Genomic DNA, 72,089 nt, shown 5'->3' with positions numbered 1-72,089 from the left:
AGGCAGGATTCGAACCTGCGACCATAGTGGTCGTGCGGTTCCAGACTGTAGCGCCCAGAACCGCTCGGCCACCCCGGCCGGCCATCGTCCATAAGATCAACCTATTTATGATGATATGAATCAGGACGTATAGTCTTCCACTTTTCAAATCTACAGGAAAGGAGAACTGAAATCACCAATGTACCGGTCATAATCAATTCGGCTGCGGTCAATAACATGCTGATTCTCCTGCAATGCGAGGTAATAAACAATCACAGCTAGGAATGAAACAGGACGTCGTTAACAAAATTTTAAGGGCTCAGCATCTTTCCTTTGGAGTCCTATAGACGTTCCTGTTCCACCATCCTCGTCTTGCACGAAATGTGTCAATGACGTGCAAGTAGAAAAACGAGGGATGGAGTCACGAAGGTATTGCTAATTCGCAAACAGCTCGTGAGCTAGTTTATCGCGTAATATACGCCGTCTTTCCTCAGTTGCATATTACTGAAAACTACTGAGGAACCTTACTGCGTAATAACAGCGATTCGAATAGCTTCCGACAAATCCCCCGATACCGCGCTCGTCTCCGCCGCAGTGACCCGGCGTTAGGAGGTCTGGGAGAAATAGTGGAACTACTGCAGCTGTCTTGCTAGCCGAAGGAGTAGCACTCGGGTGGCAAAGAACGAGGAACAATCGCGGCGAGCAGCCGCAGTAGATGTGGACGTTACAGGAGTCGGCACGACGTCGCCTGCGGCGAAATATCTGGGTGTATTTCGCGTGACGCCACGTTTTTTATTGCCAATCGTTCCGGCGCTGCACGGCGCCCGCCATATCGCGTGGCCGCCTCTGCTCGCCAATATCGGCGGCCTCACGTTCCGCCCGCATTGCGCCGATCCCTCATGCCCTCGCCGCCGCGCCTCCTCTTGCACTGGCCTGCCGGGCTGCCACTGGCGCCAGCGGACACACTGCGAGAGGCGCCGCCGCACCTCGCTGACAAAAAAGGAGACGCTGTTGGCGAACGTGTAGCGTCCAGGGCGCTCCGGCTGTGCGCTACTGTCACCTCCCAGAACAAAAGACGCTTTTTCAGAGACACTATTAGTTCAAATATCTTCACACAACCACTTGGTGTACTGGCACACTAGAGGTATACAGACGTAGATACTTGTAACTTTAATACATACACCCTCAACCTCGGATGGCTTATGGGACAACATCTGATGAATATTCTTTAAGGAAAAAAAGAATAAAAGGATGAACCACGAAGAAATTATCCGACTTGGACTCAGACTGGTTGATGTGATGTACACATACAGACAAACAATTGATTACATTTTCAAAAAATATTGCATGATTTATTCAAGAGAGATAGCTTTACAGACTTTAGTGTCTACTGCTGCCACTGAATGTATCAGGATGATCAAATGTAGCAGGAAGAGGTAGAAGGCACCGTATTAAGACTTGTCCGAGCTTTCCAACTGATTTATTGTTTGCAGTGACAGTGGCATGTTCCCCTCAGTTTGTGTCACTGGGTCCCGCAATGCTGAGGAAGCACCCCAGCGACCCGTACAACGCAATGCTGCGTCGAGTCGGCCTTGTATGACAGTGGAGTTGTGGAGTCGTCAGGATGCTGGCAGTCGACTCAGAGGTCGGCGTCCCTGCCGACTCAGCGCTGCTCTCTGTGAGCTGCAGGCGGCCAGCTGCGTCCTTCTCGCCAGCGTGGCTGAGATCGCGGCGACAATGAGCCCCTGTGATCCGGCACCCAAATCTGCGGCCCTCGCCTCGGGATGCCTCCGGCGTGTTTTGGAAGCCAGCAGTAGCGAGTGGTGGAGTGGCCCGTTGCTGGCTGGCTACGGACACCGCATTGACCTCAGAGGGTCGAACCAGTGATCCACTGTAGACTGGAACGCTGGCACGCCACCTGCTGCTGCGTGTAGCTGGTGGTGTGGCACACCCCGCCGTCCAGGAGAGCTGCCACACTTGAATGAATCTCGTTAGAAACCCGCACCTATTTATATGCAGCTGTGTGTCCCTGTTTTGCAAAATGCGCCGCTTCACGTCACGTACTCATAACACGCTAGCTTGGCCAGTGGGCGCCTTCTGCCTGTGATTTGCGACATGCAAAACCGCTACATATACTCATTCAGCAATGTTATGGCCCTGTGCCCTCCATTCTACTTCGCAACTGTTGGTATGCATAACTCACTGCAATTCGGTCCGCACCTGGCTGTAACATGTGCTCAGAATATTGCACAAAACTAACTTTCCCTATCCTGAACGGTTGTGCCACTACCAAACTGAGAAAGTCATAAAGGGTTAGTTCACCTCTCGCTCTTACGCAAGCAGTTATTCAGCTTGGGATCGATGAGTTGTTGATTGTCCTCCTGAGGAATATCGTGACAAATTGGACCAATTGGCGTGTCAGACCGTCAAAACTCTGTGCTAGTTGGAGGACCCTGCCCATATTCATCCAAACATTCTCAACTGGAGAGAGACCTGGTGACCCTGCTGCCCAAGGCGGGGTCTGACAATCACGAATTCGAGCAGCAAAAATTCTCGCCGTGTGTAGAAGGGCATCAGCTTGCTGAAACGAAAGCCCTGGATGACTTGTCATGAGAGGCAACAAAATAGGGCCTACAGTATTACTGACATACCACTTTGCTGCACATGTGTCCAAATGTCAACCAAAGGAGTCCTGTTATGAAAAGAAATGGAATCCCAGACCATCACCCCTGTTTGGTGGAACATATGGTGCTAGACAATCAGAGTTTGGTATCCCACCTCTGTCTGGAGCGTCTGCAGACGCGTCTATGGTGTTCATCATGGCTCATTTCGAAGTGAGACTCATCACTGAAGACAGTTCTGCTGCAGTCAATTAGATACCAGCCGAAAACATCTCTGAAGACATCCAGGACAGCGGTGGAATACCATCCTGACTGTCGCCCTCCAACCAGTTCGGGGTTTTGATGATCTAAAGTGCTAATTGGACGGAATTTGGCACGTCGTTCGTTAAGAGGACGTTCGAAAGCTCTACCAATGCCATGCGGAATAATTGCTTGGAGACGGACCCAAGATGGACCAACGCGTTATTAACCTCTACCTCTTGAATAATTCATCCACTTTTTCTGAAACTGTAACCATATGATTTTTTGTACATGTATATCACATCTACGGGTTTACGTTCCAATCAGAGTATTTCTTCGTGGTAGGTTGTTTTTTACTTTGTCTTCCAGTGTATATGAGAAGCAATGACAAAACCCTTAGACTTGTGCCTGTAAAATTTTCCTTCATAATACTCACAGTAATTTCACTACTTCTCATAAATACTTGCAATTTGAGGCATCATGTTATGTATCTCAAAAATTTTTGTACAAAAAATTAATATGCTTCTACATGGGCTACGTTAGTAGCCTCTAAAATTTCTAGACGGTAATGTATCACAACCCACGTGTACACAAGCATAACTGGCTTGGTGGAAGCTATTACGTCTTCCATTCTGTCGGGCGTAAAGGCCTAGTGGTAAGGCGTGTGCCTGGTATGCCGAGAAGTCGCATTACTGAATACCAGTCCGACAACGGAAATGTCTGTTTTTAATCTAGGCTTTACCTATCAACGATGTGAGAAACAGCCAGGAACAACTAGTAGTGCGTAATTCACCTTACACTTAGGTTCCATTTTCCTTATTGGATAACTGTGATAGATTAGGGACACGCAAGTCGACGACAGGGCGTCCAACTGAAAGACTTGCACTCAGTCATTTAGCAACACGTATTTATTATTAGGCACAATTCTTTTGGGGAGGTCGCCAAAGTCATTTACAGACGAGTCACACATAACGTGTTCCATATAACCGCACAGGAAAAAATCCAGAAGGGTTATGACCGCATATCGCAGTGACCAGTTGGTTGCTTCATCGCTGTGAAAATTTTCTGTACAGTAAATAATAAACATGTTAACCCCAGTGTGGTGGTGCACCATCCTGCTGGAATGCCACGTTTGGGGAAGAAGGTGAGAGACAGCAAGTTGCTCAAACATATCCTGACAAACGGTTGCTGTTACTGTTTGCTCGATGAAGAAAAATCATTCAAATATATCTTTTGCATCAGCACACACGCGACACATTCACCATACCGCTGTGTCCAAGGTGTTCCCGAAAAGTGTTAGGGTTTCCTGAAACTGAGGCGAATGCTGCACCAATTCAGCTTCCCACCTGTGTGGATGGTTCCATCGTCAGATTTTTCTTTTTTTGATAGAGGTGTGGCTGCAACTCGTTTCGTTTCAGCGCTTGCTCATTCTGAACTTTGTAAGCGTTCAAGCGAAGTCGTTTACGCAGCGAATTGTGAACTATTGAGCGATGAATATTGGCTTAGATTTCTTGATACTTGACGAACTGACTTCGTTACGCTTCTTTGAACATCTCTCTGATCTCCCCTGCTATTTCTCCAGATATGTGTTTTCTACGAGAACCTGACTTAACCGTCCACTTCTGGTGAATCCCTTTGAAATTCAAGTCGGAAATTTCTTTCGAGAACAATGGATGATTTCATTTCTCCATACCTCTCCATACATTGGGCCGTCACTTGATCTTCAGTTTTGTCAGTTATTTAGCACCTGAGACAAAAAAGGAATCGTTTTGAAAAGCATTACAAAAATATGAGTTGCTTCACATGATTCCTTAAACCGTAAGTATATATGTCTATCAGATTTTCTTCATTACATTTGCTGATGAGATTCCATGTGGACACCCTCTGTATCCCTGATATCATCATTCTACAAATGCAGTTTTAAAAATTAGTCACACGGAAGGGAAAAATTGGTAACGCCGTGAAGCACCACCTGTGGCGTTGATGACCGTCACAAACAGGTGACGAAATACGAGTAACTCCGGAAGTTTCTTCCGGTATGCCATATAAAATTAAAGCTACTCACCGTTGATTAGATCCTGTACAGAAACTAGGCTGCAGAGATGTCGATTATTATCTTGCATTTTATATGGGATGAAGGTCGGAAGTCGGGGCCAGTCGAGAAGCGATCGAATGTGTGGTAGTTTGGCAAACCAGGAGCAAATACGTGCAGCTCTGTGAACAGGGCTGCAGCCATGTCGGAAGACGGGAATGTCCACAGCACACTCATAATGATGGTGCAGAAGACAGGGCAATACTTGGTCACCGATAACGATGAAAAGTATTTCCTATTACGTGTTCAAGGTATCCAAAATGACTAGGTGGAAGTAATCGTACGAAAAGCATAACAGAATCTACTGTGCTGTCAGCTACACTGTGAAAAGATAAAACACCTGGTATGGCCATCGGTTGCCTCGATGCCTTGCATCACATGATTTTTGTTCGCCTACTAAAGTGGTGCAGCTGTAACCGGCACTGTGAATAACGGCCATTTGGAAGTTACTCGATCCAATGCCCTAAAAAGGAAGTTGACTTCACAGTGTTCGCTCCATAACTAGTTCAGATGGACATGCATTAACTGGCAGCAGCAATTTCGATCGTATTTGAAACCCATTGTTAGTGATCAGCTATGACACGCATTGCTGGGGACTATCAGACAGGATCTTTTACGAGCAGTGTTCATCACAACTCTGAGGAGAATATAATACTGAGAGACAGTACGCCACTCACTCACTTCAACAACTTTCTCAGTCAGATTAACGTTCATGTGTCAGGTCATGAGCTTGGTGTTCTCCAGTACTACATCTGGTATGTATGTGTTACCACTCTTTGCATGAGGAAATTGTCGGCAGAACGTTCTTATAACTGCACATGTAACCTGAGGAGCACTTGTGTGCAAGGGATCATAGCGGAGGCGACGGAGAAGTGGGAGAGAGATGGATTGGTGTGCAGTGATCAGGTTGAGTGAGTGATTCTGGGAAGCAGCAATCAGTGGATCGTACCTGCAGAGGGACGTCTGGCCATAGAACTCTCCTCCTTCTGCTTGTGGTCAGGCAGGAGGGCGCCGGTTGGCAAAATATTTCAACTCAGCCAGGCAGCAGCCCGTCACGAGGGTAGCCAGTTGGCAGAAAGTGGTGTAAGAAACCATTTAAGAAACTGATGTAAACTAAGACTATGGGCAAACGGTGGGAAAGTCAGAAGACTCCGTGCTTTATCAAGTTAGTAGCTGGGACGATAGGACAGAGCAGCTGGTGCATGTGTTTGGTGAAGGCAAGGCTGTAACTCACCTTCTGCCAGGGAGTCGCCAGGTTTCTTCAGCGAGTTTCAAAATAGATAGATTTCATGGGCACAACTGTCTGGGGAGCTTAAAAGCCTTCTTTCAGAAACCGGAAATGGTCAGCCTGGAAAGATTACATCTATCTGCAAATGATGGACTATGGTACCCTCTGGGTAGATTTTTTTTTTAATTTTTGCCCAAACACCGCCATGCTTACACTGAGAACGACGGCTCCTCTCAGAATAAGCACTGGAAACATGGTGCTGTGTGTGGATTAGCTACATTCAAGAGGGGAGATTCAGTGACTAGAGGATAGTTCCATTGGTTCGTGCAATGTGGGGGCAGTTTCGTTCCGGTCCCGTGCAGACGCTTGGTGGATAGTGGTGGTGATTCTTTGTTTTCTTTGTCCTATGTCGTCCCCTGGTGGAGAACTTCAGTCCGGTCCTGGTGAGAGAGACTGTCGCCTGTATTTTGTGATGAGTTAAGAAATGGTTCAAATGGCTCTGAGCACTATGGGACTTAACTTCTAAGGTCATCAGTCCCCTAGAACTTAGAACTACTTAAACCTAACTAACCTAAGGACATCACACACATCCATGCCCGAGGCAGGATTCGAACCTGCGACCGCAGCGGTCGCGCGGTTCCAGACTGTAGCGCCTAGAACCGCTCGGCCACCGCGACCGGCGATGAGTTAAGAGCCAGTGGCAGTTTACAATTGTACTGACATCAGAACTGCACATTATCTCAGACATATCGTGTGTCACGAGGATGAACTTATTCTTCCCGAGTCAGCTGTCTGACGTTTGACAATTTCAGCAAGCACCATCGTGCATGTGAGTTAAATTTGTTTGGCCAGACCATCGAACGGGTGCACCTCACGCTGAAATCCGCCGGGATTTCAAAGCCCTCATAGAGAAGTTTCCCGCATTCTGATAATCAGAATGCCAGACCGCAAGTTGGCAAATTTTCGGGGATGCATCAGAATTACAGCTGCCAAAGCGCGCGGCTCCTCGCAGACAGTGCGCCGTTTTCAGCTGCCACCTCATTCATCGTGAAAGAATAAAATACTGCTGCACTGGCGTAGAGTTGTTAAATGATAATCACAGCTCCCCGTTCTCAGGTAAACCATAATTTGTGGTATACTTCGTCTTAGTTGGTTCCATCTGAATAGAGCTGGAGCTCACAGTGGATTCTTACACAAAAATGACAAACACAAATCAGAAAAAGGTTGGCGTTCGGCTGGCTAAGCATACGTTGGGTTAGAAGTTATACAAACTCTCTCCTGAATTAATCCCTTTACAACCCAATCTGACTTTGTTTAAGTCAGATTGGGTTGTAAAGGGATTAATTCAGGAGAGAGTTTGTATAACTTCTAACCCAACGTATGCTTAGCCAGCCGAACGCCAACCTTTTTCTGATTTGTGTTTGTCATTTTTGTGTAAGACTTATCAGCTCATTCCAGTTAGAAAGGATTAATAAAACTTGTCATTATTTTGTAAACTTAAATAAACAACTGTTCTCATTCATACTCCCTGAACCATTCAAGGTGTTCATTTTAATGAGGTGGTACATGTGTAACACAGCAGTTTAAGGGTCAGTCTTAATCAGTTAATTAATTTGATAATTTATTTGAGTTCCGAAAGTGACGGCAGACATAGGCAACGAATGTGCGATGAGTAAATACACTAATTTCATGTATTAAAAATTAAAGGTGTAGCTCACGATTTGATGGTTATTCTCAAGATAATACTTTTCTTTATGTAGAGATAATAACATTTAGCACCATTCAGGCATATATTTATTATTAAGCAAGCGACAGTTTGCAATATCTTGTAGACGCATTGGGAAGTCTCCGTTATTACAGTTACAAAACAGACATTTTCGTTTCAGACGTGATCATTGGCTCATCAAAACGTGATAACTGCTTTTTATCCTTCTGTCATGTTCCCTTGTCCACACAGTTTGCTGTGTTGATTCCATGCAAATAACTGGCGTATACACACCACTTAACTGCAAAAACATATCAGTGGTTGAATGTCACACATGACCCAAAGCGCCGGCTGATGTGGCCGAGCGGTTCTAGCCGCTTCAGTCCGGAACCGCGCTCCTTCTACGGTCGCAGATTCGAATCCTGCCTCGGGCATGGATGTGTGTAACATCCTTAGGTTGTTGTTGTTGTTGTTGTTGTCCTCAGTCCAGAGACTGGTTTGATGCAGCTCTCCATGCTACTCTATCCTGTGCAAGCTTCTTCATCTCCCAGTACCTACTGCAACCTACATCCTTCTGAATCTGTTTAGCGGATTCATCTCTTGGTCTCCCTCTACGATTTTTACCCTCCGCGCTACCCTCCAATACTAAACTGGTGATCCTTTGATGCCTCAGGATGTGTCGTACCAACCGATTCTTCTTCTAGTCAAGTTGTGTCACAAATTTCTCCCAATTCTATTCAATACCTCCAAATTAGATATGTGATCTCCCATCTAAATTTCAGCATTCTTCTGTAGCACCACATTTCGAAAGCTTCTATTCTCATTTTGTCTAAAGTATTTATCGTCCACGTTTCACTTCCATATATGGCTACACTCCATACAAATACTTTTAGAAAAGACTTGATGACACTTAAATGTATACTCGATATTAACAAATTTCTCTTCTTCAGAAACGCTTTCCTTGCCATTGCCAGCCTACATTTTATATCCTCTCTACTTCGACCATCATCAGTTATTTTGCTCCCCAAATAGCAAAACTCATTTACTACTTCTAGTGTCTCATTTCCTAATTTAATACCCTCAGAATCACCCGATTTATTTCATTACATTACATTATCCTCGATTTGCTTTTGTTGATGTTCATCTTATATCCTCTTTTCAAGACACTGTCCATTCAGTTCAGCTGCTCTTCCAGGTCCTTTGCTGTCTCTGACAGAATTACAACGTCATCGGCAAACCTCAAAGTTTTTATTTCTTCTCCATGGATTTTAACTCCTACTCCGAATTTTTCTTTTGTTTCCTTTACTGCTTGCTTAATATACAGACTGAATAACATCGGGGATAGGCTACAACCCTCACTGCCTTCCCAACTAGTGCTTCCCTTTCATGGCCCTCGACTCTTATAACTGCCATCTGGTTTCTGTACAAATTGTAAATAGCCATTTGCTCCCTGTATTTTACCCCTGCCACCTTCAGAATTTGAAAGAGAGTATTCCAGTCAACATTGTCAAAAGCTTTGTCTAAGTCTAAAATTGTTAGGAACGTAGGTTTGGATTTCCCCAACCTATTTTCTAAGATAAGTCGTAGGGTCAATATTGTCTCTCGTGTTCCAACATTTCTACGGAATCCAAACTGATCTTCCCCGAGGTTGGCTTCTACCGGTTTTTCCACTCGTCTGAAAAGAATTCGTGTTAGTATTTTGCAGCCGTGGCTTATTAAACTGAAAGTTCGGTAATTTTCACATCTGTAAACAACTACTTTCTTTGGGATTGAAATTATTATATTCTTCTTGAAGTCTGAGGGTATTTCGCCTGTATCATATATCTTGCTCAGCTGATGGTAGAGATTTCTTAGGCCTGGCTCTCCCAAGGCTGTCAGTAGTTCCAATGGAATGTAGTCTACTCTCGGGCCCTTGTTTCGACTTAGGTCTTTCAGTGCTCTGTCAAACTCTTCACGCAGCATCATATCTCCCATTTCATCTTCACCTACATCCTCTACCATTCCCATAATATTGTCCTCAACAAAATTACCCTTGTATAGACTATATACTCCTTCAACCTTTCTGTTCTCCCTTCTTTGCTTAGAACTTGGTTTCCATCTGAGCTCTTAATAGTCATACAAGTGGTTCCCTTTTCCCCAAACGTCTCTCTAATTTTCCTGTGGCATTATCTATCTTACCCCTTGTGAGATATGCCTCTAAATCCTTACATTTGTCCTCTAGCCATCGCTCCTTAACCATTTTGCACTTCCTGTCGATCTCATTTTTGAGACGTTTGTATTCCTTTTTGCCTCCGTCATTTACCGCATTTTTGTATTTTCTCCTTTCATCAGTTAAATTCAGTATCTCTTCTGTTATCCAAGGATTTCTATTAGCACTCGTCTTTTTACCTACTTGATCCTCTGCTGCCTTCACTATTTCATCTCTCAAAGCTACCCATTCTTCTTCTACTGTATTTCTTTCCCCTATACTTGTCAATCGTTCCCTTATGCTCTCCGTGAAACTCTGTACAACCTCTGGTTATGTCAGTTTATCCGGGTTCCATCTCCTTAAATTCCCATCTTTCTACAATTTCTTCAGTTTTAATCTACAGTTCATAACCAATAGATTGTTGTCAGAATCCACACCTGCACCTAAAAATGTCTTACAATTTAAAACCTGGTTCCTAAATCTCTGTCTTACCATTAGATAATCTATCTGAATCCTATCAGTATATCCAGGCTTCTTCCATATATACAACTTTCTTTTATGATTCTTGAATCAAGTGTTAGCTATGATTAAGTTATGCTCTGTGCAAAATTCTACCAGGTGGCTTCCTCTTTCATTCCTTACCCCCATTCCATATTCACTTACTACGTTTCCTTCTCTTCCTTTTCCTACTATCGAATTCCAGTCACACATCAATATTAAATTTTCATTTCCCTTCACTATCTGAATAATTTCTTTTATCTCATCATACATTTCATCAATTTCTTCGTCATCTGCAGAGCTAGTTGGCATATAAACTTGAACTACTGTAGTAGGCGTGGGCTTCGTGTCTACCTTGGCCACAATAATGCGTTCACTATGCTGTTTGTAGTAGCTTACCCGCATTCCTATTTTTTTGTTCATTATTAAACCTACTCCTGCATTACCCTTATTTGGTTTTGTATTTATAACCCTGTATTTACCTGACCAGAAGTCTTATTCCTCCTGCCACCGAACTTCACTAATTCCCACCATGTCGAACTTTAACCTATCCATTTCCCTTTTCAAATTTTCTAACCTACCAACCCGATTAAGGGATCTGACATTCCACGCTCCGACCCGTAGAACGCCAGTTTTCTTTCTCCTGATGACAACGTCCTCTTAGGCAGTCCCCGCCCGGAGATCCGAATGGGGGACTATTTTACCCCCGGAATATTTTACCCAAGAGGACGCCATCATCATTTGTCCATATAGTAAAGCTGCATGCCCTCGGGAAAAATTACGGCTGTAGTTTCCCCTTGCTTTCAGCCGTTCGCAGTACCAGCACAGTAAATCGGTTTTGGTTAGTGTTACAAGGCCAGAGCAGTCAATCATCCAGATTGTTGCCCCTGCAACTACTGAAAAGGCTGCTGCCTCTCTTCAGGACCACACGTTTGTCTGGCCTCTCAACAGATACCCCTCCGTTGTGGTTGCACCTACGGTACGGCCATCTGTATCGCTGAGGCATGCAAGCCTCCCGACCAACGGCAAGGTCCATTGTTCATGGGGGTTGGGGGGGGGGGGGTTCTTAGGTTAGTTAGATACAAGTAGTTCTAAGTCTAGGGGACTGATGACATCAGATGTTAATTCCCATAGTGCTTAAAGCCATTTGAACCATTTTTTGACCCCAAGTGGTGACAGATATCGATGCTTCTCTTTTGAAAGAGTGAAAAATATTTACTTCGTGAGCTCTCATAGATTTTATATTAATGTGTAAAAACTGCTGAAAATCTCAATTAACATATATTTTTTTATTCATCCCTAAAATAATGAACTGGTATCCTTAATGGAATGTCATGAATATTAAACAGTTGCTGAGTGGTGGGAGCAGGGCGAAAAATCGTGAAAACACCTTTAATTGATCTACGTGTAAAAAACGTTTGTATCTTGCACTGGCAATAAATGTCTAAGCCACCACCCGTCTTCCCGATCTGGAGAGCCAGTTTTGTCAAGAATGAAAAGACTTTAGCAAGGTAACGTAGCTGTAGCATTATTGTCACTCAATTGACATACATAAGTTGCACCAGGTCAGATATATTGCAGTTATCACTGATTATTGTTCAAGCTTCTAAAAAGCCCAGTACATGTAGAACTATTGAAAGAATTTATTATGTTTTACCTCTAGTGAGCAGCGGTTTAATTTAAAGTAGAAGCTGAAATGAGTTTGTGCTCAGTTTATTTTCAGTAATTTCTCTCAATGTGCTGTTTTTAAATTGTTAACTAACCCATCACAAACATTTATGCCATGATATCAGGTGGACATGGTTCTTAATATGTTGGATGATGACCAGGGATGGCAGTGCACGTGCTGCAGTGTGCTTCAGTGCTGCTGGCCACAAGTTTAGTAAGGTGTTCTTGTGGTAGGGCATTCCACTTCTCCACAGTGCAGTGGACAACTGCTGTATGGTCATTGATGTATGTGGATGTTCTGTGGTACACCTTCATAACACATCCCACATCTGCTCAATGGGGTTTATGTTGGGGAGTGTGCATTCCAGTCAATTTTCCAAATATCCTCTCATTGAAAGATGTCCTCCACCTGTACTTCTTGATGCAGTCGCTCATTAGCATTCATAACAAGGAAGTTAGTGCTGAATGCACCCCTGGAGAGAAACACGGGGATGGGGTGCAGCGTCGCAATAAAGTTGACTGGTGAATGTACTGTGTTAAATGATTTGGAGGTCAGTGCACCCATGAAAATTTATGCCTCCCCTAACCATAAAACTTCGATCTCCAAATCAATCTTGTTCAGTAATGTTTCTGGTTGCATTACATGTTCCCACATCTCGCCATATCAGGGTATGTGCTCCTGTCAGTCTACAAATGGTTCAAATGGCTCTGGGCACTATGGGACTCAACTGCTGAGGTCATTAGTCCCCTAGAACTTTGAACTAGTTAAACCTAACTAACCTAAGGACATCACAAACATCCATGCCCGAGCAGGATTCGAACCTGCGACCGTAGCGGTCTTGCAGTTCCAGACTGCAGCGCCTTTAACCGCACGGCCACTTCGGCCGGCTGTGTCATTCTACATGTGATCCCATCACGATGGTGGCTCCACAGCACTCGCAGACTTTATGATGCTTGCAGAATGGGTCCTCTCCATGTCTATTCTGTCTCAAATAGACTCATAAACATCTTCATTCTATCTCTTCAATGGTGGTAGCAGCACAACGGGGATGGCAACCATATGGTTAGCACAAGTGGACTTAGGGCAAGTCAGTTCCAAACTTTGGTCACAGTGGTTTAAACTACGAGTGGGTGGCTAAATTGTTTAAACTGCAGACTGTACTGGGAGCAGGGGGTTAGCTATGATGTAATAGGAATGGAAGAAGTCAACGAGTTTTTATTTACAATATTTTGAAACTGTAAATGGGTAGCCTATGAAGTGAGGGGAAAGAAATCCGACGATCATGGAGCATGTGCTCATAGCCATCAAGTCTGCCATCTTGTATTCCATCAATACAGGGAGCTATAAGCATATACTCTCGGTCCATATCCCTGTGTATGCGATCTAGAATTCTATACTTAGCCAAGTAACATATATGTATTTTCAACCAACAGGGGAACTGCCTGTCATGAAATCTGAATTTTTACACTTGTCAAACTGGACTATTTTGAATTTCCTAACAACTTCTGATTTTACCACCATTTATATACAGGGAACTGGGCTACGTTGCAGTAGCAGGGGGAGTGAAGAAAAATCCAGAACGAATGCATGATGACACCATTGATATCATTAGAATCTGGTAATGATGCAGAGCAGTTTCGAACCCATACAGCCGCACTACTTAAATATACCTACAATCCTATGACGTGAAGTGTTGCTGGGAAATATTGAAAGGCTGTACGCCATTTCTATGGCCCGATTAAAAGGAACTTTTCGAAGGATGAGAATAACTTACTACTTGCAAGGGTACAGTACACTTACAATAATTTTTTCTATGCTGTATCTGTTACAAGCAACAATGCGCACGACACTGCACATCTAACAGTGACAATACAGAATCTGTTCACAGAACACTGTTGGCGTATTACGAAAACGGTTGTATGCAGGCGTCGACAGAGATATTCGCTATGGTACAGTTGTTAGAATTTGCCTTGAGCTTGTGAATGTGCGTTTATTGAAACTGTTTTCAGTGAATAAAACTGGTATTTAAAATTCGTGAAGACTAACTAGTTCAACGTACTCATCTAAAATAATATCCACACCAGCAACGAGAACCACATTAATGTGAAGTTATTTTTAGCATGATCAGTTAAATGCAGTACCACCAGTGACGTACGCGAGTTAATATCAGTGCGAATATACGTGGTGGGGGGGAGGGGGTATTGTCAAATAGCGATAAGCTATGGAATCCCAGGAATTTCGTCTACGTAGTGTAGTAGTCAATGACTTGTGCGGCTGTGTTTTGTATATATTTAAAAATTAGAAATGTCCATTATCCTTAAGCAGCCTATTTACCAGCAGGCTTTAATACTTGAGGAAGTGACGGACTGTAATACGTACTTGAAAAGTAAATCTTTCCGGAAGTGGAACAGATTAAGCTACTTGTATGCTGACTGCTTTGGTGGCGAAAAGAAAACATTAGAATTGGAACGGTACAAATTCATCCGCATAACTTAAAGATAAGACTTGCCATTTACTCTACAGTTTTTGTGTATAGAATGACTGCCTCATATCTGAAGGCAAGTTTCAACTAATTTAACTAATCCGCGATCATGTATGTTCGAAATTGTGTGAAGGTTATGGACAGTACAAAAAAAAAAAAAAGAAATTAACCGCTCAGAAGGGATCTTAATCAGTCAGTCCACCAACTACGGCAGGATTAAACTTAAGTTTCAAAAGTAAATTAGTGATAGCATCGACATAAGGTTTCAAGAAATTTGTTATGAAAAATTTGCCGGCCGGTGTGGTCGAGCGGTTCTAGGCGCTTCAGTCCGGAACCACGCTGCTGCTATGGTCGCAAGTTCGAATCCTGCCTCGGGCGTGAATGTGTGTGATGTCCTTAGGTTAGTTATGTTTAAGTAGTTCTACGTCTAGGGGGACTGATGACCTCAGATGTTAAGCACATGGTTCTTAGAGCCATTTGAACCATTTGAAAATTTTTTCGAGCAGAAGGCATAACTTTTCTGCCCATTAAATGCCTTCCAGAATGCAAGAAGGAATAATATTACCTTGCCCATATTGAACTGTACGGATGGGGATTTAAAAAATTACGGAGATGTATTCGGAAACAATAATCACACATGACTCGAAGAAGAAACGAAATATATATAGAACTCAGCTGACAGTACCGAATTCTAACTGCGGTGTTTCATGAAAAGATATTCAGCATGCAAACTGCATGTCTGAAACAGAGATAATGCAGACACAACAGCTGTAATTAGCATACACAAGGAAGGGAGAGCGTAACACCACAATGTTCTCCCATAATATCAAGTACCGCGTATCTGTTTTCTAATTGCAGTACCATCGTGGCTGCATCTGACTATGCAACTAACCCCAGAAAATTATAATTGCAGTGTACAGGGTAGTACCATGAAATGAAGACAGATGGCAAGGAAAATATCTACAGCAACTGAATTTCACTGCAGCGTCAGCCTGTGGGTTGAAATATCTAATATATCAGCGATAAGTAAAGAACAGAGTCACCTATTTTGTCAGAGAAAAGATTGAACCCGTCATTGTAAATATGATCAACAATAATGATTAGAACTACTCGGCTTAATTAATCTCCATTCTTAATATTCAACAGGAGAAATATCATTGTTCTAACGATTCAGATTTTTTCTTGCACACATAATTAAGCAACATCGCCTCAAATATCTCTTGAGTTACACAAAACGAATTTATAAACGAAAACTTGCAAAATGGTATTCTGCCAGGACAAAAGACCTTCATTAGCAAGAGTATTTTATGACAAGTGAAGTGACAGATAATTCATCATTGTAGGAGTGTATGATAACCAACTCAGAACAAAAGAACCACACATGTGATACAGTTGCAGCAATGCACAATTCCACCCCCCCGTATGGTGGCATCCTGCGATGGATTAGCCCAAGCATCTTCCACCTTGTGTTGCAATTTGGCAGTGATTTTTGCAGGGTCTGGCGAACGAATAAATTCCCTTTTCACCATGTCTCAAATGTTTTCTATTGGAGAGAAGTCTAGTGATTTTGCTGGTCAGGACAGTTGTTGTACACCACGACGGGCATGTTGCATCACAGCAACCGTATGTGAATATGCATTGTTCAGCTGAAAAAGTACACCACCTTTCTGTCAAAGAAAAGGCAGTGTTATTGGGAGAACAGCCGGTAGAATGTTACGCCTACTGGTTACTTTACCTAGCAGAAATACCAAATTTGGTCGCGAATTTTAACTGACGGTCCGCCACACTTTGAGGTCTGGGATGGCAATTGTGTGGAAAGGTAACTCACTAGATCTACGCTGCAGACGTGTATGTCTACCACTCGCATACAGAAAGAACATTCTGTCATCACTGAAGAAAACAGAGCTCCATTCCGTTCTCCAAACTCTTTCACACCAGAGTAGCCATGCTTGGCGGTGTCACGTCAATGGGATTAAGTGTAGTACATTTTTATTGCTTAGAATGTAGCAAACAGTGTTCATCTCTAAACTCAGCACAGCTATTACCTGCAGGGTCAAAACAGAGGGGCTTTGGTCAGGCGTCCTGAGCGCCTACTGATGGCCAATGACCGTGACAAATGAATAACTACGCTATAAGTCCTTAGAATTCACATATTATAACCGGTGTGCCACTGAATACAGTAATTGAGGGTGTTGCATTTTCTTTTCCGAGAGATAGATACTATCGTCAGCCTGCAGTTACTACACTGAAGCACCAAAGAAACTGTTATAGGCATGCCTATTCAAATACAGAGATATGTAAACATACGGAATACGGCGCTGTGGTCGGAAAAGCCTACATAAGACAAGTACCTGCCGCAGATGTTAGATCGGTTACTGGTGCTACAATGGCAGTTTACCAAGAATTAAGTGAGTTTGAACGTGATGTTACAGACGCCGCACGAGCGATGGGACACAGCATCCCTGAGTTAGCGAAGAAGTGGGGATTTTCCCGCACGATCATTTCACGAGTGTACCTTGAATATCAATAATCCGGTAAAACATAATCTCCGACATCTCTGCGGCCGGAAAAATAGCCTGCAAGAACGGAACCAACGGCGACTGAAGAGAATCGTTCAACGTGACAGAAGTGCAACCTTTCCGCAAAAATCCGCAGATTTCAATACTGGACCATCAACAAGTGTCAGCAAGCGAATATCATCGATATGGGCTTTCGGAGCCGAGGGCTTACTCGTGTGCCGTTGATGAATCCGCGACACAATCCTTTATGCCTCGCCTGGGGCCGTCAACACCGACATTGGTCTGTTGATGCCTGGAAACTAGTAACCTGGTCGGACGAGTTTCGTTTCCGATTGTATCGAGTGGATGGATGTAAACGAGTATGGAGAAAACCTCATGAATCCACGGACCCTGCATGTTAGCAAGGGAGTGTTGTAGCTGGTGGACGGTCTGTAATGACTTGGGGCGTGAGCAGTTGAAAGGAAATGGGACCTCGAATACGTCTAAATACTTCTACGACAGGTGAGATGTAGGTAAGCATCCTGTCTGATCACCTGCATCCATTCATGTCCATTGTGCCTTCCGATGGACTTGAGCAATTCCAGCAGGACAATGCGACACCCCTCAACTCCAGAATTGCTACAGAATGGCTCCAGGAACAATCTTCGGAGTTTAGACACTTCCCGCTGGCCATCCAGCTGCACAGACATAAACATTATTGAGCATATCTGGGACGCCTTGCATTGTGATTTTCAGAAGAGATCTCCACCCCGTAGTACTCATAAGGATTTATGGACAGTCCCGCAAGATTCATTGTGTCAATTGCTTCCAGCACTACTTCAGAAATTAGTCGAATCCTTGCTATGTTGTGTTGCGCCACTTCTACGTGCTCGCTGGGGCCCTAAACTATATTAGACAGGTGTACCAGCTTCTTTGGCTCTTCAGTGAACTTCTTGGCATTTAGACAGAGAATTTGTAATGCAGTGTTCCGTTACTTTTTGGCGATGTGAGTTAATTTAAAAGTAGCTTAGATATAAGGGATCGTGTTGTTAAAGAAACGCTTCGAATGGATATTTGGTGAAATTCTGGAGAGTTGTGGAAAGTCTTCAGAATAACGTATAAATGATAAAGAGAAGTTTGTAGATCGGAAATGGTCTCCTAAAAGGAGCCGTCTTGGCATCTGAAGTGCGATCTGGAAAAAACACCACAAATATACACCGATCAGACAAAACGTTAATAGCATTTTAGTCCACCTTTGCATATAGAACACGTAGTTGCAGTAAATTACGGACCGATGGTTTATGGGCGAGGATCTGGTGTCAGATTGTGTCCAGATGTGCTCTATCATGTTCACATCAGGCTATTTACAGGCCAAGACATCATTGTGAGTTCACTACCCCACTCCTCAAATCAGAGTAGAATGATACACGCCATCTGGCCATTAGACACTGATAGTTATCATGCTGGATGATATCGTCGCAGGAGAGGTCATCAAGCATGATGCGATGCAGGTGGTCCACAACAACGCCAGCTTCCTCCTTTTTCCAATAACTCTTTTCCAGCGACTAGGCCATTACAAAGTCACATATTTCATTGGCTCCCCATATGCGACCCTCTCGTGGCTATAATGATTCCCAGTTGTCTCTTCCCCGTTTTTATTCCTTCCTTAATTCGTCTTGTGCCACCATCGCCACCAGCCGACATTTAGTCCCGTAGTGGACCATGTTTTGGCTCCTCAGCTAATATCTGGATAACCACAGGGGATATGATGTCCATCCCAAGTGTCGCGCAAGGTTGAAGCTGTTGTACTAAGGAGAAGCACTAATGATACGAAATGGGAATCGAGATTGGGTTCTCCGACAGCAATTTCTGATTAATACTGAGACTGTTTGTTGGCCAACTGAAGCGTCCTCCAACTGTCATCGATGGACTGTTCCACTATAAGCATGTGTCCATTTCTTTCACACAGTCTTTAGCCAAAATCAGCGTTGTGCAACAAAATAATTCGGTAGCTTCCGAAAATCCGTGTCTCTTACACAACAAACTACAATAAGGAAAAGGTCATCTTAAGTTTGTTGTAGCGAAAGGTGGATCACTGATTTGTTGTGGTATAAATTGGCTAAATTACTTCTTATGCATTTTCATTAGTAATCATTGTTCAGTGGAGAACTACAAACTTTTATTTTATGGCTTTTTACTACCCAAATATGCCAAAATACTACTGTGTATACAATATGTGATGAAAAGTTTCCAGACAGCTATTAGCGGACATTAAAATGAGGCGTGTCCCCACTTTGGCTTTAAGAAGGCTTGAACTTTGCTAGCGCTACTTTCTATGAGTGTGTGAATTTCTTCTTGAAGAACTGAAACCGAGAAGATAGCAAAGTTGGACGCTGGAATCTGGAAAAAGTGTGAACCCTGCTGTGGCTCGCATTGGTGCTGTTTGTAGATTTCCGTCCTCTGTTGGAGCCCAAACCATGTCGTTTAGTCGACGGGGTTGCAGGTGTTTGTCTTCTTGTAGTGTTATCTGGCGCCACTTGGTTTCGCAAGCGTTGCCTGTCCGCTAGTGACGGCAGTGACAGTTATAGATATGTAGTAACTGTGTCTCTATCTCTGGGGCGACGTTATTGTTCTCCTGGAGTCGTGTCAGTGTGCAGGTCGGTTCGGGACTCAGGAGGAGTCAGATCCGCGCAGTGCGGGAACATGCCGACACCGTTAGTGGCGCGCATGGACTGCCGGGTCAAAGGTCTGTATTCACGCGGGTGTACAACCTCGTCGTAAACCGGATACTGCAAGCTTGAGTGCATTTGAATTCAAGTAGAGAAACCTCCACCATTGTGAGATCTTGCGATTCTCCAGTGACTTGGGTTCGTGTTGGTGCTTCGTTCCTCGCCTGGCCGCTGAGGCGTGTAGTTTTGACAGCTTTCTTTATTGTAGGTTGGTTGGCGATTCTTCTACTATGGTGGTAGTGATTCCTTTCTCGTTCCGGGCGCTCTAGGCACAGTATTCTGTGGGCAGATTCCAGACTGCCGGTTCTGGCTTTGGAGTATTTTCACATCTTTGCATTTGGTTTATTGGACGTCACGTAGCCTCAGCATGATTATCATTAGTCTTTCGTTAGACTGACGCTAGTCTGAGTTACCATCTTGTGAAGTGAATGAAACTCTTGGCTGCCTGTCCCATCGCTCTCAAAAGTGTTTTTGCCAGAGGTCGATTGGTGGTGGACTGTCTGTGACTGGCCCTTGTCTTTTATTATTGCACTTGTTTTATTGTATGTTTCTAATTATTTTTATATAATTGCCATTCTTAGAGTTACAGCAGGTTTAAATGTTTGCGTTACCATGTTGACCATCATTTGGTCTCACCTGTTTGGTGACTGGTTGTTTGTCCTTTTAAATTAGCCTTAGCTGTTGTATTTGCTATTTTGCTGAATGTTTTTGTTAATTTTTTATATAATTTCCATTCTTGGCGTTACAACAGGTCTAAATGGTTTTGCTACCACGTTTATCATCATTTTGTCTCAATAGTTTGGTGGTCAGTTGCTGTCTTTGTAAATTAACCTTTGCTATTGCACTGATGTTTTACAGTATGTTGCTTAATTTTTTTTTTATAATTTGTGTTCTTGGCGTTAAAGGCCTTCAGCGATGACTGTGGTTGCCTGCCTTAAATTTCTAATTGGCATCACATTGGCTTGTTTTTAAAACATTAATCGTTGTGTCTATTTTTTATGCTCATTTGGTAAACTGTAACGCACTGAAAGCACTATTAATTACATAGATGTTTATTCCTTCATTAATAACGTGTGATATCTTTATTTATTGCTGAGTATGGAATTACCATTTTAAAATAAAAGTGTGTAATTGCAAAAGGGAACCAATAGTATCTGATTACGCCACAGTCCACAATCGTAACTGAATCCTGCCTTCCTTGAATACCAGGTTTGAAAGTCGACGTTCTAGCTCATGATAAAGGTCAACTGTCGGAACCCTTGCTCGACCAATCAATTTCTCGGAACGATACTGTTCACACTCTGTCGCACCACAGGTGCTGCGTTATGACAGTGTGCGGTATGATGCTGATACAAACAATCAATACCTCGACACTGTTCTCCAACCGTATGCAGTACACACTACCTGTAAATTTTGTTCATATCCTTCGCATTTAGTGTTTCCGTAAGTACAATACGGGGATGACAGTGTAACCACGCATAGCACCGACTTCTCCGTATTCATCTCTTGGCTGCTATAAATCTCTAGAATTCGCTATGCCCATATCCCTCCACCGGTTTGATACATGGCATAGTGTGATTTGTCACCGCAAATTACCAGTTTCCATTCATTTAATATCCATTGGCATCGCTCTTTACGCCACATCATGCGACACGTAGTATTGTCTAAAGAAATATGTGGATAATGCGACGCGCAGTCATCATACTGGCAGAACTGCTGGTACCACTTTGGAACTCACCAGTGGTTCCTTCGGATGACTTCATACGACTTTTACAGCCCTAAACAAAGCACGAGGGCCCTTGTTATTACGTGAGGTCTGCTCAGTTGTGGCTTAGCTGTACTTGTTAGTTCGCGATTCCAGCTCACGATGGCATAAACAACAATCGATTAATCGATTTGGACACCTCTCTCTTTCTCTCTCTCTCTCTCTCTCTCTCTCTCTCTCTCTCTCTCTCTCTTAGTCAACAGCCTTCTGGATGGCCGGCCGGGGTGGCCGAGCGGTTCTAGGCGCTACAGTCTGGCACCGAGTGACCGCTACGGTCGCAGTTTCGAATCCTGCCTCGGGCATCGATGTGTGTGATGTCCATAGGTTAGTTAGGTTTAAGTAGTTTGTAACGTTCCCTGGCAGACTCACACTGTTAATAAACTAAAATTTAATTGTACCACATACGCCGCTATGAAGCAATTTGTATATAGTGCAATTATTTAACAAAAAAGTATTCTCTAATTTTGTGTAAAGGACATTCGTTATTATTGTAATATTTTCTGTAGTAATATTCTCGATGTATTTAGGATGGTAATATTTCTATACTCATAATGTAATTGCGAAATGGGTTATCTGCGATAGCAAAATTGTAAAATTCAGCCACAGAGGAAAATAATGTTGTAAGATTACAAAGAGATGTTAATAGTCAGCAGTAGCATAAAAACCACCACGTAGTGTGTATTCTTTGTCGTCTCCCTGTAGAGCTGAAGGTGAGAGCAAGCTGTGACGTAGCATTTTATGAATGGGTAGACTTCTTTTGTCTGTATCTAGATTTAGCCGCCATTAGAGGAGACATTACAACCTAATGTAAGTTGAATTATTGTTGTGGTCTAAATACATTATAATTTATCAAAAGTGTGTATTATTAATGTAAATTAGCTTGCCCATGTCATCTATAATATTTATTTAAAGAATTTTCAGCATTTTTAGCGGTGTTGCTGGGCTGTGCCGCGACCGAACGATTTGCAGCGACGGCACATTAAAAAAATTGCTCCGCTAAGAAAAATTAACCAAACCCGTAAATCGGGAGCAGATAAAAATTAGCAGTGAATTAAGAAAATGTTTTCCTTTTACAGCGATCCTGAGACTGACGGAATTTATTATTAGTTTCACATTTGTGCATTCATAGGCGGATAGTTAACGTTGAAATTTAACAATTTTGGTTCTTTCAAATAACTTAAATGTATAGTGAAGTGTGTTTTATCTGTGATAATTAAACGTCGGCTTGGAAATATTTAACCATTTTCTGCTAATAGAGACAGTCTTGTGTTCCATAGCTAACGCCGGGAAAGAATTCAGTAAATATTTAAAAAAAAACACTGCATTTAGAAAAGGTGTGCCAAGGCCGAATTACATAAAGGATTTAATTCTCAACTAAATATTCTTAATCAGTTAATATGAATTCACGTAATTTTAAATGTACTTAATTCTGTGTAAATGAATTTTTATTACCACACGTAAATAAGAGGTTCTACAACAAAGTTCGTACGTACTGACTGAAAGAAAATAAAAGAGCAAATAATAAAAAACAAATATTTAAAGAAAAGGTAACTGTTGATTATGATTATGATGATTATTTTCTTTTTCTTTTTATTTAGTAATTTCATTAAAAGTTCTAAGTTCTAGGGGACCGGTGACCTCAGAAGGTAAGTCCCATAGTGCTCAGAGCCATTTGAACCATTTGAATCTTCTGGATGTATTTCAATCTCTGTCTTCCTCTACAGTTTTTACCCTCCACAACTCCCTCTAGTATCATGAAATTCCCTGTTGTCTTAAACGGATGTCATATCGTCCTGTCCCTTCTTCTTATCAGTGGTTCCCATATATTCTTTCCTCATTCCATACATTATCAGTTCACCTAGTTTTCAACATTCTTCTGCCTCACCACAGCGCAATTGCTTCGATTCTCTTCTGTTCCGGTTTTCCCACAGTCCATGTCTCACTACCATAGAATGCTGTGCTCCAAAGGTACATCCTCAGAAATGTCTTCCGCAAACTAAACCGAGCGAGGTGGCGCAGTGGCTAGCACACTGGACTCGCATTCAGGAGGACGGCGGTTCAATCCCGCGTACGGCCATCCTGATTCAGTTTTTCGGTGATTTCCCTAAATCGCTCCAGGCAAATGCCGGGATGGTTCCTTTGAAAGGGCACGGCCGACTTCCTTCCCGTCCTTCCCTAATCCAATGAAACCGATGACGTCGCTGTCTGGTCTCCTCCCCCAAAACAACCCCCCAACCCTCAAACTAAGGTCTATATTTCATACTGTTAGACTTCTGAAATGCAATTTCGGCCATTGCTAGTCTGCTCTTTATATCCTCCTTGCACCGTCCGTTGTGAGTTATTTTGCTGCCTAGGTAGTACAATTCCTTAATTTCATCTACTTTGTAATCACCAATCCTGATCTGAAGTGTCTCGTCGTTCTCATTTCTGCTGCTTCTCATTACTTACTTCGATTTATTCTCAGTCCATATTCTGTACTCATTAGACTGTTAATTCCATTCAGCAGATCATGAAATTTTCCTTTACTGACACTGAGGATAGTAGTGTCATCAGTGTATCTTATCATTGATATCATCCACCCTGAATTTTAATTCCACTCTTCAACCTTTCTTTTACTTCCGTCATTGCCTCTTCGATATGTACACTGAACAGTAAAGGCGAAAGACTACACTCGTTTCTTACATCCTTTTGTATCTGAGCACTTTGTTCATCGTCTCCCACTCTCAATGTTCCCTCCTAGTTATTGCACATTTTACATATTGCCTGTCCTTCATTGTAGCTTACCCCTATTTTTCTCAAGATTTCGAAAGTCTTGCACTATTCAACATTGTCAAACGCTTCTTTTCCTGAAGCCATAGTGGTCGTCATCTAACACCCACTCACTTTACTTTTCTATTCTTCTATATTATTATTCATGTCAGCAATTTGAATACATGCCTATTCAGGTGATCCTGTGATAATTCTCGCACTTGGCGGCTCTTTCAGTCTTCGGTATTGCGGTTTTCCGAAGTCAGACTCATACATTCTACACAAACGTCAATAGTCCTTTTTTTTTTTTTAGAAATTCCCGAATCATTTCAGAAATTGTGGTGGAATGATATCCATCCCCACTGTCTTATTCCATCTTATGTCTTCCTAAGCTCTTTTAAATGCTGATTGTAATACTGGATCCCTTTTCTCTAGTATATTGACTCCTGTTTCTTCTTCTTACACGTCATCAGATAAGTCTTCGCCCTTGTAGAGGCCTTCAGTGCTGCACGAGCATGCGCTGCACGCCTATCATTATCTTCCAGGCAATACCTGCATTCTGCAGATCGCCATCAGCGGATGCAATCCTGTGAATGGTACCAACAACAGCAGAAAACCAACGATAACTTAGTGAACACCGTAAAATGATTGGACGAAGCCGCATTCACTCGTGAGGGTGTCTTCAATATGCACAATGCCCACCATTCGCGTAAGGTTAACCCGCAAGTCACCCGCGGCCGTAGTTAACAAGTTCGCTTTGGTATCAACGTCTGGGCCGAAATACTGGGCGACAGGTACTTGGGCTCCTACATGTTGCCTGACTGGTTGACAGCACGAAGTTATCATGCATTTCGCTCAAACTGTCTGCCTGATGTCCTGGAAGATGTCCTACTATCTGTTCGCTAGCGGATATGGTTCCAACATGATGGTGCGACTCGACACTCTGGAATTAATGTGCAACAATACTCGCATAGAACATTTCCAGGGAAATGGCTCATGCGTGGAGGCCCAGTTGCATGGCCACCGCGTTCACCTGACCAAATTCCTTGGGATTATTCCTATGGGGACACCTGAAGGAACTGACCAATGTGGATGAATTGGTAGCGCGTGTTCATGTTGCTCTTGATACTGCAGCTTCCCTGCAGAGGGTCCAGAGCTGTATGATATTGTGCGTTGCGCAATGTTTGGACGTGCAGGGAGGTCACTTTGAGAATCTGTTATTCTGAAGACAACGTATTCTGTTGTGAAGGTCATGCGTACAGTGATATGGATATTATTGTCACTGGTTGCTAATGCGCTCCTATTACGTGTAGTATAAATGACAAACAGATGTTGTGTTGTTGTATTGTGCTACCATCTTTAGCATCTCGAATTCGACATTGTTTTCGTACACTCCTGGAAATGGAAAAAAGAACACATTGACACCGGTGTGTCAGACCCACCATACTTGCTCCGGACACTGCGAGAGGGCTGTACAAGCAATGATCACACGCACGGCACAGCGGACACACCAGGAACCGCGGTGTTGGCCGTCGAATGGCGCTAGCTGCGCAGCATTTGTGCACCGCCGCCGTCAGTGTCAGCCAGTTGCCGTGGCATACGGAGCTCCATCGCAGTCTTTAACACTGGTAGCATGCCGCGACAGCGTGGACGTGAACCGTATGTGCAGTTGACGGACTTCGAGCGAGGGCGTATAGTGGGCATGCGGGAGGCCGGTTGGACGTAGCGCCGAATTGCTCAACACGTGGGGCGTGAGGTCTCCACAGTACATCGATGTTGTCGCCAGTGGTCGGCGGAAGGTGCACGTGCCCGTCGACCTGGGACCGGACCGCAGCGACGCACGGATGCACGCCTAGACCGTAGGATCCTACGCAGTGCCGTAGGGGACCGCACCGCCACTTCCCAGCAAATTAGGGACACTGTTGCTCCTGGGGTATCGGCGAGGACCATTCGCAACCGTCTCCATGAAGCTGGGCTACGGTCCCGCACACCGTTAGGCCGTCTTTCGCTCACGCCCCAACATCGTGCAGCCCGCCTCCAGTGGTGTCGCGACAGGCGTGAATGGAGGGACGAATGGAGACGTGTCGTCTTCAGCGATGAGAGTCGCTTCTGCCTTGGTGCCAATGATGGTCGTATGCGTGTTTGGCGCCGTGCAGGTGAGCGCCACAATCAGGACTGCATACGACCGAGGCACACAGGGCCAACACCCGGCATCATGGTGTGGGGAGCGATCTCCTACACTGGCCGTACACCACTGGTGATCGTCGAGGGGACACTGAATAGTGCACGGTACATCCAAACCGTCATCGAACCCATCGTTCTACCATTCCTAGACCGGCAAGGGAACTTGCTGTTCCAACAGGACAATGCACGTCCGCATGTATCCCGTGCCACCCAACGTGCTCTAGAAGGTGTAAGTCAACTATCCTGGCCAGCAAGATCTCCGGATCTGTCCCCCATTGAGCATGTTTGGGACTGGATGAAGCGTCGTCTCACGCGGTCTGCACGTCCAGCACGAACGCTGGTCCAACTGAGGCGCCAGGTGGAAATGGCATGGCAAGCCGTTCCACAGGACTACATCCAGCATCTCTACGATCGTCTCCATGGGAGAATAGCAGCCTGCATTGCTGCGAAAGGTGGATATACACTGTACTAGTGCCGACATTGTGCATGCTCTGTTGCCTGTGTCTATGTGCCTGTGGTTCTGTCAGTGTGATCATGTGATGTCTCTGACCCCAGGAATGTGTCAATAAAGTTTCCCCTTCCTGGGACAATGAATTCACGGTGTTCTTATTTCAATTTCCAGGAGTGTATTTATTCTGTCCTATGACTGGTCATTTGTTTCAACTGTCTGTTTCTTGTTTGCCTAACCACGTATTTGTTATGTCGAACTCTCGACCACCTGCATGCGAACCCAAAACTCTAGCCACTGCACCGACTGTACAGCACAGATGGTTTTTGCTTAAAGAGGTACTTCCCCCACATGTGGTTACAGTGTTGCAAGATTGTCACCCTTTCAAATGGTTCAGACGGCTCTGAGCACTACGGGACTTCACATCTGAGGTCATCAGTCAGTCATAGTCTGAGCACTATGGGACTTAACATCTGAGGTCATCAGTCAACTAGAACTTAGAACTACTTAAACCAACTAACCTAAGGACATCACACGCACCCATGCCCCAGGCAGAATTCGAACCTGCGACTAGCAGTCACGCGGCTCCAGACTGAAGCGCCTAGAACCGCTAGGCCACCGCGGTCGGCGGTCACTCTTTAACGTCCTTTTTCTGCCAGATGTACTCGCCGGACGAAATTTTGTACCAGACATTTTTTTATCGCTGGCAAGTGAGGAGTCGCGCTACGAAGACCGAGTGCACCAATTTCGCTTCACCATGTACAAATTATGTAGTCCGTCATTTATTGCACCCCACAAAAGTTCTTAACCTGAAATATGTTTTAGCGAGTAAGAAAACGTGGCAGTATGTGATAGCGTTCTATTCTGCCCGGCCCTTTTTTATGTAAGTAGATTTCAAGCTTTGTACTTCCTTTTCCTTACTTTTTCAGATGATGTAACTTACAATCATGCTCATAAGTAAAGGACAATGCTGATACATGGTGAAACAACGCTCTGGTGGGCGGCTTGTGGGTTTAAATCAACTCGGGGTATGACGGTGGGGTGCATTTGATTTGCGGTCGTCGCACGGTGGCGCCGGCAGCAGTCCACAAGCACAGCAGGTCGTGGCACGGGCCTTCCATGTGCCACAAAGTGTGATCTCAAGATTATGGCAACGGTTCCAGCCGACAGGAAATGTGTGCAGGCGCTACAGTACGGTACGTCCACAGTGTACAACACCACAAGAAGACCGATATCTCACCATCAGTGCTCGCAGACAGTCACGGAGTACTCCAGGAAGCCTCGCTCGGGACCTTACCGCTGCCACTGGAACAGTTGTGCCTCCAGACACACCGTCTACAGACTACTGAACAGACACGGTTTATTCGCCCTCAGACCTGTAAGGTGCATTCCATTGACCCCTGGCCACAGGAAGGTCTGTAAAACCTAGTGTCAAGAACACAGTACATGGTCTTTGGAGCAGTGGTCCCAGGTTATGTTCATGGACGAGTCCAGGTATAGTCTGAACAGTGATTCTCGCCGGCTTTTCATCTGGCGTGAACCAGGAACTAGATAACAACCCCTTAATGTCCTTGAAAGGGACCTGTATGGAGGTCGTGGTCTGATGGTGTGAGGTGGGATTATGATTGGTGCACGTACACCCCTGCATGTCTTCGACAGAGGAACTATAACAGGTCAGGTGCACCGGGGCGTCATTTTGCACCAGTATGTCTGCCTTTTAAGGGGTGCAGTGGGTCCCACCATCTTCCTGATGGATGATAACGCACGGCCCCCCGGGCTGCCATCGTGGAGGAGTACCTTGAAACAGAAGATATGAGGCAAATGGAGTGGCCTGTCTGTTATCCAGACCTAAACCCCATCGAGCACGTCTGGGATGCTGTCGGTCGACGTATCGCTGCACGTCTTCAAACCCCTACGGCACTTCAGGAGCTCCGACAGGCACAGGTGCGAGAATGGGAAGATATAACCCAGCAGCTGCTCGAACCACCTGATCCAGAGTATGCCAATCCGTTGTGCGGCCTGTGTACGTGTGCATGGTGATCATATCCCATATTGATGTCGGGGTACATGCGTAGGAAACATTGGCATTTTGTTTCACATGTGCTTCGGGACGGTTTTCTCAACTTATCACTAACACCGTGGACGTACAGATCTGTGTCGAGTGTGTTCCCTACGTTCCTATGCTATTAGCGCCAGTTTTGTGTAGTGCCACGTTGTGTGCCACCACATTCTGAAATTATTCGTAACTGATGAGCATGAATGTAGACTGGGAAGACTGATAGGAAGGAATAGGATATTAAATCAACGTAAACGTAGTTGCAGTCATTGTGTCTTACGAAATTGGAGTTTTAAAAGCAGTTAGGGAGTTAACGTACCCAAATCAACGTTAGATGGATAGTTTCATAAAGCTAAGAATATCACAACTACAGAACGGACGAATCAGACGGATAGCTTAGAAATGTGTTCACTGAATAGCAAGAAGATGAGCTGGTAGCAGATTTGAAGTCAGTGGAGGGTAGACTCTTACTCCAACGATGAAACATCTCATCACTGCTGGCCAGGATGTCCTATATCATTTATTACTCGGCATCCTACGTTATCTGTTCGTAATCCAGAAAATACATCTCATAAACGAGCGAAGGGTTTCAATAAAGTAAAAGTAATGGTAGCTTTGTATTAATCATTAAAAATAATCGTTCATTAAGCAAGTTAATGCCTGAGTTTTATGATGACATTCCGAATAATTTCAACGTTTATGCAATAATTTCACAAAAACTGACTCTCCCATTTGCGTCATGGGTGGGGCAGAGCGGGAAACATACTGGTACTTCGTAAAAGGAAAGAGTGGCCGAGCTGTTCTAGGCGCTACAATCTGGAACCGCGTGACCGCTACGGTCGCAGGTTCGAACCCTGCCTCGGGCATGGATGTGTGTGATGTCCTTAGGTTAATTAGGTTTAAGTAGTTGTAACTGATGACCACAGCAGTTAAGTCCCATAGTGCTGAAAGCCATTTGAACCATCTTAAAAGAAAAACAGAAATGAACACAGCATAACATACTGTTGTAACTGATTTTCAGGTACCGTGCGTCAGGTTAAACTACAAGGTACCTTGTTATAAATTTAAGAAGTGGTGTACTGTGTTTCTTTATTTTGCAGAAATTGTTACACTTTAAGTACCTGTTCCGTCCCGAGTTCTACGACTCCTAACGTTCAGTGATTACACAGCACTTCTCCTTTAAAACAAAAAAAAAAAAAAATATGGTGCCTTAGTTTCTTTATGTGTGCGTGGGTGGGGGCAGATTCTTTAAGAAATGCTATTATTATATTTAAAACAAACGGTCTCCAATTATGCGTTTTTTACCAACAATCGAAACAATTTAGTAAACATAGAAACGAACGTCTTACATAGCTCTTTAAATTGTGTTATGTCACTTTCATTTAGTTTAAAAAAGCGCCAAACACGCTTGCCCCCCCTCCACCCCCCCACCCCCCACCCAACTTGTGGTGAGGGCGACGAATCAACGAAGTGTCTGACGTGTCACTTCTTGTCAACTACATATGTAGCTAGGTGGCTGCAACATGTGCATGACCCCTAAAGCTGTAGGCGACAGCTGCAGGATGCTTCCCTCATGTGAACTTGGTTTCCGATTGAACTTACGCAGCTGGCCTCAGTGGAAGAGCGGTTGTAGGCTCTACAGTCTGGAACCGTGCGACCACTATGGTCGCAGGTTCGAATCCTGCCTCGAACATGGATGTGCGTGATGTCCTTACGTTAGTTAGGTTTAAGTTCTAGGGGACTGATGACCTCAGAAGTTAAGTCCCATAGTGCTCAGAGCCATTTCAACCATTTTTGAACTTACGCGCATCTGTGGTAAACAGCAGTTCTGCATGTAGGCTATGGGAGCTGTTTCTCCGCGTCTTAGCAAACAACTGACCATTGCCAGCCGAGTTGTTGGAGATGTCCCACGTCACGAAACAGCACGAACACGCGAGTCCACTCGCCCGCTTTCTTGGCGCGCTACACGTGTCTCGCATGAGGCAGATGTCCTGGCTCTTGGTATTCCCCGCCGCGTCCCTGCGAACAAACTTCCCCGCGTCGCAGCTTAGAGTAGTTCCACCCTCGCGGAAGTTCCTCACGGCAAAACCTGCCAAGTTAAGAAAAGAGCCAAGTCGACCATGCATCTCCGTCGCGGCGCCCTGAGCGCGCGGCCGGGCGTCGGGGGCGGCGGGGGCGGCGGGGCGGCACCTGCCTTATGCAGGCCGCGCGTTCCGCTAGTTTCGTCCCACGGCGCCGGGTCGCGTCGCCACCTCCCACACATTCTGTTTTATTTTGCATTCAGGGCGTTTCCAAACAACTATCGGACGCCTGTGTCTCGCCACGGCGGAAACTCTGTTTGGGGAGTTACTTCTTTCCATAGTCGTCATTTTGTCTGCCAGGTCCCCGTAAAGCCGTTACACAAGTAAATGTCCTTGTTCCACAGCGCTAGCGCAGATGCGAATTTCATAGTCTGGCACACATACAGGATGAAGTTTTGGAACGTGTGAGTACACAAGCACTACGAAACAGAGATTATTGTGACTCAGTGGGACTCTGTTAAAATTCAAAGAAGAAATACGTAGTTACTACCTCCATTCAAATACCTGGGAATTTCAGTTGCACTTTCAGTCCCTTACTTCTATTACATTCAGCCACCTGGCGACATGCGTTTCCTATTAATTTTTTGTTACATAAGTTGTCTTTATTAAATTTCAGAAACGGCCAACGGAAATATCTCACTGTGAAATCAAAGCTGGCCGCCAACGGAGCGCAAGATTACGAAATCTGAAGTGAAATGTTAGTGTTACCATTATTGCACTGTTTTAAAGCGCCAAGAATTCTTTAGATCTACAGTAACTGCCGTGTCAGTTCTTCGCAAAGGGCATTTCTGTGATAATTCTGACTGTGCTACCAGAAAAGACAAATTTTCAAGCAACGAAGCAGAATGACTGAACACAGTCGAGTGGTGTTCAGATTCCCGTCTGAACATCCAGACTTGTCTCCCATGGTTTACCTAAATCACGTCAGGCGAATGCAAAGGTATTTTCTTCGCCTAGGACGATCGTCTTAACCTTTTGAACTAACTGAGGAATCACTCATTGTCTAACAATGTCCCTTTTGTCGTGGCGTTGTACTTTGTCCACCAGCGCTGGACTGGATTCTTGTAGTCTAATCAGTCAGCGGCGTTTGAAGCCAACACATGATGTGTTTCTGTATAATATGCGGTGAAAATTTTATTTACCTTTCGTCAAACGACCGTCATCTTCAGAAAATAATACTAAAGGAACATATTTTTAGAAATCTCTGAAGTTTATCTGCATAAATAATGCGATGAAATCAATTCGAAATTTAAAACATATACTAAATGCACATCCAGTAATAAGTAATACAAAGCTGACAGTTTTCCTGCGATTCTTTCACAGTGCTGTAATTTAGTATGTGGTGGGGAGGGGTTATTTGAGGATAGGGGTAAGCTGGGCAATCGAAATACCTCGGAAACAATTCACTTATGAAATTTGTTATTAACAATCCGAACGAATTCAAAAGTAATAGCAGTGTACATGGCTACAACACTAGGAGTAAGGATGATCTTCACTACTCAAGGTTAAATCTAACTTTGGATCAGAAGGGGGTAAATTATGATGGCACAAAAGTTTTTGGTCACTTACCTAACAGCATCAAAAGTCTGACAGACAGCCATAAAGCATTTAAAAGGAAATTAAAAGAATTTTGTAATGGCAACTCCTTCTACTGATTAGATGACTTTTTGGATATAATAAGTGGGTAAAAAAATTAAGTGTCATGTAATATTTTGTGTAATGTAATATCTTGTATAGATACCTTTTATTAACCTGACGCGTTCCACATCATTACGAAGTGTCGTATTCACGATCTATGGAACAAGTACTAATCTAATCTAATCTAATCACCACACGCTAATGTATCAAATTGCCGGAGGAAGCGGTCGTGGGAGGGGAACCCATCCCGTGACCGCCAGTGGCGACTTGTCGATTGAGTGAATTACACGCGTGCATTTTTATATTGAGATCAAAAAAGTAAAATAATCGTAAACAGGAATATTTCTTCTGTACTAGTCAAATGTCATCCGTTTTCAATCAGGTAAAGGTTAAACTTACATAAATTTATTATATTTTTTATACATATAAAAGTTCTGGATAAAATTCTGACCGTTGTTTCATAACTTCACATTTGTTTTAAATTTTTGGGTTTCTCAACTAACTCCATGATTTAGAACGAAAGTAATTTGGAAATATTGATAATTATGTAAATATTAAAGTCTGATTTTGAATAGAAAGACTGAATCTAATGCAAAAGTTAATCTTAACATACGTTAATGTTCTGTTGATTGTATTTTCTGTTTATTATTAAAAGAAATTCTTTTTAGTTTTACTGTTGCGTCATTAAAATACCATAAATAAAAAGTTGATCGTCAAACATAAATTTTATTTAATGTCTAGCTAACATTGAAACGATGGTTTGGCTAAACTTCTAACTGCTCAAATTGCCCCATACCCCGACTTGTTAGAAATAAATTACTATGGACACTTTTGCAAAGTGACAAATTACTTACCCACCAGTATGCATAACAAGCCATTAAGATTTATCGTTGAGGAGCTATAACTAACCAACTGAAAATTGGACCAACTAGCCCCGCCTTACCCTACACAAGTACGAACTCGCAACTGCTGGGAAATTTAACAGAAATGTCAGGAATAATGAAAACAGGTCGTGGATTATGAGTTCAGCAGCAGCTCAACTAACCTGGTTACTGGAACACCCACCATACGAGCATCAACAACTTGCCCAAGTTCGAATTCACTTAGCTCCGACACAGTGCATTCACATCTACAAAGGACGCTACTATGACCGCGACTGACACTTGCAATGTGTTGAGGACATTGCACTGGTGCCATTCGTTGGCCGGCCGAAGTGGCCGTGCGGTTAGAGGCGCTGCAGTCTGGAACCGCAAGACCGCTACGGTCGCAGGTTCGAATCCTGCATCGGGCATGGATGTGTGTGATGTCCTTAGGTTAGTTAGGTTTAACTAGTTCTAAGTTCTAGGGGACTAATGACCTCAGCAGTTGAGTCCCATAGTGCTCAGAGCCATTTGAGCCATTCGTTGTCAAAACCCGCAGTGCAACTTGCTGGCTTGGGTAGTATATGCATTTATGTACAAGCATGCATTTCTCGCCGTGGTGTTTCCATATTTTAGTTCAACCCATGATTTCTGTCCCGGAATAAGGGGGGGGGGGGGGGGAAGTGTACGTGTGAGGGACGAGGATAGTAGCATCATGAAGACATTCGGCCACCAACAGTCAGCAACGTAGCCGAAATCGTATAACAATGTCGACCAGGTAGAGGAATGAAAAAGGGCAACGAAAAGATGGAGATCTCCTGAAATGTGTTCCGTAAAATTATATAATTTTGCAAGTAGATTCAGCGGTAAATAAGGAAACTGACCGCAAAATGTGTCGAGACTGCGGTAGCAAATAAGTAATGTTTTAAAATCCAAGTATGGGCCTGACGTTTTACTGTATTAACAGCAAAAATTTAGTAAGCGATGAATATTTTCCTTTAATTATTTTTAGGGAGCGTCAGCAAGAAAAAGTTTCGAAAATATTGAAAATCATGTGCAAAATTTGTTGGAAATCGCGAAGTGCTCTCACTGTCAACTATTTGATGGTTATAGTCTAAGTGATTTGCGCGCCGTAATTTTGTTACCTGAAGACATATTATACACGATTTCTGACTTTAATACTTGTCTTATTGTGTTAAATCTTTCATGTAAGGTTATACCTCTTAGCGAGTAGATTATGACAGCATTTCTAATTTTTAAGTTCGGTCAGTAATCATATGAAGTACTGAAATCTGTTGTTTGTTGCCTCTGGGAGGTGTTAGATAGGCAACCTGCAAGTGGGATCTGATAACAAAAAATGGATCAAATGGCCCTGAGCACTATGGGACTTAACGTCTGAGGTCATCAGTCCCCTAGAACTTAGAACTACTTAAACCTAACTAACCTAAGGAAATCAGACACACCCATGCCCGATACAGGATTCGAACCTTTGACCGTAGCGGTCGCGCGGTTCCGGACTGTAGCGCCTAGAACCGCTCTTCACCCCGACCGGCATCTGATGACAGTTTGAGCCGTTTATTAATATACATTGTATCAATGGAAATGCCGTGTGGTTAGGGACTCCCGTCGGGTAGACCGTTCGCCTGGTGCAAGTCTTTCGAGTTGGCACCACTTCGGCGACTTGAGTGTAGATGGGGATGAAATTCTGATGATTAGGATAACACAACATCCAGTCCCTGAGCGGAGAAAATCTTCTACCCGGCCGTGCATCGAACCCGGGCCGTTAGGTATGTCATTCCGTCACGCTGACCACTCAGTTACTAGGGACGGACATCGTATCAAAAGACCACCAGCAACTATGTTACACATACGTAAGTACACATTACCAAACGAAGAAGAACAATTTCTAGAACTACGTTGCATCTTATTACTGAATGCATTCAGTAAGTGCTCTTAGCGTTAAGCATATGCTTCGAAAAGTTTGCGGATATAACAATTTCCAAGCTCTTGTAATATTCAACGAAATATTAGGTTCTAGTGGCCTTACTCTGGGACACATGGAAACATTCGTCCTCAAGAAGATGAAGAGATTGCCTTTGGAACATGAAAAGGTGCAGCGTGTCCCCCTTTCGTTGTAGCCGACCGCTGTGGCCGAGCGGTTCTAGGCACTTCAGTCCGGAACCACGCGGCTGCTACGGTCGCAGGTTCGACTTCTTCCTCGGGCATGGATGTGCGTGATGTCCTTAGGTTAGTTAGGTTAAAGTAGTTCTAAGCCTAGGGGACTGATGACCTCAGATGTTAAGTCCCGTAGTGCTCAGAGCCATTTGAATTTTTTTTTAAACTTACGTTGTATTTCCAGGTAACGAGACTTTTTGATATTTGTCTTTGTCTATTAAGACTAGTCTCGGTTTATAATTAAGACTGGATATTAAACTGGTCAAGGCAACAACTGAAAATCATAAGCTGACTCTTAAACGCTGCTAAATGCAGTACCTTTAGTTACATAATATTAATTCTTTCTGCTGTGTAAAGATCGTGGCACACACACCGGAATATCACCAGATTTCTGAGGCGAAGGGCAGGTGGATAAAGTACATGGGAGGCTCATGTTAACCACGTCCTGCACAATGCAGCTTTCTTTGCAGTTAGAGAATTACCCTCACCCGTCACCGGCGATGTACTGAAACTTACTTAGTTTGCTAACTTTTCGTCATTGGTGTCATAAGGGCCAATTTTTGGGGAGGGGAGAAAGCTGTTACACTGCCATCGTACTAAATCCGTAGCCACACATTATTTGTGGTTGTAAATGAGATGTTGTTAGAAGGAACAGAAGCGATAACCCACAATACACAGGTGAAACAAAAGAACTTGACACGGGGGAGGGTTTATATTTTAAATGGACTACAATCACACTTAACGTTTGTAAGTGATTTAATTATGGTTTTCAGAGCCATGCTCAAAGCTTTCCTTGTGGCAATTACTTTCTGTCGATGGAGTAAATTCCTGGAGGTACCATTACATTTAAGTAATTTATTGCTTAGATATCCTCACTTTAACTTCTTCGGAAGGAGTGTGAAATTCAGAGAGACGATAATGTTCCCATGGAGATCATAGACGTATTGCAAATGCTCATTTAACAGAAACCCAGCTACAATAGTTTTACTTTCTTTGTAAGACAAACATGTTTTGCCACTGCTGTTTTTTCACTAAACATTTTCCTTTACTCTGATAATAAAAAAGATATATTGTGCTACAGTTTATGATTTTAGCTCTAGTACGACAACAAAAGTATTGGAAAACGTTAAAAAGTAAAAATGCAAGCAAAAGATAACGCACATACATATACTGCCTGATCAGAAGTACAGGGGCGCCTCTATGTAATTCGCAATTAACTCATCACAAGAGGCGGATCAGCCAGTGTGAAAGGAGACTGGGGGTATTGTCAGCAGGGAAGTATTAAGTGGAGCTCTATGACTTCGAATGGGAACTAGTCGTGGCATGTCAACTGAAAAATAAATCCATCGTCGACATTTCAGAGCTTCTAAGGCTGCCAAGCCGAATGCTGATAATGTGACTCTGAAATGAAAACGCGAAGGAACAACCACAGCTAATGGAAACGAGCCAAACCTCAAGTAATGATGGACAGAGACCACAGAGCATCGAGAAGGGTGTTTGTAAACAATCTTATGAAATCAACTGATCTAACCAGTAGTGAACCACAAAGCGCTAGTGATAGAGCTGTCGAGCAGCTCCTTACAAGACACACTTTTCTGTAGTCGAGGTAAGCGATGGTTGAGGTAGGGTAAAGAGCGATGCAGTTGGTCGATGGATGACTGAAAACGAATGATTTGGAGCCATGAATCACGCTATATCCTGTGGCAGACGGGTACAAGGATTGACGCTGGCCATTGTCTGGAGAACGTTAGGTGTCACTATGAGTTTTGCCAGTAGTAAAGTATGGATGATTGGGCTTAAGAAAGTGCTAAATGGGAAACGATATGCTTTTACAGCGTAGTGTACTGTGTACAGGGAAGATGATCGGTTGTGGCAGCAGGAAAATGTTTGTAGAATAAGGTGGGGAGTGGAAGAAAAGAAAGAAAAGGTAGAGTATCACTGCTACCAGCTGCATAGGGAAATTACGCGGAATCAGCGGAGACGAATGAAAATGTGTATCGGACCGTGATTCAAACCCAGGATCTCCTGCTTCCTAGACAGGTGCGTTAAACACTGCGCCATTCGGGACACAGCGCTATCGGAACTGCGCAGCCTATCTCGTCACGCCTTACGGGCGACCCACTTTCATATCGAGCGCCACCTATCCGCAGTCCCTGTCTATTTCTTACATGTTCACTGTGAGTCCCACAGGAGATCGGACATATCTGTGCATCTGCAATGAAGCTACGCCAATAAAATTATATGAATGCGTGGTTTCTGTTCTTTCGGGAATGGCCCGAAAGACAGGACATCATATAAAGCAGGAAAATCTACATCTGTATCTACATATATACTCCGATAGTCAGCAAGTGGGGTGTGGCGGAGGGCGCAATTCGCGCCAATGTCGTGTTTCCCCGACTCTGTTCCATTCGCGGATCGCACGGGGGAAGAACGGCTCTTTGAACGCCTCAATACGAGCTCCAATTTCCCTTATCTTTGAATGTTGATCATTGCGCGATCTGAAAGTTGGTGGTAATAATATATGCTCTACATCCTCAGCGAAGATCGGATTTCGGAATTTAGTGAGCAGCCCCTTCTGTTTAGCGCGTCATCTATCTGCAAGTGTATCCCACTTCAAACTTTCTATGAGATTTTTAAAACTCTCGCGATGGCTAAATGTACCAGTCAAGAATCTGGTCGCTCCTCTTTCGACCTTTTCAATCTCTTGAATGAGACCCAACTTGTAAGGGTCCCATACAGACGAGGGAATAGTTTGCGGACAGTAACAATCCTGAAATAGACTAACCTACCTAGAGTCTCGAGAGAAACTCAGTGGATCAACTATGGGATAAACTAGACCGTAGGCTGCGCTACCGAACCAAGCATCCATCTTCCCTGGCTTTCGTTCTTTACGGTGAATGATGTGTCATTTCTCCACAGAAATTTACACACCTCGTTCTCAGTGTTGCCAACAGTGTATTTAAGATCATTAATAGGTATCTGGATACTTTCGATCACTTTTTGCATCATTCGAAAGTGCAGTTATTTTGTACTGATATGTGTAATCAGTGTCCCAAAGTGAAATATAAATTACACACTGAAGTGAAATTACACTAGTCATGCGGTTGTCTTAAAAACGTAGTGAAACACAATTATTCCGCAGCTACCGCTGAAATTTGATGTACAGTGTAACCGCTCAATGTCATTCAATACGATCACGACGATACCCCTCGATCGACGTTAACACTCATGGTGTCACTCGCCTTCACACATGGAAGTGGACGTTTGAAAATTCGTGACGCTAGCTCAATGGTCGTCAATTGATTTAAATGTATTCCCCGGCTGACTCTTAATTCTATTACTGCCACGGGGGTGAGGAGAAAGAACACATCCTGGTGGTACCAGCATTATGCGTATTTAGAAGTTCGATTAATCTGAATGGTTTGCAATGTTCCAGCGATACTATTCGAACTCTATGCTGATGTACCGACAAGGACCATTTTCGCAGATAAACATGCAAGTACGTAATGGATGTTCAGTTTCTCCATATAGTTCGTCGCACTCACACATTATACATCCGCTGTAAGAACAATTTCATGCATTTACATTTTTGGTGTCCCACAATATTGGTTGGCTAAATGTTATGACGATACGTTGCATACAACTTCCACAGATATTGTTTATCATGTAGTCAAGACTACGTAATGAAGCCAAAATCGTGGATAAAATTGAAATGTAGTTTGTTTATTAACACTTCTCTTTTCACTAATTAAATATGAATATGAATCGGGATTGGAGGTGATGATCCTATCCTTCTTTTTTAGTATTTTATGTCCCCGTTAACCCTAGGACTCACTCTGCTAAAATTTCCCTAGTACTCCATCTGGGGTCATACAGGACCCAATCAATATATAATTGACTGTGTGTACTAATCATTCAGAGATCAACGTACTGTCGTTTAATACTGTTTGTGTACATTTTATTTATTATTTAGACACATTTCACAGCTTTTTTAACAGGTATGTACATAGTATAATTAAATTACATATGGCAGAGTAATTACATATCAGAAGTTACAATGTTACTCTAAGTCATATTTTGTTTCACTTACAAATGTTTCACAATGGCTTCAAATTTACAGAAAATGTGATGAACAACTCAACAGGAAACATAATTCTAACCGGAATCCGTACCATAGTCATCTGCACATACTTTGCAAGTAGTAACTATTTCAGAATGTTCGCCGGCCGAAGTGGCCGTGCGGTTAAAGGCGCTGCAGTCTGGAACCGCAAGACCGCTACGGTCGCAGGTTCGAATCCTGGCTCGGGCATGGATGTTTGTGATGTCCTTAGGTTAGTTAGGTTTAACTAGTTCTAAGTTCTAGGGAACTAATGACCTCAGCAGTTGAGTCCCATAGTGCTCAGAGCCATTTGAACCATTTCAGAATGTTCCTTGCAAACAAATTTGTTACACTTTTTGCATGTTGAACTGTATTTTGTGTCCTTTGATCGGGGGCAAATGGAGCATCTGCCACGCTTTCTCTTCTGATTGTCGGGTATTACGTCTGGATGTCCATTGTCTAACAGATCATCAAATCCACACCGTTTGATACTGCTAATAATATCCTTGTTCCTTGCTTGTGGTAAACTCAAACGACGTTCCACTTGGGGCTTTGCCATTTCTTTGGCCACCTTCATTAGAAAAAGACGTCTCTGTTTTTTTAACAGCAACACAGAAGAGTCCGTAGGCTTTGAGTGCAGCTAGATCGACAAGATCATAAAATACTGCTAATGGCCAACGTTTTGTACCCTTTTTCACAGAATAGTAAGAGCTCATTTGATCTAGCGTGTCAACACCTGGTTTTGTTGAATTGTAATACAACACTACTTCTGGTTTTCGTTTCAAGTTGTTTTCTTTGGGCACTTCAAATGATTGATGTTGTGTTGACAGGAGTAAAACAGCCTTATTTCTTTTTGGAACATACGAAACTAATAGGGTTTTACCACTGTATGCAAATCTGGTAGTGCATTCTTCCCTAGTTTTCGAAGGCAAAAACTCTTTTAGGACTTCTTTTCTTGTAGAACGTAGATTACCTACAAGTGTCAACTTCATTTTCAACAATTCTTGGCCGAGGTCATAGCTCGTGAAAAAATTGTCAGTGGTAATATTCCTATCACTGCCAGCCACATGACGCACTAAATCTAAGACCACTCTCTTGCCTTGATTCACTTCTCTCACATCACCACTCCTTCCAGTGTACATTTGAAGATTTGTCAGACAACCATGTTCACAGTCTACTGCGCACAATATCTTGATGCCATACTTTCCTGGCTTTGAAGGAATGTAGACCTTGAAACTGCACCGACCTCTGTATAAGCAAAGATGTTCATCAACAGTAATGTTGCTGCAAGGTATAAATGATGTTTGACATTGCACGGCAAACAAATCAAATATTTCCTGTACAGCTTCAGCCTTATTTCCAGTCCTCTCTTTCCTTTCAAGTCTTGTGATGCGGTCGTCAAAACGAAGTGAACGCAGAATGTCCTGATATCGCCTCCTCGACATAGTAGCACGGAATAGGGGAGTGCCATATTCAGAGTCCCAAAATTCGTCAATAGGTTTCCCCCGGCTCTTCTGTACGCCATACAGAATCAGCAAGCCTAAATATGAAACAAGCTCGCATCTGTCTGTATCACGCCAGTCAACTAATTTTCCAGACACTTTCAACTCATTTCCTCGTTGATTTGTGAACTGATTTATTATATCCAGCAATTCATTAGTAATAAACTGCCTGAAACAGTCAACAGCTGAGCTAATACTAACTGTACTAGGAATACCTGCTTCAAATCGTATGTTGCGGATTGGAAATCTACGAATTGATGGTTCTTTTGTACTCCATGCTATATCCCGACCCCTGCTTAGCAGTACTGCACTTTCATCTTCTCCACTGTCATCATTTTCAGCAAGAATATCATTTTCTTCTAATTCATGTAAACAAATTTCATCACTTTGGTCTACCTGTGTCTCTGTTCCATCATCTTCGGCGTCACTACCTTCTGAATCACTACTGCTACGAAATAAGTCTTCCATAGCTTGTTCTACACTATAGCCAGGAGCAAAACGTATTCCATCCATGCCGAAATTACACTGCAACAACAAACGTACAACAAACGTACAAACGAACTTCCAGTTTGAGGTTAGTTCTGAGTAACACTTGAATAACACCTGAATTCAGTGTTACCAACTCAAAATACCTAAGAAAGAGATTTATAGTTGATAATCTATACATTCTATGAATGTTACATATAATCTATCTGGGGTCATAATTGACCCCAACAGTAGTTTTTGTTAATTATTGATTTAAATGAAGCGTCAAGCGCTCTAAAAAATTTTGTGAGAGAACTACAATACTGTGTGGTAAAAGTCATAAAATTCTGGATTTTTACAAGAAGTAGAAATATTATTTTATCCATAGTAAAGATGATTGGGGTCACCTATGACCCCAGAGTGAGTCCTAGGGTTAATTAATATGTGGTAGTTAATAAGCGAACTATTTTTTATGCTGACGCGTTGTTTCTATGAGTTACCCCCGCAACCGTCCAAGGATAAGATTCTATTAATGTTCTGCGCACACGCGTTTCACCATTTTATAAAATGCAGAATTACGTAAACTATAGCTTTCCGTTGCGCACAACTTTCATGGGTTCCACAACCATAATAGTTTCCCAAGAGTATTTTTCCCAGCTAACACAAAGTTCGAATTATGTTGTCGGATTCATTTTCACTCCACCCGACAATAAACGTCTCTGATCACTTCGTCACACGTAATGTATTTTAAAAGCGCTCGAAGAGTCTTTAAATAAACTCCTTAACGAATTTCGCAGTCGCATACCACTTTTTCATCGACTAGCCCGATCGCAATAACTGAAGGTAGAGAGCTCAATAATGTGTTACATGTCCTTTTATATGTATTAAAAAACAAACGCGCCCCTATTTCTTTATGTCCCGCTTGGTCTTTGCTACTCTGCTTTTTATTACTTTTCATTATATTGCTTCTTAGTAATACTGTGCAGTTATTAAAGTTTCGTATTACTTTCCCCTTTTTACTTCTTCCCTGATTTTAATTAATATGATGCTAATTGACACGCCTGCCCGCAAAGTACCGTTATAACCGTACTGCGCAACATGTAATCATCCACGAAACGAAATCAACATTTCGTTGCTACCACCGTCATCTCTATGCATGTACGATAAAGTCTGCTTTGACTCCACAGCTTTTTTCTTATTTTCTTCTAAATACTTCAGTACCTGAACAGAGACGTAAAAGTATGACGAGAACGGTCGGGTGAGTTGCACGGGAAAAATAAATAGGAAAGTAAGTTGAGAAAGCGAACAGGTGTCAGAGGAAGCGTGCGGTGCTCGCGATGAGCCTAGGACAGATAGGCCGCGAGCTGGGCTCAGGGTTTGCAAAGCCGGATCAGCCGCGATCCACCCCAGCGCGAGGGAGCAGCCGTCGCCCCCTCCTGATTTGTTTGACCTGTGCCCAGAATGCGTCCGGCGACCACCACCACCACAATCTCCATCTCTTACGAGAGCTACTGGTACAGCCGTGCTAAGGGGTCGCTGCTTGCCTCGTTGGCAATTCAGGCAAAAATAACATCTCCGAATGTTTTAATGGGCCTGGTTATATAAATTATTTGCTTTCCATTAATATTAAAAGCGTCTTAATTACCGTTGCTTTCTCTGCGGAGCTGTAATTACTTGGTGCCGTGGCGCCACGCAGCGGTGGCCGCGGACGGAACTAAATACCTTGTCCTGTGCTCGACATTTCCTTGGAGCAGTTCACCTCTGTAGATTCGCAAACTTCACGCATCAAGTAAAGTTGCAGCACGTAGTACCTACTACGTCGAATAAGCAATGGAAGAAGTGAAAAAAAAAAGTTCGTAAGAAGAATGAAAGAGTAAGGGGAACAGATGCCAATGCTAAAGTTCACACATATAATAACTATTGTGGACACAAGTATTTTAGTTTTTATTTTACTTTATTTGCATCCATTTACAAATGACCTGCCATCTAGATAATTAATGTTTTCGCAGTATTCCAAAATGAGAGATTTCGGGCTACATGTGCACGACCCATCTGCAAACGTGCTAGTTAGTGTTCAGAGGCGAATTGCAGTTGGCATAAGGGGCGCCAAGAGCTCAGTACCATTTCTATGGCCGGCCGCGGTGGTCTAGCGGTTCTAGGTGCGCAGTCCGGAACCGGGCGACTGCTACGGTCGCAGGTTCGAATCCTGCCTCGGGCATGGATGTGTGTCATGTCATTAGGTTAGTTAGGTTTAAGTAGTTCTAAGGGACTGATGACCACGGTTGTTAAGTCCCATAGTGCTCAGAGCCATTTGAATCATTTGAACCCTTTCTATGAGCCTCCTTGAAATGGTCCTTATGGTCACTCAAGCACCAGTTGCACGTGGGATCGACGATGTGCCTCTCTGACGACTGTGCGGTCCTTACCTCCTGTCGTGTCTCTACTTCGATTGCTTCTTTCTTGACGATATGTTTAACCATGGTTCATCCATTCCTGCCAATATCATAGAATAGTGGTATTACTCCCTATTAAAATGTCGAGCGATTCGTCAATTACTCTAACTGGCTATCTGAGCCCAAGTACACGTCCTCTCTCATCGTCAATCGCTCCCTGATGTTGGAGAAGATTGCGTACAACCTGTGGGTCTTTTCGCAGTGGTTCCTCTCCCTATGCCACAAATTCACTTTCGTTTTTGAACTCTCTGGAAAAAGTGAGTGCCCAGATTAAAGTGGGTGTAAGAAATGGGATGCAATCCTTTACATCTACTGTTCTATCTGTACATCGAAGGAACAATGATGGAGATAAATAAAGCTTCAAGAGTGGGTTTATTATTCGGGGTGAAAGGCTACAAGTGACAATATTCACTGATGACATCGTTTTCCTCAGTGAAAGTGAGGAAGAATTTCAGGACCTGTTGAGTGGAATGGTCTAACGAGTGCACTGCTCTCCATCTAAAAATCTCTGACTGCAAAGCAGACAAAGAATTCTGCTTGGAAGCAAACTAGCACATGACAGACGCATAAAGCAGGACATAAAAAGCAGACTAGCACAGGCAAAGAGAGCATTCCTGGACAAAAGAAGTCTATTGGTGTCAAAGATTGGCATTAATTTGAAGAAGAACTTTCTGACAGTGAACATTTGAAGCACAGCGTTGTATGGTTGTAATTCATGGACTGTTAGACGAACGGAAAGGAAGCCATCCGAAGCGTCTGAGATGAAGTGCTATGGAAGGGTGTTGAAGATTAGGAGGACTGAAAAAGCACGACGTAGTTCTCCGCAGAGTAGATAAAGGAAGAGACGTATGGTAAGCATTAACAAGAAGAATGGACAGGATGATAGGACATATATTATCACACTTCACCAGATATTAACTTCCATGGTACTGCAGGAAGCTCTAAACTATAGGGGAAAACAGAGATTGGAATACATTCAGCAAATAACTTGGTATATATGGTACAAATGCTACTCTACGGCGCATAAAACCAGTCAGAACACCGATCACTCAAAAAGCAAAACAGCTACAGGCATTGTTTTCTATGTTTTTTACGTATGGTATTAGCTCGCCGGCAGTTGAGTGGATTTAGCTAACGATGAAAATATTTAAGCAGATTTAGAGTAAACAAGATGAACACCTTTTCCTCTGGAATCTTTTGACAGCAGTGGTCAATGTGTCGTATAACCTTCAAAGTCAGCAAATGAGTCGCGATTCAATCTGCACTTTACTGGGGAGGTAGATTTCGGGTGCAACATAGCAACCATCTGATGACAGCTATCCTGTAACTGAATTACAGATTGAATCACAACTGATCTCTGACTTCGTTCCTGTTCAAACTCCAACACAATCGCCGTGTTCAATTGTTCCAATGCAACCCAACCTGTTGTGTGTGGTGACCGCCACTGGCGTACAGTTGTCTGGGAGGGGACCGGGCAAAATAAGGGTTGAACATCATTCATATGAAGATTTTTATTAACACTTATCCGCAAGATGCCTTTATCAATTAGGCCAACAGGACTTTGACAAATTAAGACAAGTATGATGAATTTAATACAATTATTTAAGTACAAATACTGATAATCGATCAACAACGTTATCAAATATTTCAGTGAGATCAAATAACAAAAGGCCATAGTGTTAATTCAGATATTTGTTCTCCACTCTCCAAAAATCATTCATGGGACATGAAGTACGAAAACTTAAATTTACAACAAATGATATTCTCTTTCCAAAAATACACAAATGTTGTGTGCCACTGGTTACTGTTACTGAAGTATTTACAGCAAATATTAATAAAAGAAGTAAGATAATATTTAATCAATTGAAGTTACATGCAATCTATTCAAAGGTTCTAATAAAACAGTTCTTTAGAATTTGTTTGATTAAAGTACCTAAAAAGGAGTTGATTAAAAGGAAACCGAAACAGTTAAAGCTGCTTTATATGAAACCACCACACGTCGGTCAGTGTGGTCGAGGCGAACGGGCTTGAAATTACTTAGGACAGGTCCGATACGATGTTCACCATTCTCGCTCTTTTCTGAGCAACCAGTGCGTACACGCCCCAAGGTACAAACATACGATGATAACCTGATGAACAGAGAAGTACTTTTTAATCAAAACGAGTAAATCTTAAGTCATCAGATTACATGCTGGCATCATAGACAAAACATGTATGAAAAGTCGCTAAAAGATATTAAGGTAACTGGTCAAGGAAACCATATCCATTTACACCTGATGGTAAAGAAGTTTAGCCGCTAACCGAGATTCAACTTCAAATAACGCGACGAGATGGAACAGTAAATACTTAACCGTCGAACGGGACAATAAACATAGGTGGAAGAAAGACGCTATCGGTTTGCTAATGAACCTCACCCACATAACACAACCTTGTTTTGGAAATATAACCCACCAAAATACAAGCAACTAAATTTGCTCCCGTGAGCCGCAGAAGTTAGCGGGCTCCAAATAACTAAAGAAAGCGACCTGGCGATTTAGTTCACAAGGTACTAGGGAACAGAAGTGTCTTGTACGTCATAATTAATGGCATTAAAGATAAAGGAAATTTACAATACCCCCATAATTTAGAATGCACAATCAAATTATGACTCTAAGGCTAAATGGAAGCCATTGTGTTTCGATACGACCAACACGAGCCTCAAATTGCCTGGCGAGACACAGTAATAGGGAACAACAACGACGGGAAGCTGACCACAGTCCAACATAGAAGCAGCAGGACACAAACATGAGCAGAAAGCGAACCAGTCACAATGATCACACTCTCAAAGAGGAGGAAGATCAGTCTTTATGAATACCGCATGGTCTCGCCACCGAAGCAACGAACTAAAAATAGATCACCGCACATACAGTGCCACTGTGTCATGACGAAACTAGGAGCCGCCTGGAGATGTGTATATCATGATGACCCACCGCTCGGTACCACATCAGGTCAGCCAAACGAATAGTGCCAGTCCAGAGTACGTCTGACGGGGGAAAATTAACCAGGGCATGGCAGTGAAACCTGTCGCATTATTACAGTTCAGGAGGCAATAATGAGCCAATAGAAATTAATTCGAGGCATAAGCGGTACAGCAGTGAACTGTACAGGGAAGAGTACATTCTGTACCAGATAATACGTACAAAACCTTATGGATCCCAAACAGAGATCACACAATTCCAGTGGGAAAGAAACCATACCTACAGCATTCCCAAAGGCATAAGGAGAGCTAGTTATTCATAACGGCTTAATCAAAATAATTTACAATATAGAATAAACTTTGTAAGACAGATAATGACTAACCCAACTGCAGGACCGAACAGCAACGACGCAGTAGAACTCATCGAAGAAACACTTGAGTCTGGGACTAAAGAATGGCGGGATGGGTTACGAATGTAGCGCAATGAAACTCACTTTTCATTAAAAGTAACAAACACTGCCTCGTACGTTTGTTGGGCCAACCAGGTATATCAGTATTTGCGACGTCTGGAACGTGGTTGCTGCCGTATCAACCATTTCTTTTTCCTCGGTTTAATGTAATTCTAGTCGACAGACAGGATGGATACGGAAGTGCAATTATCACAAGAAAAGGAACCCAGCAAAAAATTCAAGAAAACTGAAGGCACGAGATATCACTTCAAGCTGCTGCAGTCACGCTGTAATGACGGGAATAAAAGTAAAGCCCGTTTACAGATCACTAAAGAAGACTGTAACGGAAAAACAGCTACGTTAAATAGAAGTATCCTGGGTATGTGACCGCATTGTCAATGCCTAAAACTATATTGGCAGTGACAACGGCCACGGAAGCCTACGCCTTCAACTGATTACGTTGTTTCATTCGATAGCGCATTTGATGATATTTTCAGGTGATTTTAATGACCATCGTCTTCATTGAGGCTCAGAGCAAGAAAACAGCGTTGGCAAAATGATACCAGAGATTGTTGATGAAAATAATCGTTTTAAAAGACGGTTCCCCGACGAGGGCAGCTGCACGGAAGTACTAAGTGCTATAGATGTACGAATGTTTCGTGTCATCGAGTTTAACGTTAGACTTCACATGTCTGAGAGTCGCAGAACCACTGGGATCTGACCACATACCATCCGTCGTCAGATGCCAGTGGCAGGGTGCATACGTGGTGTCATGTGGCCAGCTTACAAGTGGAGCTTTCCGAAAGCAAACTGAAAAAAATACACTACTACGCATTCGCCTAAGAGACATCTGTTTTCTGAATTTCCAGGAACAAGTAGAGACTAACGGGTATTCGCTGTTTTTAATTGAAGAAGCTGAGTGTTTTCTATTCTATAAAATAAAACCTGCCAGGGTGCTTGGATGAGGAAAGCAGTAATGCGTTGCTGGATGGAAGGGAAACACTGAAATAAAACAGAAGCACGCCTAAGAAGAAAATTACATATCGTACTTCAATGGACTACAGGCGACAACAAAGGTAATAAAAAAATAAGAAAAATCTGAATGTATTGAGTTGTGCAGCAACCTTAACAAAGACTTACCGAGCTGAAACGCCTGGCAACAAATGAACCATATCTGTAGAGTCTGGAACAACACTAGTGCGTCTCCTGAACGGATAGTTTGCTGCTACGGAACTCAAATAGTGCCTTGTTATTTAGGAGAGCAGGTGCCACAGGAACTGATAATACAAACTGCCAGAAGTTCTCTTATCGCTGAAAGGGAGGAACCATCTTCGTAGTACTTTTCATGAGATTTGGAAGAAACGAATTGATATTCCCGAATAGCAGACATCACGAATAGTACTGGAAGAAAGGGTAAACCGTCTTGTGAAGCAACCGCTTACTGGCTTATTACTCTCCTAAGCTGCGTACAGAACAAACTGAAAGGATGTTGAAACCTGGACTTGAGTGGTAGTATGAGCAGCAGAACGTGTTCCCCGAAATAAATTTTGGTTTTCGGAGAGGACACGGCAGGAGCGAAACACTAATGAAATTCCAGAATTAGGTTCGCAGGAGAGCTTCTGTGAAGCTTGGAAAGTAGGAGACAAGATACTGGCAGAAGTAAAGCTGTGAGGACAGGACGGGCGTGATTCGTGCTTGGGTAGCTGAGATGGTCGAGCATTTGCCCGCGAAAAGCAAAGTTCGCGAGTTCGAGTCTCGGTCCGGCAAACAGTTTTAATCTGCCACGATGTTTCACTAATGAAATTGGCAACCTATATTCGGTATGTCTCAGCCGTAACGAATATGTGATTTTTGTTCTTACTGACACAAGCAACACAAATGGTAATGGTCTTTCCTTCGTAGGAAATTAATTAGTTTATATAATTAAATAGTTTTTTTAAGAAATTTCCAATTTTTGACTGTTAATTGATCATTTATTTTACACATTTATGTTTTCGGCTTTGTAGCCAATGTCAAGTGCATGGTGACATGTTAAAATATGTCTGATCTGTCCGTGTCATGTCATCGTCGAAAAAACGTATTTTTTTCTGTAATACGACGACTGGTCTATAAGACGAGAAATATGTTTTTCGACGATGACATGTTACAGACAGGTCAGACTTATTTTAGCTTTTCAGTCATTTCAAAGCGATGTTTAGAATGGCTACAAAGCCAAAATTGAATGTGTAAAATAAATGAACAGTGGCAAATCAAAAGGCGGAACCAGGAAACAAATATCTATGCATCTGCTACTTTTCTATACATTTATTTTGGACCTATACGACAGTTCGCCAGAAAATGTGACCATTTCGGAGTATTCTGATGACCGGTGTATGTATTCAGCGAGTGACATCCTTCATAGTGGACTGCAGAAGACGGCTCAAGCAATGTCTGGACTACGCACATACTTGACAAAGAATGATTTTCATGTATGACCTACCAAGTAATCGTTTCTACTCATCACCAGACACAACATTCCTCCCATGTCAACGTTGTAGCTTTAGCTCTATGAACTACGAGTCAAGACAGTAGACTAATATCTCAGACTCCATGTCGATCACAAACTTCGGTGGAAGACACGTATTAAAGAATTTATCCACTGATATATAGCGAGGTATCACGGGTTGGAGCTGGAGAACGGATGCAGACGTCGGACTAAGAATATATCATACCATGATACGTCCGTAAATGGATTATTATTTTTATTTTTTTTTGTTTTCGGTCAGCTGTGGATATCTGTCTAACACACAAGGCACAAGAGTAAGCCTGGGTGCAAAGCAGTCTACATCGTCTAACATTCTTTTAGTTGTAGCAAATGAGTCTCCTCCACATGCCTGTCGAAAATAGCTGAATAATAATTATTACTTAAATAGCCCCACTTCACAGACAACCAGATATTTCAACACATCTATACCTTGACGGGGTTGTCCCATACGTTCAGGTATTGGCTCGTTTTAAGCTCTGTTCCTCTTATTGTCGCATACATGAAAACCAGTCTATTTCGAAAACTAAGCCTATTTCTACAACAGTTATTCTGTTTTGAAGCAGAGTAACGTACCAGTTTATTGGAATCAGAAGTTGTGTATGACCTGGCTGTGGTTATTCAAACAAATGCTTTTTGACGGAGTACCTGCCCAAACACAAGAATGCAACATTACTCTCCACCGATGCTACGAAGAACAGAGATGCAACAATTACGTTTACTGGGATAGCAGCTGTCACTTTGGCATGAAATTCAGGCTCCCTAAGAAACTAGCGACTATAAAAGCCAAATTTTTGGATACTCTTTTAGCCCTTCCATCAATAGCATTTGGCCTCATGAATAATATAGCACAGGTCACAAACAGGAATCAGAAAGTTACCACTTTTTTGGGTAAAAGCACACTGTGGCATATCTGTCAGTAGGTACCCTTAAGCTAGCCAAAGGGGCCATCTACGATGGAGCTAGGGAACTTTCTGCTGTAGATGTTTTGATAGTTGTTAACTGAACAATCAGAGAGAACACAGAATGGCAAGAGACCGCCAAATACAAAGGCTAAGATTATGTGAAAGTCAACCCAGTACTGAGTCCTAAATTCTGGAGTGAGAGAAATCGGTGTTCTAGAAGACTCACGAATACTTTCAAGTCAACCATGGCTGTCGAACAGTTTACTGGATAAAGCGTCATCTGAAAATTGGGACACCTACATTAAAAAGTTTACGCTTACTCGTTAAAAATTTTCGAAGCAAGTGTGGAAGTAGTTCGTTACGTACAAATTGTGCATGTTTTGCGGTTGATTGCATGGCACCAAGACGTACTTTAAACTCCTTCTACAATACCTCATTAAATTATTGAAGTAAGGTGTCTGTCGTTCACAGTATTTGTCCACCTCGGAAAAGCGTTCGACAACGTCAAATGGTGCAAGGTATTCGAAATTTGGAGAAAAACAGGGGTAAACGATACGGAACGAAAGGCAACGTACAATACATACAAGAATCAAGAGGGAACAATAAGCTTTGAGGCCAAAGTCGAAGTTTTTGGTTTAAAATGGATATATAACACAGCTATAGTATTTCAACCCTACTGTTCTGTCTATATACCGAAGAAGCAATGACGGAAATATAAGAACGGCTCGAGGGCAGGATTAAAATTCAAGGTGAAAATATATCAATAATAAGATGCGCTGATAACATTTCTACCCTTAGTGACAGTAAAGCATAATTACGGGATATGCTCATTTGAATGAATGTTCTAATGAGCACAGAATGTGTAATGAGGGTAAATCGCAGAAAGACGAGAGTAATGAGAAGCAGTAGAAATGAGAACAGTGACAAACTTAATATCAGGTTTGGTGAGTGCAACGCAGAGGAAGTTAAGGAATGCTGTTACCCAGGCAGCAAAATAACTCATCACTGGTGGAGCAAGGACAACATAAAAGCAGACTAGCACTGGAATAAAGAGCATTCCTGACCAAGAGAAGTCTACTAGTATCAAACATGAGCAACACAAGCTTCAATTTGAGGAATAAATTTCGGAAAATGTGCATTTGGAGCACAGCATCGTACGGCAGTGGGAAAAACAGAAAAGAAGAGAATCGAAGCATTTCTATATCTGCATCTACGTTATTACTCTGCTATTCACAATAGCCTGCTTGGCAGAGGGTTCAATGAACCACCTTCAAGCTGTCTCTCTTCCATTCCACACGCGAAAAGCGCGCGGGAAAAACGAGAAAACAGTTTTTACATGACGTCCCTTGTTTAAATAAAAGCACTGATCCTCCACACCCATATTCACTGACATTATCGTTCTTTGACAAAGAGTCTATTGCTATGGTCTGGCAAATGGGAATAAGCAGACAGGAAACGGTGGAACTGGTCTGATATTTGCGTGATTTTGTTGGTAGCATTTGTGCAAAATAACTGAAAGACGTTGAAACCACAAACGGGCGACAGAGCATTGGCTGTCCACGTCATCACAGAATGTGGAGGTCTAGTATTGCCCTCTCTATACAGCAGGATAGACGATGGTGTGTGGAAAATTTGACGGCAGAGCACAAGACCTGTGCAGGAAACACAATCCCAGCACACCTTTCATTGTACATTATTGAACATGAGCCTCCACAGCATACGACCTTTTAGTGTTCCTATATTGACCGAATGAGGTCGGCAGTTACGACTACCATGGGCACGCGATCGTGGGGAATGGAACGTAGATCGATGCAAAAGCGTCGTCTGGTCGGATGAATCTTGTATCCTGTTCTACCAGGTCGATGGTCGTGTCCTCAACAGTCTGAATGAACAGTCTCAATGAACAGTCATCCAGGCACACTGCTGTTCGAAACATTCACCGATGTGCTGACGATGACCAGTGGGGAGGGGGGCGGGGGGAGGCAGTATCAAGATACTGCGATCATTCACCTGGGCTTCCAGCGGCTCTTCCGTAGTGGCAGACGACACCATGGAAACTGTGACCACTATACCAGACGGAAATGGCATCTTCCAGTAGGATAACCATGTACGAAGGCCAGAACAGGCTACAGTGGTTTTACGTTGGAGGTTGGGTGCCACGTACCTCCAGAAACGTACTAAGGACCTGTTGAACAAATGTCGCCTAGAGTTGCTGCTGTATTGCGTTCCAGAAGTTGATCTACACAAGCTATTGAGCAGGTAGTACAGTATTGTGACTAACGACTGTAGTCACAGTGGTACCTTTTAAAAAGTTAGCATCTCCAAAGACCTGTAGATAATCAGTCGTAACATTCTCAAAGGTAAGTCACATCATGATTATGAACAACGGAGGGGAATACTAATGAACACAGATTAGCCACATGGATCGTCAGAATGTTCAAATGTGTGTGAAATCTTATAGAACTTAATTTCTAAGGTCATCAGTCCCTAAGCTTACACACTACTTAACCTAAATTATCCTAAGGACAAACACACACACCCATGCCGGAAGGAGGACTCGAACCTCCGCCGGGACCAGCCGCACAGTCCATGACTGCAGCGCCAAGACCGCTCGGCTAATCCCGCGCGGCAATCGTCAGAATGTAAAATGTATACAATTATGTGGAGTTTGAATCTTCTGCAAAGTAACACTTCAACGGGTGTATATGCAAGCCATTTGAATGCATGCAGTTACTGCGCACCGTTCGTACAGACTACCAGCACATCGCTTTGAAAACTGTGGAAGACGTTCATTTCACTGCTGTAGGTCACTAGTGGTAAAAATCCAGGATATCGTATAGCGGCTTGGCCATTGTCACGATAGATGTCGTTGAAGGCAATAATATTTAACGACGTAGCATTATGTGTTTATACAGAGTGACCTGGAAAATACACTTACGGAATAGAAGTCATGTCGTTCAAATGGTTCAAATGGCTCTGAGCACTATGGGACTCAACTTCTGAGGTCATTAGTCCCCTAGAACTTAGAATTAGTTAAACCTAACTAACCTAAGGACATCACACACATCCATGCCCGAGGCAGGATTCGAACCTGCGACCGTAGCGGTCTCGCGATTCCAGACTGCAGCGCCTAGAACCACACGGCCACTTCGGCCGGCAGTCATGTCGTAACACCATTAAACATATAGAAGGCGGTAGAATCGCGTACACAAGGTATAAAACCGCATGCATTGGCGGAGAAGTCAGTTTTACTCAGGTGATTTCTGTGAAAAGGCTTCCGACGTGATTAAGCCCTCATGACGGGAATTAACAGACCATGAACGGGGATTGGTAGTTGGGAGCTAGAGGCATGGGACATTCCACTAAAATAATCGTTAGCGAATTCAAATCCACAGCGTCAAGAGTGGACCGAGAATACCACATTTCAGCCATCTCATCACGGACAATACGGTGGCGAACAGCCTCCTCTTCACGAACGAGAGCAGCTGCGTTTGCGTAGAGTCAGTTGCTAGTGCTAACAGGCAAGAAATACTGCGTGAACTAGCCGCGGAAATCAATGTAGTACGTACGACCAACGTATCTGCTAGGAGAGTGCGGCGAAATTTGGCATTGATTGGCTATGGCAGCAGACGACAGACGCAAGTGCTTTTGCTAACTGCATGGCATTGCCTGCAGTGTGTCCCCTAGTCTCGTGACCATATCGGTTGCACACTACACTGCTAGAAACCCCAATTTCGGGAGATAATGGTACTGGAAAGCAATGGTGTACGGTAACAGTTTGGTTATTAATCAAAACGTTCTCCGTCCCAGGTTCGACCCCCGCCGTCTATTAATATTGATTAATAATCAGCATCATAAGAAGTCACTGTTATTTTGCTAATGTCCTTGTCAAAGAGGCGTACGAGCGGATAGAGGTTCTTGGCACTCTCTTCCCTTGCGGTGGGAAACTGCCCGGAAAGGCGGAAGAATCAGCAATGATCAATGGCGTGAGGATGCAGAAGGCAGTGTAAAGCACTGCATTAAAGACACATAACTTTTATCCACAGGACATGTGGCACGTTAAGAGTGTCATGATGATTTCTCGTTTGGCAAAAGATTCGGATATCCGGCTCTTATAGGCTATAAGAACTATGGGACTTAACATCTGAGGTCATCAGTCTCCTAGACTTAGAACTACTTAAACCGAACTAACCTAAGGATACCACACACCTCCATGCCCGAGGCAGGATTCGAACCCGCGATCGTAACAGCAGCGCAGTTCCGGACTGAGGTGCCTAGAACCGCTCGGCCACAGCGGCCGGCGGATCCTCGGGAGGGGACTACCACGTGAGAACTGACCATGAGAAATAGACTGAATAATCAGTGAAAGGCTAACGTTCTACGAGTCGGGCCGCTGAATGTTACAAGCTTAGTGTTAGGGAAGCTAGAGAATCTGAAAACGGAAATGCAAGGGCTCAATCTAGATAAAGTGAGGGCCAGTGAAGTGAAATGGAAAGAAGACAAGGATTTCTGGTCAGATGAGTATAGGTTAATATCAACAGCACCAGAAAATTGTATAACGGGAGTATGATTCGTTATGAATTTGAAGGTCGGGCAGAGACTTTGTTACTGTGAACAATTCAGTTATATGGTTGTTCAGTTGACAACACTGTCAATCAACGCGAAGCCGAATAATTGTTTGCTTAAGGTACAGAGCTGGACTAACACGTTATTGACTTGCTCATTTACCGAAACTCCTTCCCTCGAATAAGTTATCCAGTTTTAAGGGGCTCCGGAAAGGCTCAAAATCATGAAAAGTTCAATTTTTACTTTTTTGCGTTTTCTGAATCTGCAGACTATTACCTTTTAATAGATATATAATTTATTCAATTCTACATCTACATCTACATTTATACTCCGCAAGCCACCCAACGGTGTGTGGCGGAGGGCACTTTACGTGCCACTGTCATTACCTCCCTTTCCTGTTCCAGTCGCGTATGGTTCGCGGGAAGAATGACTGTCTGAAAGCCTCCGTGCGCGCTCTAATCTCTCTAATTTTACATTCGTGATCTCCTCGGGAGGTATAAGTAGGGGGAAGCAATATATTCGATACCTCATCCAGAAACGCACCCTCTCGAAACCTGGCGAGCAAGCTACACCGCGATGCAGAGCGCCTCTCTTGCAGAGTCTGCCTCTTGAGTTTATTAAACATCTCCGTAACGCTATCACGGTTACCAAATAACCCTGTAACGAAACGCGCCGCTCTTCTTTGGATGTTCTCTATCTCCTCCATCAAACCGATCTGGTACGGATCCCACACTGATGAGCAATACTCAAGTATAGGTCGAACGAGTGTTTTGTAAGCCACCTCCTTTGTTGATGGACTACATTTTCTAAGCACTCTCCCAATGAATCTCAACCTGGTACCCGCCTTACCAACAATTAATTTTATATGATCATTCCACTTCAAATCGTTCCGCATGCATACTCCCAGATATTTTACAGAAGTAACTGCTACCAGTGTTTGTTCCGCTATCATATAATCATACAACAAAGGATCCTTCTTTCTATGTATTCGCAATACATTACATTTGTCTATGTTAAGGGTCAGTTGCCACTCCCTGCAACAAGTGCCTATCCGCTGCAGATCTTCCTGCATTTCGCTACAATTTTCTAATGCTGCAAGTTCTCTGTATACTACAGCATCATCCGCGAAAAGCCGCATGGAACTTCCGACCCTATCTACTAGGTCATTTATATATATTGTGAAAAGCAATGGTCACATAACACTCCCCTGTGGCACGCCATAGGTTACTTTAACGTCTGTAGACATCTCTCCATTGATAACAACATGCTGTGTTCTGTTTGCTAAAAACTCTTCAATCCAGCCACACAGCTGGTCTGATATTCCGTAGGCTCTTACTTTGTTTATCAGGCGACAGTGCGGAACTGTATCGAACGCCTTCCGGAAGTCAAGAAAAATAGCATCTACCTGGGAGCCTGTATCTACTATTTTCTGGGTCTCATGAACAAATAAAGCGAGTTGGGTCTCACACGATCGCTGTTTCCGGAATCCATGTTGATTCCTACACAGTAGATTCTGGGTTTCCAAAAACGACATGATACTCGAGCAAAAAACATGTTCTAAAATTCTACAACAGATCGACGTCAGAGATATAGGTCTATAGTTTTGCGCATCTGCTCGACGACCCTTCTTGAAGACTGGGACTATCTGTGCTCTTTTCCAATCATTTGGAACCGTCCGTTCCTCTAGAGACTTGCGGTACACGGCTGTTAGAAGGGGGGCAAGTTCTTTCGCGTACTCTGTGTAGAATCGAATTGGTATCCCGTCAGGTCCAGTGGACTTTTCTCTATTGAGTGATTCCAGTTGCTTTTCTATTCCTTGGATACTTATTTCGATGTCAGCCATTTTTTCGTTTGTGCGAGGATTTAGAGAAGGAACTGCAGTGCGGTCTTCCTCTGTGAAACAGCTTTGGAAAAAGGTGTTTAGTATTTCAGCTTTACGCGCGTCATCCTCTGTTTCAATGCCATCATCATCCCGTAGTGTCTGGATATGCTGTTTCGAGCCACTTACTGATTTAACGTAAGACCAGATCTTCCTAGGATTTTCTGTCAAGTCGGTACATAGAATTTTACTTTCAAATTCACTGAACGCTTCACGCATAGCCCTCCTTACGCTAACTTTGACATCGTTTAGCTTTTGTTTGTCTGAGAGGTTTTGGCTGCGTTTAAACTTGGTGTGGAGCTCTCTTTGCTTTCGCAGACTACAACTATTTTTAAATTTTTTTTGAAATGTGTTCTACATGGGCGTGACCCACTGTGGCGCTGTTAAACTGCTGTCAAATGGTGTTATTATTAACGTCCGTGTTCATCAGGTACATTTTAGTGATGTGAGATAAAGTATGTGTTGTGGCTAACCTGTGATGGTTCAATATATATCGCTGGTGTGATTGTCGATTGTTTAATGTTTATTTACACTGTCGTTATCTCGAAAATATTCGTAATTAATTCTGTTTCTTGAGTCTCTGTTTTGTTGAAGTATAATAATGAGTGAAAGTAAAGTTATTAGAAATCCTCTGAAGGCTTTTAAGAAAAGGAGAAATGTTGGAAAGCCAATGGTATGTGTTATTACTGTAAACATTGACGATAATCAAGTGAGTGAACCTAACCTCTCAAGTACACCTGCCCATAGCAATAAAAGTGGGAAAGAAAATACATCACACAAGAAGCTTGGTCCAATGAGTGAAAACTATGAATGTTTTATGGGCGAATCGGATGTGAATGAAATATTTGATATGTCGGTTCTCAAAGGAATTTTTTCAAACTGTGTAAGATGTATTCATTGTAGTGAAGTTGGTCTGGAACTCTCCATAATAAAGCACGTAGGACTTGCTAGTGAAATACAAGTGAAATGTGATAAGTGTTCATACATGACCACCTTTTGGAACAGTGCTGCAGTAACTGCAACTGAAGAAAATGGTAGCAAAATCTACGAACACAACAACGAGCGATGCTTGCTTTAGACAAGGAACGCCTTCGGGCTGCAGACAGGGCTGTAAAGAGTCTAGAAATACAAGCAAGAGTAAACAGGAGGAGGAACAAGAGGAAGCTGGAGGAGGAGTTTGCAGAGGATGAAGATAATCCATCCTATGGACCTGGAATGCACTAAAAAGTTAATCCAATCTTTGTCGCTCGATTCCCAAAACTTTTATTTTCTCATACTAATTACATGTTTTCTAAGGATCTTCCAAACATATTTGTTTCAAACTTTCAGTAAATGTTGCACAGTACCTTCTGCATAATTTAACACAGCCTTTTTCCAAAAAACTGTATATTTTTGAATATATAAATAAAAAATTGCAAAAAAAGTTGTGAATTTTCATTACAATTGAAAAAAAATCATCTTTAATAACTGAACAAAAATTTTGTAAAATCCCTGTGTTAAGTTGTAGCCCATATTCCAATAAATAATCTGTAAAAAGTTCAACTTCCTACCTCAAACACTTTGTGAGGAAATATGTAATTTATAAGCGTTATTTTAACATTTCAAGTATAGGGCGTTCCGGAGCCCCTTAAGGAAACTGTAGTCATTTGTTCATTTGTAGTTGTACATCACATCTATTGATTTCTGCTCTAATCGGCCATTCGGATAACTTCTTCGTGGTTTATTTGGAGTGTATTTTCTGAGTAAATTTATTTTGCACAACCTGTAGCAAACAGTGGTTAGATGTGTGCATGACTTTTTCATACCTAATGGAAGTTGCTTTCCGAATTGGCATTTTACATACCGCCTTGTTGTTGTTGTTATTCTTCCTCACCTTTTTCCAGGCTGGTCAGCAGACCGGCTCCCGTCGTTAATCCGCCGTGAGGATTCGTTCCAAGGCCAGCGCACCTATCCTTCCTGGAAACAGTGCTTTAACTTGCACTGCTTTCCCAGCGGCGCATTCCATCTTCTACCCACTGCGAACTGACGGCTATTGCCTCTGAAACACTTAAATGCGGGAGGTATTTGAAAACTGGATAGCGAGATCTCAGTTCTGTGCAACACTATTCCCAGCTCAGACTGCGGGTTGTTTGCGTAACAGCCGGCGGCTGTCGGCGTGGCGGCCGGGGTGTCAGCGTCGGCTGACGGATGTGCACACCTTTTCAGCGCTGATCCGGATTTAAAGCGCGGAGTCCCGCTGTAAATCAGCCGGACTGTGCGGCGCTGCCCGCGAGCCCACGCCTCCGGCTTGAACTCCTCGCCTCTGCCGGAACACGCGGCTCGTTAACGTCCGTCTGTATCACCTCTACACCGCGCTCTTTCCTAAAGCACGGCCGCAAATAAAATAAACCGAAGCACCCGTGGCTCAAAACCTGGCACGTTGTAACCAGTGCGAAGCCTATACTACGTCACTTATTTCATACTGTGGCTGATACAACAGACCCCCAGTGCATGGAATAGGAATGGACAGGACAGGAGAGTGCATCCTGGGTATGTTATGTAAGCGCCGCCTACCGATTCAAATTTTGAAAATAAAAAAGTGATAAGGAAGTCATATTTTACAGTTGATCATTCCCCTATTTTCTGGAAACGCAGAAGTTTGTTCCGCAATTCGGGTTTTAGAATGAAAAAGTTGCATCTCTGACCACTGATTTGCCAGCTGCTTGTTGAGCTATTTGCGTGGTGGAGCGGATGCGGTACAGGTATGATATTCAGTTACATGGGAAATCAGCGAGTCTTCCGCTCCCAAATGGTTACATTACGCATGGGGAATGATTTTTTTCAAGTGAAGGTGTTAATAATTCTGGATTGACAGCCATCGTATTCAGCTACAAGAAGCCGTTCTTAGAGCATTTGAAAAGACGGCAGTAGGAGGATGATATACTATGGTGTGAGGTGCTGGTAACAAATAGTTTCGATCGAGAGAAGGCCCTCCTCCGCGATTTGCTGCTTGTTCGGAAGAAATGCGCCAAAATGATAAACTTCTGTTATTAATATTACAAAAACCAAACAGTGACTTTAATTTCATTTCATATAAAAGCATCTCTCAATAGCAGGCTATTATTTCAAAAATATTAGTTACCAGCAGAATAATGACAATTGCTAAGCGAAAAGGAAGACGAAGCACTTCGAAGATTTATGGGTTGCGCCTAACTTGGACGGCGGGCGAGGTGTTTCAGCTATTACACCAGAGCTCGATCGGCAGTCTTGGAGTACAGTCACCTCTGTCGCGGTCGTTCCCGTTAAGAACCTAATTAGCAATCGTTGGTTTGTTAATCCAAGAGCTCGATCGGTAGTTCATGAAGATATACATGTTTTCTGCCGCGGTCGATACTGGTTTAGAACATAACTAGAAATCTCTGATTTTTTGGACATGTACAGTCGTGCTCAGAAGTATCCGAATGACCTGAATTGCATTTCACCTGATTCGAATGCAACTCACATAACGCAGCTCTCTAACAGGTCCTCTAATCGCTACTCGGTACAGTCGTTTGCCTATTGAAAATGGTTCCAACAAGTCACCGCTAGAAAACATTGCTCTGTATCGCAATAACTCAAGATGTAAAGTAATACCAAGGTACTACAAATATCAGGGAACATCTTATCACAGATAAAATGGTCCTTAAGGTTTGTAAGCTCACGTTTATTACAATAAATGGCATACCTGAAATGTTACCACTCTAATTATTACGTCACATAGGTAATTCGCATAGTAAGTTCGTCGTATTCATGATTTCCTCTTCATAGTAACATACCGTAGTTATTATTAAACACAAAATTACATTAAAAAATGGCTCCGAGCACTATGGGCCTTAACGTCTAAGGTCATCAGTCCCCTTAACCACTTAAACCTTACTAACCGAAGGACATCACACACATCCATGCACGAGGCAAGATTCGAACCTGCGAACGTAGCAGTCACGCAGTTCATGACTGTAGCGACTAGAACCGCTCGGCCACCCCGGCCGGCTAAATGGCATTAAAAATTTAAGTTATTCACGAGCAGCTAGTTGAGAATATGTATGAACTTCAAATGATACAACGAACCGTCTCGTACTGCATATGGATTCAACCCAGGTCATGCAGACTAAGCAAGGAACTTCATTATTAACGGAAACCAACAGTCATTCCTGGCTAGGCATACAGAGAGTGATATACCTTGGTTTTAGACAATATCAGTTAGCAAATATCAACTTTAACTTACATAACGTAAACATTTTTAACGGACGAGAATTCCTACCCAGCATCTATTGTCCTTGTTAACGAACTACGACAAGTGTTAAATATTTCTTCTTCACAAGTAACTTACTGGAAATGCCGTGAGGTAAGGCTTTGTGTTGGACAGGCATTCGAACCCAGAACCTAATTGGATTGTTATCGAAGCACAATCAACTGTGACGTATCGGATTTTCTCGCCAGCAGCTAGATGCCTTAACTGAAATGACGAGACGAAACATTAATTGTTTCTTTCCCAGGACTCCAACCCGACACCTATCGCTGTTATATCCTAGAGAAAACGAGCGCTGAATATGGGTTTCTTACACCAGCAGTGACATGTGAGCATGTTTGAACTAGAAATAATATGACGAAGAGTTCAGTGATGACTGGGAATCAAACCCCACACACATCGTTCTTGACTACACACAAAGAGACCAGCAGCTCGGAATAACATCCTTGAACTTACAGCGATCTTGCAAATAGCTCTGAGTCTTACTGGGCGTAAAAAACGTCAGGTATCGTTAGTGTTAATCACGAATGAAAATACATTAAAAATCAAAATTATTATCCACCAGCAGATAGGTGTTCTCATGCTAGAGCTTGACAATACATAATGAAAGCTTTAGTGCCGGGCCAGGGTTGTAACCCATTCACGCGGAATATGTGGAGATGTTGAGGAATCTGCACTTTTGAACAAACAACAAATTGCAGTCGAGCTGTATTATCACGAAGGGATCAAATTCTGCGTTAAGGGCGGTCTGAGTTGCATTCCCAGTTCAGACACAATTTTATCGACATAAAAGATGCAATAAGTGTCCTGTGACCCTACACAACTAGTATAAGAAAGGTTACTGTTGATAGAGTTTCTACATGTCGCGACTCCTGAATTTATTGTGGTTCAACCTAACTTCTACTTGGTAGAGATGAGATATCATGTTTAACATGAATGTCAGACCACAATGCCATTATACCTTCTTCACTTAGAGTAGCCAGAAGATAACAGAATCTGTCTCTGCGTATCAAAAATCATCAGCAAAAGTTTGAATCGAACCCAGACCACAAGTATATGAACTGAGCATCAATACAAGAGACCACCAAATTCTCTTCTCGATCAATCATTTTTCTATCATAACAGTGTTGCGCCACACTGAATGAGAATTCTGACACACAGGCTCCCTGTAGTGGTTTGCAGCATGTTCAGTAAATTCATTTACTTGGTTGACCGAATCGCCATGAACTAGCTGCCACGGCTACCCAGTGCATACATTCGACTCAATTTTGTAATCACCGAAATAAAATCACGTAACTGCCACCAACACAGAACTGCCAACAGTGTAGGATGCAGAAATTTAAATACGAAGTGCTCCTTTCCACTGGAGCTACTCTTTTCCGCTGTATGATTGTTGAAAACGTCGTGCAGTGCAAAAGAAAACCTGTAACTGTCTGTCTCTCAGAAGTCTAGATCTGGCCATATGCATTATCTCACAGCACTGTGCAATGCGGAAGCTCTGGAGGAATTGTTGTTGAGTTCTGGAGGTGTTGTAGCTATGTGTCTATCAGTCTGATTCACATTTCTGTAACGGGGTTTAGGAACTGCAGCGTATTTACTAATTATACGCAGCACTGACTGCAAACTAATCTTCATAAATCAGTAACCCTCATAGGTTTTTTTATATTTCTTTCGTAAGTGTACTGAAAAATAAGAAAATCATTGACAAACGTTTTCGTGCCTTGCCGATAATCGTGCACAACAAACAAATGAAAAAAAAAGAATGTGTGTGTGTGTGTGTGTGTGTGTGTGTGTGTGTGTGTGTGAGAGAGAGAGAGAGAGAGAGAGAGAGAGAGAGAGAGAGAGAGTGAGGGACAGAGATAAAAATAAAAATGTATGAGAGAGAGTAAAAAACTATTGGAAAGAAACTGACTCATGGTATGTAAAGAAATCTTTCATTAAAATGACATGTTTCACATCATTACGAAATGTCGTATTCATGATCTACGGAACAAGTATTAATCTAATCTAATCTAATCTAATCATATTGCTTACTAGTCATGAAGAGGCACGAATTACAGATATTTTTGCCAATATCAGTAACCAAATCTAAACTTGAAAATAAAAGACTACAGTTTTTGTAATATACCGGGACTCCTATAAAGACCCTTTCATCCCTGTTAACTAACCATGAAAGATGTGTGATATACCTCCATTCAGAAAGAACAAAGTGTTCATGCATTTAAAGATGAAGCACATGATGTGAAGTCTGTGAAGGAGATACGAAACCAACACGTAATTGAATTGTTAACTAAGTATAATCAAATGTCATGTAACGGTTTTTCTTACCAGCTGCTAGATGTTTGAATTCAAAATAAGGATACAAATATTTGTGCCTGAGTGACAATCGAACCGTATACATACCGTCCTTCTTTATCATCCACGAATATGGCTTAAGTAACACTTGCTTACGCACTTACAGTAAGATGTGTGCGTGTTTGACCACAAATAACGACACCTACTGCGATTGTTGGCAACACATGAACAGACATTAAAAATTCCCGTTAATTTTCACTAGCAGACTGGTGTGTGCGTGATACGGCTTGAAATGAAATTGCGAATATTTTTGTACTCAATCAGGATTCGGACCCACATACTTACCTTTGACCTTTGGAGGAGACCTAGAGAAGATTACAGTCATGGGTAACTATACTGTTCCGAGAGATTCAGATCCTCGAAAGATGATACACGAATTCGAATCACAGTCCAGCACGAAATTGTTCAACATCTCTAGTTCAATCAAGTACAAGGAAAATAAGAGTCCTGTTCCTTTAAATGGCTATCGGTTCATCAAATAAAATAAAATGTTCTAATGTAAATAAGTTTACTGGAGACAGTATTTCTGCTTACCATTACTTCCGCCTATGTCATTTGCCAACGTAAACCGGCACTGCCCAGTTGGTAATGAAGGAACGTGATGTTTTTAATGCGGATTCTGGATTATAACGTCTTCCTCCTGAGGTTACCAGAGGTAAAGTAAATCTGTTTGTGCCTCTTAAAAGTAAATGCCTGAACCCACGCATTGCATCTGAGATAGGTCGTTCCACCAGACCATTGTGGCCCCATTTCCCAGCCCAGGAGTATGCTGTTACGGATGATGTGCTTAGCTTACAAAATTAGTCACGGTAAAAAATGCGAGTCTATTAAATGGTTAAGTAGAAGCAATCTTCTGACTTGGAGATTATGCTATTCTCATGTCAGCAGGTTGTAAAGACTCTTCTAGGCATCATAGCCTCGATGTGAAGCCATTTTGAAAGTTTCATTAATTCAGCAAATTTCTTAGTTCGAGAAAATCCACTGTGAAGTGTGAAGTTACCGGATAATTCGATCATTACCGTCATTATTACTATCATTTTCTTCATATCATTGCTGGAACACATGTGCTTGGAGATTATTTAATGCCTTTTGGTCATTACAGATGTAGTTGCCCAAGAAGAGGTTCTTTCCTTATCTACGGAGTCCTTTTCATGTTAATATCAAACATCAGCAATTACTCGCAGATTACATTAAATGCAAAGTAATTGATGAAGACGTTACTTGATAACAAAAACGTGCTGCCTTTCTTAATTTACTTGCGCCTAGAAATGGCTGTCGAATACTGCCAAACCAAAAGCCGAGGGATCTTACTGCCTGCCGATATACGTCGCTGTCAGTTCTTCCACATGATTTGGTCGACGTGACCTGTTTCAAGTTGTGTATGGCATAGAATGTTTTAGAAAATCAATTGTTTTCCTTTGCAATATACAGAAAGATTTTCATTCTAAGCTATCCTAGTTCCATATTTTCGCATTATTAGTTCAAATTTAATATTTGCTTCTATAACGTAGGAAAGTATTTCACAGTTGATAAACCCGCATCCAACTCATTGACCTTACACTTAGTCGCTGACCATAAATACTAGCTCAGAGTGACACAAGTTTAAGTAACCTAATGTAGCGAAGACTGTTCGCCAGTGCTCTTTCTCACCGGAAAATATGAAATTCACTCATTGGGCTCCAGTAGTACACTGTAACAGTAATTTCTGTGTGTATGCAATGCATACGGATTAGAATTCAGTGGTGCTCTCTCTTCCACTTATGTGTACAATATGCCTGATCTAAACGGGCCCTTTATCATTACAGGCCCTGGGCAGTGCAACATCATACTGTCAACAGTAATGTGCTTATACTGATAGCCTCACTGTCCGTTAAGCTGATTTTGTAATCATTTAAATAAAAAAACATGACCTTCCAGTGGGAGACATTTCGTCCGCCTTTTACTTGTGTGAAATTTGTCAGTAAGTTTTTGCCTTCCAACCAGCGAAATGCGGCAGAGTACGGCCAGTAAAATATTCACATACCACGATTTAGTGCCGTTAAGACGATTTCTTTAAACATTGTCGTAGCTAAAGGAATTTAGTTTCTTCTTAAATCGTCTTATACAGCAACGTTGACAGATATCTCAAATCGGACAAGCTCTTTACCCAGGTACGAAAGTTGTAAAACAAACATTCCACAGTTTGTGCCAGGTCGACCATTTCGTCTTATAGCACTGCATAAGTATTTTGTCTAATAGGTATAACAGGTAGTGTTCCTGTATCTGTAGGAATCATTGGTGAAAACGAGTCTAACACAAATGGGTACAGTACTGCTAAATATTCAAAACGATTATCAACCTAAGTCTGAGTTCATCCACAAACTGAGGCGTATTTATAATACTGTAGCTAGACTGTGTATCCTTGTCTTTCTTGAGTGGGCATCGGAAGACATTTACACACACGTATACAATACTATGAATACTTCGAATGCTGTAGCTAACGTTGCTCTCATAAAATAATTTTGTTTTGTTAATTTTTCTGGGTCTTCAGCGTGCAATATGTGTTGTAAATACAGTCTTAAACAAAAAAATTGTCCGTGCTGCCCTCAGAATTCTATGTCCGGCAATATGCTCGATCTGGCAACATTGTAGACTGCGGCACTTCCTGGAGGAAGTCTTGACTGCAGTCTGAGTGCATTACTTTCGACTGCGACGGTAGTCTTGAGGTAAAACGCAAGACTAACTAATACGACATCTGGCAGCCGAGAGCACATGTCGACGTAATTTTTGTCACCCCTTTCCTCGCGGTACTGAAGCTATGAGTGCATTTCAAGCGAATCTACAAAATATTTTGCTTTCTGTCACATTGGCAATAAGAGTTTGGTTCAACAATATTTTAGCGAGAGATTTCTTGGCCGACTATCCGCCTCTGAACACCGCATGCGTCTGGGACCCGTTTGCTGCCTACCGGCGGCGGCTGAGGCACTGCGATGCCTTCTGCCGGCAACGTCTGCTCCACTCCTCACTCTCGACAGTGTAAAATGCTTTAATGTTGTTGAGTGGTGACCCATAAAATCTGTCTATGATTTGTGTTTCACACTCTATTGCAACGGAGGCACAAAACCGTTTTTTTCTTGGTGAGTATTTTATTACACTAGTTTGCAATACATCAATGTGGCACAGATTTAATTTCATTTTGATCCAGTGCGCTATAATTAAAGTGTCATATCCTGTTCTTTTTCCTTTCACAGGAGATTCTTCAAATAATTTATTTTTTTCATGGATTCATATGTGTTAGTCAAGGCACAGAGAGTAAATGCAGTGTCATGCGTTTGGTTCATTTCTCTGATTCCCTATGGTAAATGGATGCAAAACATTGTATCAATACCTTTCAGAACCTGCTTCATAGCTACTCAGGCATATTCCTTGTTTTGAGGTCTATACATTAATTAATGGAGAAGTGAACGCTGTTCAGAAGTGGTATTTAAAATATTCAATTGGATTTAAGGCGACAAAATTGCCTATATGTGAAGCTACCCAGAGAAAAAGTAAGTCGCTAGAGCCGCTGTTAGTAAATGTCTGCAGAGAGTTCCTTGTTGATACTGTGGAAATTTAGCATAGAGGCCCTACAGTAATCAAGAGGTTCATTCCCTTCATACTTATCACTCTGGTATGTGAGTCATATGTGAAGAACAATATTGTAATTCGTATCGTTGACGGTCGATTCGAATTTCTTCAGAGACGCTTGTATTGTGAAGCAGCTTCAAAGTCAGAAAGCCGAGATCTATGACCATTAATACAACTTACTGGGTCGAGCTACCTAGAGGATTTAAAGTGTAAAAGTTTTTCTTCCGATTTCGTTACAGAATTTTTTCTGGAAATTCGTAGCTCCATAAAATAAATCAGAAAAAAAGCTCGCACACGCTGGCCCCTAACACGGTTAGAACTGACGATTCAGTGAGTCATTACGACACGAGACACGCGATGTACCACGGGGCTACAGACACACTGCTGCCAGCACGCCACTCTCATCATGGTATTGGTCGCTCAGCCTCATAACAAATCGTGAAAGATAATAAAAGTTGCACTTATGTGAAGAATAGCATTTCTGTAGCCAAAAAATTGAATTTTCAGTCTCAGTGTCTTAGTTTGCATGAGGATTATATAGCACGAGTCATTCAAATGGAAAGGGAATATCAAGCGAATTTAGCGAGTCAATTCAGTACCATACGTGGAAGTGATTGCACTGTCACAGTGTTGTCAAATGTTTGTGATGGTGTTGCCAATTCTCAACTGTGCTAGGAACAGCTCTGTAGCGGTATGTGAGGAGAATCCCACGCTCATGTCATAGCAGGATACGGAGAGGAGGCGTGTGGTTTGGTTAATATGCAGCGTTTTCTCCTACCAGTTGTGCCAGACATTCAGGTGTATAATTTTCCATAACGATTATAGTTTCCCACAAAATATATACGAGGGCAGTTCAATAAGTAATGCAACACATTTTTTTTCTGAAACAGGGGTTGTTTTATTCAGCATTGAAATACACCAGGTTATTCCCCAATCTTTTAGCTACACAACACTATTTTTCAATGTAATCTCCATTCAATGCTACGGCGTTACGCCACCTTGAAATGAGGGCCTGTATGCCTGCACGGTACCATTCCACTGGTCGATGTCGGAGCCAACGTCGTACAGCATCAATAACTTCTTCATCATCCGCGTAGTGCCTCCCACGGATTGCGTCCTTCATTGGGCCAAACATATGGAAATCCGACGGTGCGAGATCGTTGCTGTAGGGTGCATGATGAAGAACAGTCCACTGAAGTTCTGTGAGCTCCTCTCGGGTGCGAAGACTTGTGTGAGGTCTTGCGTTGTCATGAAGAAGGTGAAGTTCGTTCAGATTTTTGTGCCTACGAACACGCTGAAGTTGTTTCTTCAATTTCTGGAGAGTAGCACAATACACTTCAGAGTTGATCGTTTGACCATGGGGAAGGACATCGAACAGAATAACCCCTTCAGCGTCCCAGAAGACTGTAACCATGACTTTACCGGCTGAGGGAATGGCTTTAAACTTTTTCTTGGTAGGGGAGTGGGTGTGGCGCCACTCCATTGATTGCCGTTTTGTTTCAGGTTCGAAGTGATGAACCCATTTTTCATCGCCCGTAACAATCTTTGACAAGAAATTGTCACCCTCAGCCACGTGACGAGCAAGCAATTCCGCACAGATGGTTCTCCTTTGCTCTTTATGGTGTTCGGTTAGACAACGAGGGACCCAGCGGGAACAAACCTTTGAATATCCCAGCTGGTGAACAATTGTGACAGCACTACCAACAGAGATGTCAAGTTGAGCACTGAGTTGTTTGATGGTGATCCGTTGATCATCTCGAACGAGTGTGTTCGCACGCTCCGCCATTGCAGGAGTCACAGCTGTGCACGGCCGGCCCGCACGCGGGAGATCAGACAGTCTTGCTTGACCTTGCGGCGATGATGACACACGCTTTGCCCAACGACTCACCGTGATTTTGTCCACTGCCAGATCACCGTAGACACTCTGCAAGCGCCTATGAATATCTGAGATGCCCTAGTTTTCCGCCAAAAGAAACTCGATCACTGCCCGTTGTTTGCAACGCACATCCGTTACAGACGCCATTTTAATAGCTCCGTACAGCGCTGCCACCTGTCGGAAGTCAAGGAAACTATAGGAGACGAAGCGGGAATGTTTGAAAATATTCCACAAGAAATTTCCGGTTTTTTCAACCAAAATTGGCCGAGAAAAAAAATGTGTTGCATTACTTATTGAACTGCCCTCGTACAAATAAAACACTTACCTTGTTACTTTGTGACAAAAGATTATTTCAGTACAATAAAAAGTTTTTGGAAATCAAATTCGCCGACCTGTCACAAAAAGTGAGATCACAAACACTATGCACCTCGAAATCGATTCCATCTATGTGAAGTCTTGTGGTCATACAGGTAGAATTTCATGAATTGCACGAGAATGTAGAAAAATGTTAGTGCGAATGGAAGGTGTAAGAAACACAGTTAACTAATTATTCTGTGCCATGTCATAATCAATTCATTTGAAAATTCAGAAGAGAAGAAACTAAAAATCATGCCCATTAAGACAGAAAGTAAAGTGCAGATCTGCGCTTTTTCATCTTCAAATCCATACAAATAATGTATACTAATCAGCGTATTCATTGCTTTCGAAATGTTTCCCTCTTGTTTAGTCTTCTAATGATGATCTGGATCCACACCCACGAGTGTATCCTTCCATCTACTATCTTTGTGTGTTATTGCTCGGTGTTCAAAAAGCAAAATATCATGCCTGCTCCCACGAGGCATTAGAACGAGGTGGCAAGCAGGCTAACGAATTATAATAAAACTACACTGAGACGCCAATTTGTCTGTCGTCATGGTGTTAAGTCGAGAGAAATAGTTGGATATTATTGCCTGTTTCACTGGCATCCCGTTGTCATCCTCTCTTACTGAGATTTTCATATTACCTTGAACATAAGACGCCGAGAGAAATGTGTATATTCTCCGTGACGAAACATCCCACATTCCATTGATCCTGATCCATTCGTAACGTGCATCGACAGCAGTGAGTGATAGGAAATCTGTTATGAGGAGACGAAAAACAATAACAATGAAAATCAGTAATCAAAGATGTTTAATGCATTAGAAAATTGTTAACGATTAACAAAATAACCAAGAAAAACGGAGTGTTTAATTGTCGCACTGCGTAGGTCTTCTTACCACTTTGTTACTGAATTCTGTTCTGGTTGTTTGAAAAGAGTAAGGAAAGACACCAGTAGCCATACATATCGCTAGTACAACGAGAGTTACTGATTTATGAAGCTTAACTTGCAGTCAGTTCTGAGCATTATTAGTAACTACGCTCCAGTTCCTAAACCGTTACAGAAATGTGAATCAGACGGATGACGTATTCCAGGCCGTAGCAGACGCGTCTTTGAGACGTCAGCTATGGTCATTTCCCAGCCCACTGTAGGATCACATCGGTTCGTCTTCTTCCTCCTGGTAATGTAACTGAGATTTGGCAACAATTCCAGGTATGTTTGGCAACTCTGTGATCGACGAGTTACTTCCTGGTGTGCACGGAATTAAGCCTCAAAGTTCACTTGATTTTTCCTGTCATTTCCATTGAATAATCTGAGATATTATCGCTTGAGCTGTAACAAAAGATTGTAAATTTACGGTTTTCAGCCCAGGAAAGTCGTTGCACGTGAGAATCGCATTGAATCTCGTCCTTTAAATAACGGTTTACGAGTCCTAGCCACTATTGATCTCGTAAGAGGAAACCTGAAGGTATTGATCTCGTAAGAGGAAACGTAAACGTGTGCCTCTTTCCAAGCTGTGTGGAAACGTGCTAACCTGTGAGAAAGCGTTTGTTATGGTTTGCGGTTCCAGTAATGCTGACTGCAACGTTTTGTCCATTCTGTGAAAGAGCTACAAGCAGTCAGATCACACATCGATAAGGAAATCGCAAGAAAACACTTTCGACTCAACAGCGCAATGGTGAAAAACTTACAAGGCTGCACAACAGGTAACGCCTCTTTCCGCTGCTGACAAGTAAATTTTGGGTTTCTAGGAGTACATAACTTTATTTATGTAATGCCACCTTTGCATACCACTTGAGTATGACACAGCATACCAACCAAACACAGACAAAATCGAAACCAAAGTGTTTAGTATTTTACTAATTCGTGCTGATAGAGACACGCTTGTGTATAGATACTCACTTTTATTGAAACAGACTTTCGTCATAACGTTATCGTGGGTAGTTCT

Source organism: Schistocerca americana, chromosome 2, assembly GCF_021461395.2.
Source record: "Schistocerca americana isolate TAMUIC-IGC-003095 chromosome 2, iqSchAmer2.1, whole genome shotgun sequence".
Taxonomy (NCBI): Eukaryota; Metazoa; Arthropoda; class Insecta; order Orthoptera; family Acrididae; genus Schistocerca; species Schistocerca americana.
The sequence above is the reverse complement of the archived record's forward strand: the minus strand, read 5'-3'. Positions refer to the sequence as shown.